The following is a 72,089-nucleotide window of genomic DNA, read 5'->3' as shown; positions in this document are numbered from 1 at the left end:
GTTTGCGCTGCACACCCCTGGGCCTAAACAGGAAGGCAATGGGAAGGGAAAACAGCAGTAGGAAGGTAATCTAGGAGAACTAGCATAGCTGGCAGGTGAAATGCATCAGAATCAGTCAATTATACAGGCAGCAGACCAGCCCAGCCCAGAATACTACTATAAGCCATGCAAACACCTTTCCCTCCGGTTTTTCCCATACTCTACACCACCGGTGTATATAAGCTGGGAAGTTTTAACAAATAAAACAACAAAATGATAGGGGCTGCAATAGCTTATCATACAACATGTGGAAGAGGCTGATGGTGATGAGGATGTGAATGCTGTCGACTAACCCACAGTGAGGAGACGGAGAAGAGTGTACAGACCTAGGGTAACCTACCAGGGGCTACATGAGCTGGAGATAGTAGATTGCTATAGGGTGGACAGGGACCTCTTACAGCAAATTGTTGAGCTGTGCCGGCCACGCCTGACACACAGAACTAACAGAGGGAAACCCATCCCAGTGGGTACCAAGGTATGTGCAGGCCTAAGAATACTAGCTACAGGTACCTTCCAAAGACCAAATGGGGATATGATGGGAATCTCACAGGCATCAGCATCCAGGGTACTCCACCAGTTCTTGGATACCATGTCAGCACATGCAGGAAGCACGTATATTTCCCCAACACCCGTGAGGCACTGGCCAGCAATATGCAACTGTTCCACCAAACAGCAGAATACACTGAGGTATTGGGTGCTATAGACTGCATGCACATAAGCATCAAAGCACCACCCAGTGAGCAGGGGAGGGTCAACATCAACCACAAGGGCTTCCCCTCCATCAACTGCCAGGTCATGTGCAATGCCCAGGACATAAAATGAATGTGTGCTCTGGCTGCCTTGGAAGCTATCACAACTCGCACATCTGGCATCTGATGCAGCTGTACAAGAGATTTGCCAATGGGAACATCCCTTATGGTCACCTAGTGGGGGATGCTGGTTACGCACTAGAACCGTGGCTGATGACACCCATCAGAAATGCACACACACCCAAACAAGAACTCCATAATGAGGCACACGCACAGACCAGAATTATAATAGAGCATGTGTTTGGGATGTTCAAGTCACGGTTCTGGTTCCTGGACACATTTAGTGGAGCCTTGCAGTACTCACCAGCTACATGTACCCAAATTGTCATTGTATGTGCCATGCTACACAATATGATCCTGTGGAAACAGCTGCAGCAGGAACAGCACGGGGCAGGGCCTAACAGCCCCCCACCATTGCCAAGCCCTCCATAAGTACAGAGTGACTCGGAGGAGGAACAACCTGAGCCTGCCCGAGTAGGCAGAAGGAGGCATGCCCAGTATGTCCTGGCCTTGGCAAAGAGGCAATGCATAGCACATACACTAACACAGGAGGGACCCAGGAAATGACACTTCTCTCTGACTCGCACATACAGTAAAAGGGATGCCAAACATGACACTACCTGTGCTCAACCATGTGCAGGGAGTGTACTATGTGCATCCAACATAGACAGCCCTGCAGCACCACCCTCAATACTGGGACACCCAAAAGGTAAGTCACTCAACCTACTAATTGCCGAATGGAGTAGAATGTGTTGTTACCTGCATGAATGGTATGGATGTGAGAATACAAGGGAATCGCGTGGCTGAATGGTATGCCAGCAGATAGTAGACACATATAGTGCCACCATGAGATCTGTAACAAATACTGATGTCACCATAGTAGCCAGTACTACACAGGGTGACAAAACCCACTGCAGAAAATGTGCTGGGCCACATGTGTATCCATATGACTCACACATGCCAGTCAGGGAGGTTCACATACCCAACAACAGTCTCAGCCAGCAGGACAGGTGTAGTACAAACACAAACAAAGGCAGTGCTATCTCCTTTGAATGATGCCTGTGGGTAACCTCCCTCCCAGGCCTGCACAGACAGACTACAGCAGGTCGGGCAGTGGGATGTTAGTTCTGAAAGGTAGGAAGTCAGAAACTAATATGTAGGTCAATCAAAGCTAAGACCTGTAGTACACTGATATGTCTCTAGTCAGCATGATAGGTTAGAATACAGAATGAAATGGAGTACCTGATATACCAGTAGAGTTATAGCAAAAGAGTCAGGTGTGTCCCCCTCATCCTATGTAGCAACAGTCAGGTGTGCCCCCCCAATCCTGTGAAGAAATGTAGAAACAGTCAGGTGTGCCACCCCCAAATCCTGTGAAGAAATGTAAAAAAAGTCAGGTGCCTCCCAATCCTGTGTAGAAATGTAGTAACAGTCAGGTGTGCCCCCCCAACCACTGTGTAGAAATGTAGAAACAGACAGGTGTCCCCCCTCCCCCAATCCTGCATAGAAATGTAGTAACAGTCATGTGTGCCCCCATCCCACAATCCTGTGTAGGAATGTAAAAACAGTCAGGTGTGCTCTTGCCAACTCAACCTAGAAATGTAGTAACAGTCAGATGTGTCCCCCAAACCTATTTAGAAATGTAGTAACGGTCTGGTGTGTGTCACCCCAATCTGATTTACACACGTCGTAACAGTCAGGTGTGCTCACCCTAAAACCCTATGTAGAAATGTAGTAACATGTATGTGTAGGTATAATAACAGTGGAGCACAGATGCCCAGAGGTGGCCAAGGTAGCAGGATAGGTTGTAGCACTTGCACAATATGCAAGTATGTGTGTGCTGGGTTGGTGTCTGTTTCATATTGTGTGAGAGTGGTCAGTATATACGTATATTGAGGTAAGACCTGGTGGCCATTGCCCACTACTGCTGATGACAGGGACAAGTCCTCACAACTGCAGTGCCAAAGACAATTCCCACCAGTATAACACATGCTAGCAGTAAGCCATTGTAAATGTATGGTGGTAGTATGTGTCACCATCTGAAAGACTGACATGGCATGGCTGTTGGGATAGATATACAAGCAGTACACAGGGGAAAGTACCCCAGACATACAGTATATATTGTGTCACTGTGAAATGGAGACACCCTTGGAATTGTACATACAGGTATGCATCACATTATCTGGTGCTGTAGTAGGGGATACCGGTGTTGTTTGCCCAAACACGTGCAGATCACAAAGGAGGTAGGACTGATGTATTAGGAAACAGCTGATGTACCTGCACATGCCAGCATAACTGGAATGCCCCATTCATATCTGTGTGTCAGATGTAAGTAGTGTCCATAGCACACATGCACCCAGCTCACGCAAACACCACCTACAGGTACCTCTCTGGTCGTATCCCTGCTGTGGGGAATGGATACAATATGATCCCACCTGTATATGGCAATAGTGAAGGAATGCAGCATGCAGTGCAGGTCTCCCATGCAGGTGTGTCCCTAGCCATAGGTAGCACCCTGCCAGCATCCACACCACCTGATCAAGACTGATAGAAGGTATCGGCATGAACACCTAGCACACCTACCCTGTCACCCCAGGGGAATATAGTGTATGTCAGTCTGAGACTGTAGGACGGACAGAATGCAACGGACTGCCACATCTGGCCCACAGCAACACCTAATGGCCCACAGGCTTCTGCCAAAGGCCTGTGTCTCATATGTACTGCCAATGTATGTTATGTCATGGACACCCAAATAACAACATAACACACTCCACATAAGCCATATGAAAGGCCATGTGGACAAACCACAGTAACATGTGCACCATGTCTCACTGCATGAATTGTGGACCAACACTAGCACACAGCTGTGATGGGGTGATAACCATAGAGAAAGTATCAAAGAATGTATGCATAATGTATGGAAGAGGATAGAATAACAGAAGGGGGGGTGGGAGCATGGGAAGTATGGAATGTGCAAGGTCTGACACAAAGTTGTGTGCACACACTATCCCTGGCTGCAAACACATAAATGTGTGGCTACATAACTGCTTGTACAACACAATTGGGGTAATGTCCTGACTCATGGCCCCTGCCTCTAAGTAACCTGTGTGAATCTGTACAGCTGTGAGGTATTGCCACAGCAAAATAAGGCCATACTGTCATGTTGATGGATGTACACATATGGGATCCTCTGCCAGCACTGTACCAAGGTGCTGAACTGGATACACAGACCCAGCAGCAAGTGTCTACAGCTCCCCCTCCAGAATGGCATAACTTACCATGAATATGTAGGCATCTGCCCACAATACCAGAGACAGCTGCAGTCAATCTTGTCCCCTAAGACATCACTGTGAGCAAAAATGTCCACCTGACAGTACATGAGGACAGAAGACATCACAGTGTATAACAGTACACATGTCTGACTATCTCTACTAACAGCAGTACCATGCAGCTGAAGCAGCACAGACACAATCACCTACAGTACACACTATCCCCTGCACAGTTTGTCCCCATATTGCCAAATGATCAACGGATACCCTGCAAAAACAGTTTTCTACCTGTAGGTGTACAACACAAAGTTCTGCACTGGAGTACAAACTACCTGGAATTGATCCACACATTCAGTACAGAAGGGCATACTGGGCATGCTCACACACCTAAACAAATGAAGCCCATGTCTACAAACAACAGTGGACCATACACATCTGGCAGTTGCAGATATTAGTGCATACACTCCTCAGTATGCACCAGTCATGCTTTGCACAATCAGTGGATAGGAATACAGACATATATCCAAGGACAACACATTATAATAAGCCACAATTAGATGTACATAGATGTGGGGAAGGGAGTGATTATGACAAGGCACCATCCATTGTGAGACCTGTCCCACCAAGCACACAGCCAAATGGCTACAACCACATGAGATGTAACTGTCACTCACTGTAGACATTAGCCACCGGTATCTGTCAGAATTACAGACTATGTGGTGGAAGTTCTAGCTGTGCAACATGACTGTACAAGGAGGTAGTCATCTAACAGCTGTATACATGTACCTGTGGAATATAACCCTGTGTGTATCTGCATGTGGTGTGCCAACCTCTAGATGAATGGGTTATGGCCCATGCACACACACACTGCCCTCACCATAGCCCTACTATGACAAGCCTGCTGAGGTCATCCACTTTGAATTACACCTTTGGGAAAGGTGTAGCCCAGTAATCTCTGTGGCATGTCCTATAACTGCGTACTTCTGTAGTGTGATAAACTAGTTAGGTAGAAGTTCTAATCCCAGACATGGTAAGTGTGTGTGTGTGTGTGTGTGTGTGTGTGTGTGTGTGTGTGTGTGTGTGTGTGTGTGTGTGTGTGTGTGTGTGTGTGTGTGTAAGTGTGTGTGTGTCTCTGTCTGTGTAGAGAGCAATGCTTTTTAGACTAGTCACACTCACTACAATTCAAATGCCCTACTTTGGCAAAGCTGCTGATGTCATTCACTGTGAAATACACCTTTGGGAAAGGTGCAGCCCAGTAATCTCTGTGGCGCATCCTATAACTGCATACTGCTGTAGTGTGGTTAAGTAGGAATTTCAATCCCAGACATGACTACTGTGTGTGCATGTTCGTGTTTGTGTGTCCCTGTCTGTGTAGAGAGTAATACCTTTTTAGGTTAGTCACACTCACTACAATTCAAATGCCCTACTTTGGCAAGGCTGCTGATGTCATTCACTGTGAAATACATCTTTGGGAAAGATGTAGCCCAGTAATCCCCATGGTGTGTCCAAAAGCTGTGTACTGCTGTAGTGTGATAAACTGGTTAGGTAGGAGTTTTAATCCCAGACATGGCAACTGTGTGTGCATGTGTGTGTGTGTGTGTCTCTCTGTCTGTGCAGAGAGCAATGCTTTTTATTGTACTCACACTCACTACCATTCAAATGCCCTACTTTGGCAATCCTGCTGATGTCATTCACTGTGAAATACACCATTGGGAAAGAAGTACTCCAGTAATCTCCATGGTGTGTCCTATAACAGCATCATGATATAGTGTGATATAGAACTCTGGCAGGTGTTCTATTCCCACACATGGCAGTTTGGGATGTATTTGCTTTTTAGGCTCGTCATACTCAGTACAATTCAAATGCCCTACCTTGGCAATCCTGCTGATGTCATTCACTGTGAAATACACCTTTGGGGAATCAGTACTCCTTTCATCTACATGGCGCGTCCTGTAATGGAGTAATGCCGTAGTGTGATATAGAACTCTGGTAGGGGTTCTATTCCCACACTTGGCAGTTTTGGGTGTATTTGTGTATGTTTCCATGTCAGTGTATGGGGCAATACTTTTTAGGCTAGTCACACTCACTAGGCAATCCTGCTGATGTCATTCACTGTGATATACACCTTTGGGGAAGAAGTACTCCAGTACTCTCTGTGGCACATCCTATAACAGCGTAATGCTGTAGTGTGATGTAGAACTCTGGTAGGAGTTCTAATCCCACACATGGCAGTTTTGAATGTGTTTGTATGTCTGTGTAGGGAGCAACGCTTTTTAGGCTAGTCACACTCACTACAATTCAAATGCCCTACTTTGGCAATCCTGCTGATGTCATTCACTGTGAAATACAACTTTGGAGAATGAGAACTCTAGTAATCTCTATGGCACGTCCTATAACTGTGTAGTGTTGTAGTATAGTAAACTAGTTAGCTAGGAGTTCTAATCCCAGACATGGCAGATGTGTTTCTGTGTCTGTGTTTGTCATTCGTATCCTGTGTGGAGGTGGCTGTGAGTGTGTAACAACTGGACACATTGTGGAGTGGTTTTTGCAAATTTCTTATATGGTGGCTCTAGTATATTTATTTATTTATTTTTCATTTATTTAACATTTGTTGACCGGGAAAGTCCGATTAGGTTCCACAGATCCTGTTTTCAGCGGAGGCCCGGGGAGAAATGCTTCAGAAGTATGTCTTTAGAATGTGGGAGGAAACCGGAGTACCCCGAAGAAACCTACGCGAACGCAGGGAGAAAATGCAAACTCCACACAGAAGGCACCCCAGCCAAGAATCAAACAAGAGAACCTCTTGCTGTGAGGCGACAGCATTAACCGCTGCACCACTGCGCCACCCTATGTGTCACAATGTCCACCATACAGAGATAACAGATGTGAAATAGCCGAGAGGCTGGGTGCAAATCCATACACCTACATGTGACATCAAGGCCAGGCAAAGTTAGCAACCCATGTATTACCCAGAGAACAGTCTCAACCCATGTCTCATACACACACACACTTGCCTAGGCAACAACCACTATGTTGGTAGTACCCTGCATATTGCTCACTGATAGTAACCATGGTGTGATTGCAGTTAGTTACAGAGGGCATGGCACCCTGTCCATCAGTCCAATGGACATGTACATGCAGATAGTGCACCTTCCCTATGTTCCCCACTGGACACCTGCAACACCTGTAGTACCATCACATGTGACTCACAAAGGACATACCATGCCTGAAACACATTCCCAGTATGAACAGATACCATTGACACCAGGGAATACCTGTAGCATGCTATCAATGTAGGGGCAGGGTCAACCTGCTGTCCATTAACAGTTCCCACCACATGAGGCCAGGACTGGCACATCTGATGATAACAATCTGTGTACACAACATGGGCCAGACACCCCAGGTACAGTTCCTCATGTCACTGTACATCCATGTGGGAGGTGTGCACATCCCAGACACCATCCATGTCATGGACTAAGGAACACATACATGGCAAGCAATGCACAGCAATGGCCACATGCAATAGTTACCCAGGTGACTGGATGGTGAATACAATACCCACCTGTGTGGGCAAATCCAGACACTACACCCCTGAGCCACACTGTAGACCATTGTCATGTGGCCTGATCCCAAGGTATACCCATCAGCTAGCCTTGTATAGCCATCTGGCACAATCGACCACTACACACCCATAAAGCAATGCACCCGGGCATGTCAGTACTGGCACCCTGTGTCTGTGTGTGTGGTGTATGATGCCCATGACCATATTCACACTCACTACAACCCCCACTGGCATACTGAAGCATGCTGTCTGTCAGATACCTCCACATACCCTTTGCCCATATAACCTCCGTATAACCCCTGTGGTGCATGTGATACCTGCACAGTACTGTTTTGTGGCAATCTAACTAGTGATGAGTTGTATTCCTGACCCTGCCAGGTGTGTCAATGTGTGTGGGTCTCTGTGAGAGTGTGGCTGTGTTGACGCTGACACCTGTTCATGCGGACAGGCATGTGTACTACACCTACCATATAGCTACCATATCACTGTTGCAGATGTCACTCACCATCACATATACATTTGGAGGGCTCCTTAACATGTAACCTATGTGGTGCATCCAATAACTGCATTAGACATGTGATTTCAATACATAGTCAGGCAGGAGTTTGATACCCTATACTGGTAGGTGTGTGACACAACCATGCTTAAGTTTTACTCTCCCACCTTTCCCTGACTTATCTTTCCCTCTGTCTGCCTCTCTTACTTCCTCTCTGTTGGATGTGGAGACTTACACCTGCTTTGCTTAGGCAGCAGCATGTGTATTGCAAGTGATGCTCATGATCAGCTGATGGCCCCTGCACAAATTGAAGCCCTCCTCTAGCTGATTGCATGTGGAGCAGCTGTGGTAACATTCCCATAACCAATTGCATGGAAACACACTCCAATATCTAGGAACATCATGTTGGTGTTGGGCCTTTTTATTCACTGTGAGCAGGAACTATATCTGCTGTGGAAACAGGCCAACACACAGGAGGGGGTGTACCTGACTTGACTACAGACTGTAAGTGCTGTTATACTGCATTTGGAGTGATGTTGGTTTAACAGGGTGTGTGTGGATATGGCTATCCTACATGTTTTAATATCTGCATGTCACTGCTATGTTTATGAGGAAACCCCCGTCTGTAGGGTCATCTGCAGACTGGGCAGTGTGTGGTGCCTTTTGCTTCTTGTGTTACACACAGTGCACCTATCTGTGAACTGCAGAAGGCAGTGTGAGGATTGCAGTTAGTAGATGGTGACAGCCGTGAGAGTTACTGACTTCATATCCCTCATAGGACATATGTTGCAACAAACCCTGTTACAACAGTAAATGTATGAGGTTATCACAGCAACATGTCAATATTGGCCCTGTGTCTGTGCTGCCACTACTCTGTCAACCTTTGTACATATGTCATGCAGTAAGAGGTGCATATGTGCTGTACATCATATTTATTGACATCATATCTGATAACCCAGTGAGATATCAGACTGCTACACGTATTATGTATAGTAAGGGTTATATTTGATGACATAACCTAGGCATTCTGTGGTTGTGTGTACAGTATTGCGGTCTGTGTATGTATGGAGATTGTCGACAGTGTGTGTATTGTTAATATGTACCTTGGTCTGTGTACAGACTGTGGTAGATGTCATTGTTCTTGGTCCTGTTCTATCTGATGTTACATGCTGCTCCACTGTATGTTACCCTATTGGCTTACATGTTTGTAGGGCCAAACACACACATGTCTCATACCACAAACAAGCATCAGACCACACTGTGTAGAGGCCCAGTATATGTAGGGTTAGCGTGTAAGTGGCACATATGAGGATGGTGTTGAACAAATAGTCCATATACTGTAATATTATGCTAGCTTACCATATGTGGCTGTGTTCACATTGGTTGTGGTTATGCACTTTCACACAGGTGTCTGTTACTCTGTTCTGTGACATGCCTGCAGAGTCTGCTATATATGCAGGTACATGTGTATTCCCCCAAAGGAAATGTAGACCAGTGTTGAGCCAGTCTGCCTGTAGCCTGCACAGTGCTTTGTTACATGCCTAGCAGCTAAGTGTACTTAGCCAGTGAGATGTCATGTCCAGATACGTGCCAGATGTACTGCTGCCGGGCCACCATAACAGATGTATGTCAGGCAAAGCAGTGGGATGCTGTAAAGATGTATGTCACTAACTAGTGTGTAGTATGTGGCCATGGCACCTCTGTACCAGTGGTTATTATGTGTCAGGACAGACAGGGGTGTGTGAATGCATAACCTATGGGGGCAAATGTATACCAGTAGTTACATGATATACCCATCTACATGGCTGTTAACATCCACATTGTCAGGCTTGGTCCACATGTCTTTCACCAAAGGATTTTGTGTATACCTCTGGACTGTCCAGAGTGTGTCAGACTGTCCATATATATTGGCCAATATTTCTGCTGTAGTCCACAGAAGCATTACTGTGCTAGCAGTGGTACTGTACTATGATGTCCTTAGGATATCTGTCAGTAGCCAATGGTGCACATGTTAAAAGCAGATGTGATCTCCCACACACACCATGTCTGTGAAGACAATTCCTATTACAGTAACAATAGTCTACAAATATACCTGCAATGCATACCTGACATCCCCTTGCACTAAGAGGTTGGGAATACTGGGGCTGAGGTAGGGCTCCACTCCATGTTCAGGAGATATGGTGAACATATATGTATATATAATTATTCATATCTCTATACAGATATATACACATATACATATCAACATACATAGATAGATATCTATATTTACACACACATATATATATATATATATATATATATATATATATATATATATATATATATATATATATATATATATATATAAATACTCAGATTTATACATGTACAGAGCAATATATGTCTCCACATATACAGATAGAGATACATATGCACGTATACGTATGGATATCTACATATATATTGACAGTAGTAGGCATATCAGAATAGATATGTATGCACATATAGTTATAGATATCTACATATATACTAACATAACTAGGCAGATTTGTACACACAGGATGTGCATACATATATATATATATACACATACGAAGAGATGTACACATGGCCATTTATATGTTGCACTATACAGATGTGTATACTGACATATGTGAGTATACATGTGTATGTACATGTAGACATATATCGACCTATTATATGTATATAACCATATTCCTGTCATGTGTAAACCTCACAGTTGTGTATACCCTCCCAGATGTATCTCACCGTATGTATCTGCTATGTGTACATTATCATAAAATAACATATGTGATGCAACAGTCATATTAATAACAAGGACTACACAATTTTGAAAGTAAAGGCAATTGTTCAATACTACTCAATATGTGTATTGACAGCTATATTGGTAAAACAACAGCTGTCTTCACAGTGGTCATGGTGCAGTGGTTAAGTATTGTGACTGTAGTGTACAGGGTCCTGGGTTGTTCATTTTGTTGCTTGGCAGAACAAGTGCTATCGGATACAGAGTGGTTAAGGCAGTTTTGAGCAGCTTTAAGCAGGTCTGCCTAGTAACCTGTGACATGTTTTCAACTGTACACCAGATATGTCACTGCCATGGTGACACCACAGTGCCATACCCCATTGTGGAATATGACTGCAGATCATCCTCATGCTAACACATGTACACCTACAACAAAAATGGATAACATTATATGGAATGCAATCAACTAGTATTACTAACAGCTATAATGCATCATTGCTGGATGGCTGCACTACCTGACATATATGCATTACACTTCATTCCTTACATGTTACACTGCAGTACTATTGTACACTGTAGTACAGTCACCATGTGCATCAGCACCATATTAGTCTGTCCCTGCATTGATAGTATGGATGACAGGGATGTGGCACAGGTATCATCATATGCACAGGGCACCCTTGTGCTGACACATGTACACCTACAACATAAATGGATAACATTATAGAGACCACAATCAACCAGTGTTACTAACAGCTATAATGCATCATTGCTGGATGGCTACACTACCTGCCATATATGCATTACACTTTATTCCTTGCAACATGTTACACTGCAGTACTGGGGTACACTGTAGTATGGTCACTGTGTGCATCAGAACCATATGGGATGTGGCACAGGTATCATCATATGAACAAGGTGTGATGTTGGTTTGCAAGAGGCTGAGGGTGGGCCATACATTTGACACCATGTGTGGGTGAAGGGTGTACTGCAGTGAGCTGGGCATGGTGCTGTGGTGTGTGTAGGTATGAGGTTGACCTAGGTGTGTTTGTATAATGTGTGGGTATGCATGCACACAGTTCTGCCATGTGGCTGTCCTACACAGGTGTTTATGGACAGCTACAGACGATACCTGGTAGGGTGTGTAGTTCACTGCTTCCGGCCACGGACACGTGGACTGTGCCTGCCAGAGGTTCTGTGGGCATGTCCGGATACAGGCCTCGATGAGCTATTCTCACCTGCTGATGAGAAATGTCTGCTGGTGTCAGGCCCCTCCTGGGACTTACCAGGACCACGTGCACGTGGCCTGCTGTGGTGTGGTGTCCACAGCACCCCCCCTCACACTGCTGGGGCTGGTAATGCCACTGTGGGAGCCCCTTGGTGTCCTAGAACATCCATGTTGACTGCCAGCTGTTGGTGTTGCTGGCCTACATCCATGCAGCCATTGCCTCACCCCCACCACACATTCAAGCACGGACACAACGGCCGATGAGGGCCATCATCTCACCATGCTATCTATCCATGAGCTCAGTATAAGCACGGATGGCACCCGACAGTTCACGGATGCTGTCACTTACAGATGTGAGAGCAGCCCTCTGCAGCCTCAGGCCCTATCTGGTGTAACATTCCATACGTGCCTGCGCCGCCATGACAGCCTGAAACATGCATCTGCTGGTACCAGCTATGTCGACTCTGACAGGAGCATGATGTCCAGCTGCCCTACCACAAGCACCCTGGAACATCTGCTTATGTGGTGCCCTGCTGGACATCTGGCTATGCCTGCTGTGACCGGAAACAGTAGGCATGGTTACCACACTTTCCTGTGCACTGCCACGGCCACTGGTGATGAGGTATGTATAGGCACTGAAACTGTGTACAGGGTTGGGGTGGCTAAAAGGGGGATGTCAAATGATGGGGCAGTGTTGGCCCCTGACAACCCTACCTCTGCCTAAACACTACTATCATCATCTTCAGTTCTGTATGGACACCAACATCAAATTGCATGCAGGAGGGACCCTGACCCACCACGCCACCTGTGGGGGAAAACAATAAATGCAGTTTAAAACCTGTACAGCATTACCTAACAGTATACACACACACACACACACACACACACACACACACACACACACACACACACACACACACACACACACACACACACATCTCCGTAATACCTACCTGTCCATGACTTTACAGACAGTCCCATGTATATGTCCATGTGGTACATCATCCTTCATCACACTTGCTAACATACATACATAGATACCACTCATTAACATATCAGTCCTATAAATGCCTACACAAGTGGTCACAACACAAGACCTGTTACTACATTACCTGTCTGACCAGTGTGCAGTGGTTTTAGATGGCCTCACTGTTGTCATTCGGTATTCACCCTGTGTATATTTGGACATCATGAGCATAGCCCCTATATGTGTGGGGCTACTATGTTCTATCCATAATATCACACACTGGTGTGTCATGTGTATGTAATGCTCAGCACTGCTGCTCATTCAGCCTATCATGTGACAACTGTAATATTTGGATACACTCCCTGGTGTTGACTAGTACTTCCCCAATGCATCTGTAGTGCTGCATACGTGGGTTGTAGGTGGCCTCTCTGCTGAATGTGATATTAAGGGTGTACCTGGTGTCTACCTTCCCTCTCAATGCCTGTTCCATGCTACAGACCATATTATACTATCAGCTGTTCTGTGATTACACACATGACAAGTATTCCTGGTGTGTAATGTGGCAGTCCATGTACATGTACTGCATGATCCCAGATGGAGGTACTGCTGTATGAACACCCCATAATCACACGTGCATACATGGCCACCCACACAAACACACACACATGCACACAAGCATCCTACATGCATCAACCTCCCTCCACTTCACCAGAGTGACCCTACAGGCAAACTAACTACCCACCGGGATGCACACACACACACATACAGGTGAGGTTGCACAATGATAGTACACACAGTCCTCCTATTAACCCTCTGTCAAGATGCATAACATATGGTACCTGACAGCATGCAGTGCAGCTATAGTCAATCCATGCTAGCAACAGTATACATGTGTGTGATGCATGTGCTGTGTCACTAGGTGAAGCCCCTTCCCCTGAATACCATTGCACCCATGAACACAGTATTTCTGTGCACCTGTTCTGCACCCTGCCATGTAGTGTGCACCACACCTTACATGTGTACAGACCATTGCTGAATGTGCACTACTGTGTCAGCTTTAATGCTCGCAGCCCCTATGTTTTCCAGCAACACATACCTGGTATGATATGTGGACAGATGTCATTTGTGAATGCCTGATGTCTGATGCACATCTCTCAACATCAATGGACTATGTATGACCAATCCTATACTCTTACACTGACAACCATCAGAGCATACCATGGCTATGGGGGGGCATACACACCCTCATTGATATGACACACCCATCCTTGATCTGCCATGGGGCCACATCACTGCATATCTTAGCAGTACATGAGCCCGATATCTGACATAGGTCCTGTACTTTCACACAGAATGTGTTAGGTGTGCGGATGCTGACCACGATGCATACACACCATGTGGGCATATGTGTGCACACCCTTATCATGATGGTTCATTGCACCTCTTGTTGTGTGTACTACAGCAGTCACTACTCCTGGCAGGGGTATACCAGTGTGGGCCATCTGCATTTGCCAGTGTATGTTCAGTCTGCCCTACACATGTCCCCCTATTCTGTATGATTGCAAGGTCTACTCATGTGCACATCCCTTGGTGTTCACACACTGCTTTCACTTTTGCTGTGGGGGGTAGGGTTACAGCTGCCACAGGTCCTGAACCTGTCAATGTGCAGATATAGCCATTCTTAGCATCCTTAGAATCCCTGCTGCAGTGCACTGGTGTGTCATGCTGACATCCCTTCCCCCTTCTTCAACCTATTTGCAGATGCATGACAAGTAAGTCCTACACATGTGTGTCACTTTGCAGTGTCCCATACACTGAACACCACATGTTACAGCCTAGTCCCAGCTGATAATGTGGACCACTGTAATGCCTTATGCTATAGTGTATCTCTGCAGCAGTTGCCATTGTCCTACAGGTATATACACTGATGTTGCACTGTATATGGGTGTTGTTCCAAACATATCCCTACTGTAGGCCATGTCTCCCACCATTATGTTACTCCCTGTGGACACATCTGCAATGATAGGATGTTAGTTTTCATGCAGATGTCTGACATGCCCTTCCAATACTCCATCATGGTCACCCCTGTGATGCCATGCATTTCACAGCAACAATACGTGCACATTTACAGCATGCATTCTGGGTAGGTGTGTTAGATGTCTGCATGGCATATACCATAGCCATTACATGCCTGGTGTATTGGCAAGCGTTTACATGAACCATACTCACCAGCTACAGGCTGCTGCCTTGGTGGTATCCCAGAGGGACCTACACAAGAGGTTGAGAGATGCAAAGTCAGTGGCCACAACTATGGCAGTAATACAGGGTGGGTGCAGTATTACAATACATCAACAGTACATTTCCACAATACTACCACATATGGACATCTGTTTATCACTACTATGCAGCAAGAAAATATATCTATGACATGTCAGATATGCATGATCTACCTGTATCGATGCAGATGTATATGCAACAGTGGTCTACGGATGTGCTCTGTGGCCTTACCTGCATGCTCCTCAGCCGGTGTGTGGGTGGCACCCACCTCCACAAAGGTGTCTGGCAGTTGGTGTGTGGCCGGACGGGCGGGTGAGGGGATGGATGGCATGACCCACTCCTGTGGCAGGGTGATCCCCCCAGACTGCAGCAGCATGCCGAAAAGCATTAAGAAGCAGGTCAGAAAAATTATGCTGGACCTGCTCATAACTGCAGTTGTGCAGTCTGACATCATTGACCCTGTGGACTTTGTCATTCTACAGGGTAGTCCACTCCTGCCAATCATGGGCATCCCAGCCAAACAAGGTTGCATAGTGATGAATTAGTCCATCCAGCAGGATGTCATCTTCCACTGCTGAGTAGGCTGGCAGCCTTGCATGAGACATTGTGCCTGAAAGACATAAAGATGGACACAGGTGTGTGCAGGTCATGCAGCAAGGTTAACACAGTTCTTAATACACATCACTGTTACCCCCCCATCATATCAGTGACAATAAACCGTACACACATCTCAATAGGTATGGCTACAGCATACCTACCAGTGGGGCAGATATTGTTCTGTACCATGCTTTGTGCAATATGTTTGTAGCCATGTTTCCTGTGTGGACACTATCATTGCTGGCCCATTACAGACTATTCATCTGCATGCCATTGTCAGGGCAACAATGGTTCCATATATGCCTGTGGTATGCCTGCTATGTGTGTGCTGTACATCTGACATGCGGTGTTATTGCGGTTATCTATGCATGCTGTTGGACATGTTCTGGGATGGTGTAGACTATTACTATCAACATTTGTTCTGTAACAGTGACACAATAGCATGTATATGTACTATTGGCCAGCAGAACCACCTCTCCAAACTCATCTGCCCATGTTACCCGGCCACATCACATGTGTGTCCCACCCTGGGGCCTCCTCATATACTGGTCCAGCAATACAGTTAGGTGGAACCAACCCAGGGGATGTTGTCACCCCTAGGGGCACACACAGACATGTTCCTGTCCCCTCAGTCAGGTCCAGGGTCTGTTCCATAACGGCCTCCACAGACACATGTGGGATGTGCTACATCAGTCTGTGGCACCCAGTACACATTCACAGGGACAACATGCTCCTCCAGCCCAGCCTCCAGGCCAGGCACCTTTAGGAAATGGACTGCTGTTGTGAGTAGCAGTGGGTGGGAGGCTTGTTCCCATTGTGTCCATATTTGGGCTCATGGGGCATCCACATCTCAGACCACCCACACCATCCAGGGTGTTTACCCACCACATGTGTCACATACCACCCCTGTAGGCTGTCCTATCTACCTACCAACCCTGACCACCTCCACAACTATGCCTGCCATACTTCCCCAAATTTCAATTCCATAATTCACAGACAAGGACAATGTGGTCCCAACAAGGTGTTCACATGTGACATACCCTTCCATGTTGCACACACTGACAGCTGTAGATATTTATGTGTATTGCTATGTGTGCTGTTTCCTCACACATAGCATGAAGCACTGTGGTAGTAATATAGAGGACATGTATTTACATACATATATGTTTGTGTGTGTGTTTGTATATATGGAGATGTGCGTATAGGTATATATCTATATATGTGTAGATATATGTGATTATACATGTGCTCATATATATGTCTACACATGGGTATCTGTATATTTGTGGACATACATGTGTGTGTGTGTGTGTGTGTGTGTGTGTGTGTGTGTGTGTGTGTGTGTGTGTGTGTGTGTGTGTATATATATATATATATATATATATATATATATATATATATATATATATATATATTTATTTATATTTTGTATATTATATATGTGTACTTATGTACACATATGCAACTATATGTGGGGCACATGCAGACACCAGGTCCACAATCTCTCAACACCTTCCTGCACAGCTGCACTGATCTGACTTGCTACAACACAGACATGTGCCACATATGGACACAGCCTGACATTAGGGAGGTATATGTAGGCCCAGATTGCAGGTAACCCTATTACACACCTATGGCATTCCTGCATGGTACAATACAGATTAATCTGAGTATCCTGCAAGGGGTGGGCTGTGGATCCCACGTGTCCATCATAATGGCATTACTTCCACCACCAGCTATTGGCCACGTAATATACATACTTCCCATTACACAACACACACTATGAGGGCTTGCATCTTATCAGTCAGTGCTGCTCTGCACGGTTGTGGGGTATGGCCCACTACCCACAGGGATGGACTCTATTGTCCTTAGCAGTTGTTCAGTGGAACATCATTACAACTGGGTGGCCTAATGGTTAAGGTATTTGCCTTACAAACACAAGGTGCAGGGTTTGAGTCTCCCAAGGGATAATTGGCTAGGCTTAAAATGGCTCGCCAGGGCAGTTAGCTTAGTACTAATCTATGAACCTATGAACAACACCTGAAGGCACATATAAAGCATTCCACATCATCTAGCTCATTATTATTGACCAAGTACTATGGTCAATTACATACATATATACTTCACATACCTGTTCTGGGACTGCAGATGCTTCTAGAGTGTTTGGTGTTTTTCTTTTTTTTTTTCCTTATACACATTCTCTATCTCTCACTCTCAGTCTCTCTCCAGTACATGGAATGAGCTGCTTTGCATAGATTGCAGCATGGAATTTGTAGGTGATGCACATGATCAGGTGATGGCCTCTGCATCAATCAGTGTCCTCCACTTGCTACCTGCATGCAGCATGCTGTATAGTACTTCCAATTACCACTGTCATGGCAACCAACTACTATAGACCCCTACATCATGTGGGCATGGTCTCTTTACCTTTCCTGTATGATGGACATCCTTCTTGTGTGTGGGCATCACTGTTACAGACAAAAGGTAGCAATACCTCACACAGGAAAACCTGCACACTCAGACCAGCTGCATATTTGTAGGAGATTCCAGAACTACAGATAGAGTGTGAGTAGTGTTGTTGTATGCATTGTATAGCACTGGTGTTACAGGTTTTGTGTGTACATACTAGTTTAACTTGGACTGCAGTCTGTCTAAATAGCTGTCAACTGTGGGCCTATCCTATTGATGGCCAGAGCTGTGCCTATTATGTTTTGACTGTCCACCTCACAGGTCTAGTGTCAGATATATCACTGGCAGTGTGTGTGTTGAGTGATATCAGTACATGGCTACATCCATTTGTGTTTCTAACTTCATATTCCTGACTAAGGGTATGTTGCAGACTATCCTGTAACACCAGCAATTTGCTTAGTGTATGACAACAGTTTTACACGTATGGGCCTGTGTTCCAGCCTCTGTACTCCACCTGCATACCAGGCTTTGCACATATGACATGCTGTTAGGGGTTGGTCTGTAGTGGGCTGTGAGTATGTCATGCTGCCATTCCTGTCATCAGTCCATTGCTGTTATGTCACCCACACATGCTGTGGGGTTGGGGCCATATATGTGAGGGATTTTCCTATACAATACATGTGTGCCCTTATGCACTCCAGAGGTCAGTGTATGTAACAGTGGTATATGACCCTGTATTATTGAGTCTGAGGGGGATGCACCATAACTAACCTAAGCTGTTACAACATGTTGGGGTATAAGGGGTAAACTGCCTTAAGGTATCTGGATGTACATTACCATAAAATCCACCTTGGGTAAATGCAGGCCTACTGCCACCTACCATACAGACTGTTCTGTTTGTCAGTGTGATTGCGATGGTGTCAGTTATGCCTTGTTATGTAACAGATATATCCCGTTGTGTCAACCAAGGTCTTTACCCCCTTGGGATTGTGTACAGAGTGTAGATAGAGGTTGCTGCACTATACATTTGCATTACTTACTGTTGATTGTTTGGTATCCTGTGGCCCAGTCTATCTTTACTATTGTACTACTTGAAGGCCTCAGCCTGGACAGCAACATATGTAAACCTTTCCAGAATACTGTATTAGTGTAACTGTTTCACAGTTGCATTACTCTGTTTATATGGATGTCAGTGTCTAAGCAGCTATATGACATGGCATATACAACTGTAACAGTACACAAATAAGGCTTTCCCATGTATGGAAACCTATGTGTGGTGTTATATCCTTTGACCTCTCAGTGAGACTATGCTGCAGGCAATGATTGTCATTTGTGTGGGTGGTTCATATGGTGTCTAGTTGGTAAGGTGGTAACTATAGGCATAGTGGCTGTTCCATATTGAGTGCACCTTCTAAATATGTATCTTCCTATACATGTCTCTGTGTGTGTATGTGTAGTTATATATATATATATATATATCCATGTATATGTGTGTGTGTGTGTGTGTGTGTGTGTGTGTGTGTGTGTGTGTGTGTGTATATATATGTGTATATCTATATCTGCATACATATGTCTGTGTATATGTATCCTAGGGATGTTGATTGCTTCCACATTGTACATTCCCTATGGGAGCCAGACTGTACTGGATGATATGTTACTGTTACCAGCCTGTCATCATACAGGTGGGATGGAGTACTGTTAACATCTTGTGCCCATGTCGTGTTGATTGCTTCCACATTGTACATTCCCTATGGGAGCCAGACTGTACTGGATGATATGTTACTGTTACCAGCCTGACATCATACAGGTGGGATGGAGTACTGTTAACATCTTGTGCCCATGTCATGTCAGGTCCTCATGTTTGGCTGTGGGGGGAATACCTATTCGTACAAGACGTATGTTGTTTGTTGCTTCTCAACCCCGTTAACAGTGCATGTGGACATATATGTTGTTGTTATGTTCCCATTTTAATTTACAGATGTGTATCTGTATATACCTATATATATATATATATATATATATATATATATATATATATATATATATATATATATATATATATATATATATATATATATCTGCTTATATATATATATATATATATATATATATATATATATATATATATATATATATATATATACACATATAGATGTAGACATATATATCTATAGACATATGCATATGTATGTATGTGTGTTTATATATATATATATATATATATATATATATATATATATATATATATATACATATATAGATATGTATATATTTATTTAGATATTAATATATGTACACACACATACATCTACATGTTTAAATACATTTAATGACTGGGCTGGATGATATGTTTGTGAAAACATCCAGGTTATGTATATCTGACATGGCTTAGTGATAAATCACTTTGGCTATGGTGTGCAGGGTCCTGGGTTTGGGCCTTGCAGAGGCTGTTTATTTTGTTGCTGGGCAGAACAAGTACCATTGGATACAGAGTGATTAAAGCAGTTGAAAGCAGGTTTGCGTGGGTTTGCGCGGAAGTAAGCACTGCTAACTTCCGGTTACATTTTCTTATAGTCAGTTAGCTTCTAAATTGCTTAACCTGTGTAGGCATTGTTTACCCTGTGCAAACAAGCTTAAACCCACCTACTGCTGCTTAAAAGTGCTTACTCCCACTTACCCCAGCAATAATTTCTTTAAAAAAAAAAAAAACAGGGTTGATAGGAAAGTGGTGAAAAAAGGGCACAAAGAGGGAAAGACAGAATGGTAAATAGCTAGAGATGTGCAGGAAGGGTGTAGGGAAGGTCCATAGCTGCCCATTTCTTCTACAGCAACAGCTATGCATATACACTGACTTTGGAGGTAGATTTGGACCCTCAAACACCTGAGAGAGGTGTGAGAACAATATTAATATGTTGTGATGCCAATTAGGCCAGATTACATGTGTCCAGTAGACACATGTGTGAAATGGACAGCTATGTATGGGGCGATATTTTTTTATGGGACAGAGTGCCCTTTTTTTTCAGGTGAGAGTGGGATGTTGGGGAGGGGTAGTAGGTATATTTGGGAAGGTAGGTTGGGTAGGTTAACAGACAAGACAAACAAGACGCATACATGGGTGGTATATGACACATGTGGGGGTAAACACCTTGATGGGGAGGGGTGTTGGGAAATCAGAAGCTCATGAGCCCCCTAGTGGAAACAGTGGGACTGAGATCCCCACCCATGGGCAGTCATCACTGTACCTTCACAGCCCCGAAGGTGGCTGTGCTGGGGGCTGAGTCGGAGAGCCAGGCCGACCATCTAGTCATGACACACAGCCTTCGAGCTGCCATAGATGATTTCCGAACTGCTGATGGAGCTCTCTACACACCATGACCCGGACCTGGTGATGGGTGATAGGTTCCTGTCCATGCCCACTCCCAGGCGGCAAGCCCCATCCCCTGAGCCGGTTCCACCCGAAGGTGGTACAAGACCAATGGACGAGGAGGTCCCGGGTTGGGCTCCAGATGTGCTGGTGCCCAGTGCCACGGCCAGCTGAGGTGAGAACGGTGGGTCCGCTGGGATCCGCATTCCCATATGTGCTATGGTATTTATGGTGTATCAGCATATGTGGATTAGTTATAGTCAACACATTCCAGGGTTGGGTAAAACAGCATGCATAGATATTCCTATTAACCCAGACACCAGATAAGGAACAGTTGCATAGCAAACAGAACACATGCATATATGGGACCACAGTGGTAATAACAACAGTATGCATGATGGCACCATGCCACCAGTGTTGGAGTATTTCAATATAGCACATGCATGGAAACAGATTTAAATAATTATCAACCAATAGGACATATGTTCCAACAGAACGGTGAAGTCATTACATACCAGTTGATGTGGGTATGTAGTTTATTGTTGGAGATATGTTGGGGAGGGGAAAAGGATGTCAATTAACAACTAGTATATTCCTCTAGTCCACATTACATTCCTAGTCAGTGCTGTTATCTGTAACTTACAAGTATTACTACGCTACCCTATAGCCTTAAGTTGGACAGTGATATGGCTGTCACCATCTTTATACATGAACTGGTTTTACCTGCAGTATACACCTCTTACCTGGTATACCTGTGGGGGAAATGTTTGTTAACACTAACTAACTGTTTCTACACATACTCCCAGATTCCAGGTTGATGTTGTGCACATAGCTGTCCATCTCTTTCTGCACAGACTCTGGCCATGTCTTGACCACATGCAGGTGAACCAGGACATATCTAGACTATTGCCCTCTTCAATGTTTAGTGACTTACCACACTCTTATACAGGCTTTCCTGCACAGATATATTATGTAACACAGTGTGGGTGACACTGATCAGTGATACCTTATTATTCAGAACAACTGCAACACTCACAATTCCATACAATACCAGAGTAAATAGTACCAATACAGTGTATCAAGCTTTTATTTCTTGGCACAGTGTTCATATCTGATGTACCTGTGGGAGCAATGTTTGTTAGCACTACCTGAATGTTGCCACACAAAGTACCAGATTACACATTAGTATTATGCACATACATCTCACTCTGTTACTGTAAACACTCTGCTCACAACTTAACAACATGGGGGTGTAGATAGGACATACTTGGCTTATTACTCTAATAACAGTTTCGGGATTTGCTAGAGTGACAGGTTTGTTCTCATAGATGTGTGACAATCGGTTGTATTCCCTGTTTGCTGTCTAAACATCTGGGATCATTCCACTGAATTCCCAGGGGGACAGTGGGACAGACAGCCGATATGGGCCCATATACTGGACATTCTGGTCTTATCTGTACAGTTGTGAAGTATGATTCTGTATGCAGCCTACTTCCACTCCCAGGATTCAGACCATGGCTATGTCTGCTACAACTTAAACATTGTCCATCAGAGTTGTGTGTGCTATATAGATATTGCTGTATATCTCCTATCTGCTTTCTGTCTTATAATTCTCCTGTGGTTTTGCATTCTGACCTTGTATTACAACACTCCTATACAGGATTTCCTAGACAGTTATATTTTGTAGGACAGTGTGGTCAACAGTGATGAGCAATACCTTATTATTCAGAGCAACTGCATCAGTCACAATGCCATACAATGCCAAAGTAAACAGTACCAGTACAGGGTATCATTCTTGTATTTATGGGCACAGTGTTGGTATCTGACAGACCTGTGGGAGAAATGTTTGTTAGCACTACCTGAATGTTGCCACACACCGTATCAGATTCCACATTACTATTATGCACATATATCTCACTCTGTTACTGTGCATTCTCTGGCTACAGCTTGACAACATGGGGGTGTAAATGGGACAGACATGGCTTCCTACTCTTATAAGGTTTTGGGGAGTTGCTAGTGTGCCAGTTTTGTTCTCATAGATGTGTGCCAATCAGTTGTATTTCCTGTTTGCTGCCTATACATCTGGGATCATCCCACTGATTTCCCAGGGGGACAGGTTGACAGGCAACAGATATGGGCCACTTTACTGGATATTCTGAACATATCTGTACAGTTGTGGGGTATGATACTGTATGCAGACTACTACCTCTGCCAGGATTCGAACCATGGCTGTGTGTGCTAAAAAAGACAGTTCACATCTCAGTTGCATGTGCTATTCAGATTTTGTTGTCTGCCTTTTCACTGTTTTCTGTCTATGTGTCTCTCAGTTGTACTGAATGGCCTCTGGGAATTACACCAGTCATATACAGGCATTCCTACATATTCTATTTATGGTGCACAGTGTGGGTAACAGTGCTTAATACAACAGTACTATTACTTGATTGCAAATCTACATTACCATATGATACCAGAGTATACACATTTAGTCCAGTGGTTAGACCTTTCTTGTCAGACTATTATGCTTTTATTTACATATAAACTATATGAGACTCTTCCTGCCATATTCTCTGGTGTATGCAGTACTTGCCTTAAACAATACAGGTTTTATACTGGCAATTAATGTACTAATACTTTTAGATTTCTTTTCTATGACAGTACATGCAAGAGTATTACTGACCTGCCTCGCATCACAACCTCTCCAGGCAGCTTCCATGGGCCTCCTGGTTCATGGCCCACTCTCTTCCATGACTCCGGACTCCTGGGATGCACCAGCGCTGCACCTGGAAGTGCACATCTTCTCCCCTTTCTACCATTGTGCCTGCAAGGGGAAGCAACGACCAGTTATGAGATGTATTCCCACCTGTTGGGTTTAAGTAAGGCTGATTTCCTGCACTTTTCCATGATTGGCCAGTTTTGAAAAGGCTAGGCTATGGGCAAACCTGCTTACCTAAGGTTGTCATTGTTTAAAGGGATACACCACTAGGCACATTGAGTTAGCTGGCCTGCACATTGCTTACACCTCCTAAGCAGGCCTGTGCAATGCTTAGCATTGCTTGCATTAGACTTTGCATTATATTTTCTTTCTAACATTTATTTATTATTCATTACATCTTTTATATATATATATATATATATATATATATATATATATATATATATATATATATATATACCTGGTATCTATGATTCATGTGTATGTACACTATATGGGGTCCTTTTGTTTTATTGGGGACTTCAACACTCTATTACAATATTACCTCACATCTGGGCTTACTGCTGTTGTCCAGTTCACATATTTATGTTGTGAGTGGGTTATAGAACATATGACTGTATACTGATTCCTTTCACAGGTTCGGTTTGAGTTTACTATAGTGAGGACGTGTTTGCTGATACCTCATTTTTTTGTACTGCTGTGATGGCTTAGTGTTTAACTACTGTGACTATAGTGTATAGGGTCCTGGGTTCAAGACCTGCAAGGCTGTTTATTTTGTTGCTGGGCAGAACACGAGCCATTAGATATAGAGTGATTAAGGCACTTTTGAGCAGTTGTAAACGGGTTTGCGTGGGTTTGCGCGAGGCTAAGCAATGCTAACCTCCTTTTAAATATGCTTACAGAGAGTTAGTTTCAATATTGCTTAACCTGCATGGAAGATTAGTACATCTGGGAAAATGTCTTTACTGTATTTCTATAGAATATGGCTATTCCAGAACACCTATCATTTTCTAAATTGTAGATTATCTTTACTCCCCATAGTTTCTCTTTTTTTAATATTTCATTTGTTAAAATATTGTCTTCTAATATAATTACATCTATATCAGATGTATTATACCACTCCAAAAATCCCCATTCTTATTATATTCTTAATATTATTTACATTTATGCTCTAAATTTTAATTTTCCTTTTCCTTAGATTCCTGGTTTTATAAGATCATAGCTAATTACCAGGCTAGCTTTCTTAATGGGCCATTTTAAGCCTACCTAATTTTCCTTCTGAAGGTAAGAATCAAACAGTGTATTTTGTGTCTGTGTGTCAAACACCTTAACCATTATACCAAATCACAATCACTAGCTGCCTATATTTTTCATCTATTTCTGTTTTTTTTTTTCTTTTGCATTGGGCCGCGGTAGTACAGCGGTTAGCATTGCCGCTTCACAGCAAGAGGTTCTTCTGTTCGATTCTCAGCTGGAGTTTCTTCTGTGTGGAGTATGCATGTCCTCCCTGTGGCTGCATAAACCTTAAAGACATGCAGGTAGGTGTTGGGCATCGGGCTGGGAACTCGCTACCGTAAAAACCACTGCCAGTCATTAGCAGACTGGTGATCCACTGTGGTGACCCCTAACCATAAAAAGTCAAAAGAAGATTTATCCCTTTAAATTTTATTTTGCTTTTACCATTTTACAAATAGAACTCTTTTTTTCTTTAGTACCTCCCAATTTGTCATCTTCACTTATTTCATAACCTTTTTCTATGTCCACTTTATTTTGTTCTCTTCCAATTTTTCTTCTATTTCTACTACTGCTAAAATTTCTTCTTTGTTAATTTGCCTTCATCTTTCTCTGCATATGTTTTCTTTTCAATCTCACCACTATTCTTTATGATTGCCTCTGCATCCACCTTTTTTATTTTCTCCATAATGCTCCCCAGGAAATGTCTCCTTCATTTTCTGACTCACTCTCCACCATCATTTATTTAAGTAAATCATCCTGCAACCCTCCCTACTGGAGGCCTGTAATAATGCATCCATCATTTGCTGATTCATCACCATCAAAGAGATTTGTTTGAAACATTTTCTCAGCATCTTGCACACATTCTCTGATCTCGGTATTTGCTTTCTCCTCCATTTTTTCACCACTCCATCATCTCCTTCTCTCTCCATCTGCCTCCCTGTTTCTCTGGGCTGCCTCTGCACCTGAAAAGGAAACAGGAAGTGCTCCACTAAAATGGGTCCCACTCAAGACAATGACACATAGGGGAAGTTCCACAATGTCCTGTTCAAATTTCTCCTAGTAGTATAAATACCACCTCAAGTCTACACTGAAAAGTCTACTAGCATAGTGAGATTAAACCAGTCAACAAAAGATTAAAAAATGCCTTTATGTTTGTGATGTCACCATGTTGGGCCAGTAATCGAGGAGCCTGATCCTCACCACTGACACTGGAGAGGAAAGTTAATTTGGAACACATATGGCTACACTCAGTATTTCCAGCTGCAGATCTCTCTGCATCAAGCACAAATTCTATTAAGATCATCTAGGGAACACACTCCTCTCTATATCTGTCCAGACCCCCAGTAAGACTCCCCACTGGCACAACTTAGAGTTGAGTCCTTAGCTGGGGTTCCAATCACACCCTCTCTGTGAAACCAGTGCTTTGTGTCCCTGATCCAAGCAGCTGACACATGCACTCTTTGAGATTTGATTTACACACACACACACACACACACACACACACACACACACACACACACACACACACACACACACACACACACACACCTGGGAAAGGCTGTCACAAATGTACCTGCTGTTTCCCCTTTTGCCTTGACTGTAAGGTACTTATTACTGCCACCATAACCCCTGCCAGCTACTTTAAGGCTCTTACATGAGTACCCAGTTGTACTGTGTACAAGTTAATATTTATAGAAATGGTAATGCTGACCAAACAGCAAGGCTTCAGGAGTGACCAGAGCTGTCACTAAATAAATATGAAAATACTCTCAAAGTTTAAATATTCTCTAAATAGGACCAGCCAGAATGAAAAGTTTAAATATATTTATATAATAAATAATAAAAGAGGATAAAAAATACTAAATATCTGTTTACAGTAAATACCAGTGTTTCAGTCACAGGGAATATTAAAAATAACACTGATGTTAAGTTTCACACAATTATAGAAAAAATAGTATTTAGCTAGTCTCACTATCTATTCCTGATTGACTAAAAAAACAGTTATTGTTCCTACTTACTAAATAGAGCAAGGTAAGATGTTTGAATTTCCTTGTTGTCAGATCCAAGACAGAATACAGAATGTTGAAAGCAATCTCCTACTAATATCTGCATTTTATTTCTGGCTTACATAATGACATCACACACATCTGGTCATCTGAGTCTGTTTCTTGCACTATCCCTCATTTCTAGAAGCTGACAGGATTTTATCACCTATTTGTTAGCATACACACAGATAGAGCGTTGCTCAGATGTGGTGCAGCTACTGGAAATCATAAAATCAAAAAGCTTAAACCCATTCCACTCTTCCTACAGGAGCTACTACCTGTTCACTAACACAGATGTTGCGTCACTGTCTCCATTCAAAACTGTGGGATAACATCTTTATGGCTTAACTCATAAAGTAATTTAATTTCAGATATATTTTAAAGTTTGATATTAACCGCTTCACTTCCAGTCCTCTGTTAAAATGTATACATTTAATTCAATTGCAGTAATACATGTACACTTCTTTCCCTTCCAGCAGGGCACACTGCTGATACATTTTAACACAAGCAAACCTCACAAATACATTTTCAGCACAAGCATCTGCACAAATCAGTTTTATATACAAATGTCATATAATTATTTTCAAAATTCCAGCTAGCTGTGCTGGTATATGTTACACATCCACTGCCCTACTTCTCCTGGTAGGGCTGGCAGTACCTCCTATTGTCACATCTCTCCGCCCTTTGAAGATAAGCTACTTTTTTAAGTGCCCCTTGAGAAACATTGTTTGAGAGGAATGAGTCTATCTGGGAATACATTATCCCATACACTGTCTTAAGATTCCATCTGTAGTGACATCGCTGACCCTACTACAGTGATGCACTGTCATATCATATGCCTGCAACCCTAGGCTCCACCATAGTAACTTGGGATTTTGCTGGCTGGCTCCCTATCATCATAGACCCCCTCGGACTTCTTCTGCCTCCTACTGCAAATACTTAGCACCAGGGCCTCCTTGTCATGGTAAGGTTTTATCATGTTAACATGGTACAGTTTGGGCTCCTGTCACCTGCCTAGCAGTTCTACCATGTAGCTAACATCACTGACCTTCCTTACAACTATGAAGGGCTCCTCTCAAGCTGCCTGCAGCTTATTGTGTTTGACAGGAATTAAAACCATAACCTGCTCCCCCACAACATACTCTGTGGCTTGAGCATTCCTGTCATACCAGACCTTTTTCAGCTGTTGGGCTCCTACCAGGTTCTCCTGGACCAAGTCTATGAGCTCCTTGAGCCTTGTCCTGAGGCTTTGGACACATGCCACTACAGACTCCTTGTGGGATTCACACTCACCCTTCCACTCATCACTGATCAAATCTAAAGGTCCCCTCACCCTATGCCCATACAGCAACTCAAAGGGTGAAAAACCTGTGGATTCCTGGGGTACCTCTCTGTAAGCAAACAGCAGATGGGGAAAATATTTGTCCCACTCTCTCTTAACACTGGTCTGTAAATGCCCATAGCATGGTCTAAAGAGTTCAACCTCTCCACAAGACCATTAGTTTGGGGATGGTAGTGGGTGGTCTTTAGGGGCTTCATCCCACAGTGCTTCTACAGACAAGCCAGCAGGTCTGACATGAAATTGGCACCTCTGGGAGTCAGCATTTCTCTTGGGGAAACCTACCCTGCTTAAAATCTCTAACAAAACATTTGCCACCTTTTCTCTCTCAGTGGTGGACAGAGCCACTGCCTCAGGGTATCTAGTACCATAATCTACTACCACTAGGTTATATTTCTTTCCTGTGGAGCTTGGGGTACTTAGAGGCCCCACAATAGCCATAGCTACCCTTTGAAATGACTCCTCAATCACAGGCAAAGACATCAAAGGAGCTTTGATCTTGTCTCCTGCCTTGCCTAATTGTTGGCACTATTCACAGGTCCTGCAGTACTTTTACATCTCTTCCAATCCCAGGCCAATAAAAGTTCTGCACAATATGTCTCTTGGTACATTTTATGGCCATATGACCTGCAGGGGTTGGGAGGGTGGCCTAATGGTTAAGGTGTTTGCCTTAGAAACACACGGTGCAGGGTTTGAGTCTCACAAGGGATAATTGGCTAGGCATAAAATGGCTCACGAGAGCAGTTAGCTTAGTACTAATCTATGAACCTATGAACCTATAAAAGTAATGTCATGGGCTATGTCTAAAAGTGCCAAATGGTAGGCTTTGGGCACTACCAACTGCTGTATTACCACACCTTCTAGCCCTCCCTCAGGGGTGCACTCTTTTTATAGTAACCATTTTCCTTGAGAATCAGGTGCCTCACTAGCTACCTCCCTCAAGCCTTTTAGTGTAGGGTCTGAGAGCTAACACTGTCTCAGCTCTACTTTTGTGACTCTTCCCAACTGCCTTTCCACAGGAAGTCTGGTATCCTCTGACAGCAGTGCCTCACTGTCAGGTTGGATACTACCATCCACCTCTGCCCTTGCAGTCACTCTGTCCAGGGGAACATCAGTATGTACCAGCAGCTGTGTCTCACCTTCAGGATCACTGTTACAGGGTAGCTCCCTCCCTGAAATAGCCACACCACCAGCCCTGGCATCAGGTGTGGTGTCTCTCTGTGTCTCACCCAGGCTACCAGACCCACATGCCTGTCTCCAAGAATGACTGCATGCACACAAAGTCTGCGTTATCAAAATCATTACCTCTCAAGACATCTGCAGGGATATCCTCAAACACACCTACTTGCTTGCTTCCTTTTCCACCCTCCCAGTCAAGGTGCTCTGACTGGAGTGTACTGCCCAGGCAGGTACTGTTCCTCTTTAATCACTGCAGGCTTCACAATGGTTATGTCAGAGGCTGTGTCTCTCTTAGCAGTGGCATGTTTTCCATCAACTAAGATAGGATATAACCTCTTGTGATAGTTTGGTACCCTTGTTGCCTCTAGACAACTTACCACTGGTATACTGTTGTTCCCACTTGCTGGCTCCTCCACCTTCTGCCTCCATGGACATCTATCTGTTACATGGCCCCACTGGTTACATTTAACACATTTAACCTTTGATCCTAGCCATGTACCTGAACGAGTGGTTTCCCCTGTTACTGGTGGACATTGTTGGGGCAGTTTAGGCTGCCCACCAAGGGTTCCCTTGTATCCATGTGCAGCACTGGGTATCCCTTTCCAGTGCAGTGATGCCCTGCTTGCTAAGTAGAGATCCTCCTTTTTCCTCAGTTCATCTGCAGAGTTGAACTCTCGGTCTGCCAACCAGATTCTCATGTCCACAGACAAAGTGATAAGGGCTTGTTCCCTCACCAGAAAGTCTGCCAGCCCTTCTAAAGTGGTGACCTGACAACCACTCACTCACCTATGAAACTAAGTGCTTAACTCAGCAATATAATTGCACACACTTGCGTCTGTGCTCAGGAAACTTTTTTCTGTAAACTTCAGGTGTTAACTTAAAGCATTCAAGTAAACATTTCTTGACTTTGCCATAGTTTAATCAGTCAATGTTAGACAATTTAGAAACAGCAGTTACAGCTTTACCATGGAGTAAGGTGTCAGGAACCATACCCAGAGCCCTTTGTCAGCATTATACTGTTTACATACTGTTTCAAATACATGAATACAACTGTCAAAATTATCACTCTCTTTAAATTGTGGAAGAAACTTACTGATCTTTATTGCTTCTGTGGTTCAGTTATTCCCTTCCCCATTACTTCCATGACCCTGGCGAACAGTCATTATCTCCCTCTCATGTTGATGCTGCTTCTTATTTTCTTCAGCCTCCAAATGCTGCAGTTTCTCTGCTGATTCTAACTCCAAACTTTGGTTTCCAGTTCAAGTCTCTTTAACCCTAGACAAATGTTTAAGTCCTCTCACGAAAGGTTGAACTGTCCTGTTTCTGAGGGCTACAAAATTCACATCACCATACTGGTTATCCTCCTGGTTGCTGGTCTGAGCTATGACTAAGGCTGAAATCATTTCCTCTTTAGTCAGGTTGGCATACACCAGTCCTTTGGATTCACACACCTTGGCCAACTAGTTCTTTGTCAGCTTACCATGATCCTCTGTTTACATCTTTGCCTGCTCTACCTGACTAAGCAATGTATATAAAGGTAACCATGATCATAATAGAGACTTGTGTACCTTGTGAAAAATTGGAGGGCTTGCTTAATATTATTGATAGTAAATCTAGACTTGCACTGAGAATTATTGTATTTGTCCAAAGGAATCAAAAGAAGAAGGTCACAACAAATAACAAAAAAAAGAAATTGGCTTATGTATATAATGCTAAGCAAAAATATGCTAGACAAAGGATACAAATTTGTATAATACCCAAGTAGTAAAAGACATTCAGGTGGCAGATAATCATAATGTTCCAACTGATGAGCTAGAATAAAAACACACTAGAGACAGGTTAAAATGAAGAAATTTAAACTGAACTTGTAAGGATTGAAGAATATTACTTTTTAGAAGTAATGTGAGGTTGACAACAGGCTACGGAAGTACAAAGCATGCTTGTAAATGTTGAAGATGATGAAAATAGCGATATTAATAGTAATTGTAACAAGGAATATTTTTGTAACAATGAAAGAGCTAACATTACTGAAAGAGAAGTGGAAAATTCTTCATACTGGGTCGAAAATGCTATAATTGATTCATTAAAAGAAATGATACTTCACTGTGCAAAGTGGATATTGAACATGGAATATATTATGCCTGCAAAAATTCAAGATTAGAGTAGGGTCTTATGATTCATAAATATAAGGAAGTAGGGAGTTTTTGAATCTGATGTAATCTTTAAGAACGCTGGCTTTTAGGAGGGAACTTAAAAACCCTCTTAGATAACTTGTTCTGGTTTGTTTGTTTGTCTTTCAGCTTTTCCCGGTTAGGGGTTGCCACAGCAGAACTCCGGTCTGCTAATGATTGGCAGTTGTTTTTTATGGTGTCAAGTTGCCAGCCCAACGCCCAACCTTCAACAAAGGCACGCCCTTGTTCTGCTGTTAGTACTTATTTTGCAGGAATCACATATAGAAAGGAAAGTCAGGTCAGCATGAATGAAATTATTTTTTTAGAATTTTTGCAGCAGATATATTGCAATATTTGACTATCACAAGACATGATTTTCTGTCAGGTGAGAAGTTTAGCAGTTCACAGATAGCAAAATCTGATATATTTGCATTGGATGTGAATGCAATGTACATTGCTAATAGGTTTTAATTGTATATTTGCTGCATTCACATAACATTGGTGTTTGTGAATCATGGTTAAGGAAAAATAATTGGAAATCATTTCTGTCAGGGTATGAATGTTTTTTTTACTGTAAAACATTCTAACAAAAAGTCAGGTGTAGGTGTTATGATGGGAATTAAAGACTGAGACCTGTGATTCTTATATATTTGATAACACAAATACTGTAGATTCAGGGATGCCTTTTTGTCACAGTTTCACAAACATACTACAGTTACAGGAGTACACAGACCTAGATGAATTTATACATTTATTGCATGAAACTCAGGAAGAAAAAATATATAATGCCAGAGACAGGCTGGAATAAAATGTATTCTACATCACCAAGAAATGGTTTGCAATGTATACACAGAAACTGTTGTTGCATTGTATACATGCCTACCAGGGAAAAACATACTCGATATATAGTTTGTGTTCATAAGGAAGTGATTATTATTTCATGTCAAGTTCTGACACCTTTTATTTGCTGTGATTATGGGGTTATAAAGGTTAAGCTAGTGATATAGCTGGCAAACTGATACCTAAACCACTGCGCAGAAGGTTAATGACAGACTATGCTGTAGCAAAATAGTATGTGTAAAATTAACTGGAGTGATTCATTCAGCTGAAATATCAGAATTAATGTAACAAGTTCTTGACGCACAAGGTCAGGAGGATGTATTTTAATAGGAACAAAATATTTTAAGAAGAGAGAGAAAATTAAAGAAATGGAAATAGGGCTGAATTACAACTTTGAAAACAAACTGCTCAGGCAACTTAAACATGGTATTAAGACAAGATTACAAAAAAAATGAACAGTTGTATAAAGATATAAAAAGTATGAATAGGAGTAAAGACATACAAATTAATAAACTCTAAGTAGATTTTGAAAATGATTAAATACAACTGATTGTAGATATATTTTCAAAAACGTATGCAAAACAGCTGGACTCCACAAAGGGGAAGATAATTTGTGGCAGCAACATCCAAGTATCTTCAAATAATGAAACTGAATTATATTGTGTTTTTTACTAGAAAAGTATTGAAGGTAGACAGATTTAATATTATTGATGAGTGCATTTCAGCTTGATCTTAAGTACCATTGCATCTATTGTTCACTAGGTCATTTAAGTTTGATCAAATTCCTCGAGATTGGAGAGGTACCCTTGTTAAACCCATCTTTAAGGGAAAGGAGATAGGAAAAAGCCATTCAGACTCTTAAGTCTATTTCGTGTTGTGCGATAAATAATGGAGGAGGTTATTGGATAAATTGTCAAAGCTGGAAAGACTGGGACTAGAAACTATATCCCATCATGCATTTGTTGAAATTATGTCTACAGCTATCTACAACTATCTGTAACATGATGTTTTAAGATAATGCAGTAGCATAGCTAGTTTGATGTGAAGGAAGAAGCCACCCTGGGTACAATCTATCAATCCCAAAGGCTCTTCTCTGCATACTAGCATTAAAACTCTGTAGTTTAAAAGTAGATTTTGTTTTTGAGGGGTACACCAGGCACATCATTAGCTACCTATACCTCTCAGATAATGTAATAACAGTCATAAATGAAAAATGTGTTGTGATATAATTTATGTAAATCTATTGTCATCTTTTCATAGAATTATATATAAATCGCTGATCAAATTAGAACAGCTAGGTACTTGCATAGTCTTGATAACATAATAAACTGTGTGGCATACAAATAGAACTGATGAAGAGGTGAATTTCAAGGTTGCAGTCAAGATATCCCACAGGACTGTCAAGGGCCCATATTTGTTTAGGATATTCTTTCACATGAGGTACTCTACAGTCTGTATGCAGATGATTTGAAAATGGGAAAACTAAGTAAATCTATTATGGATGGAGTATGTCTGCAAAAGAACTTGACTAAACTAACTAGTTGGGTGACACTATTAAGTTAAATACATTAAAAAAAATAAAAATGCACAGTTTGGGAGATATAGACTGAAGGCTATGTAATATAGCACACATTGATTGAAACTATGGATTCATTTAAGGATCTGGGTATATTGATCAATTCTGCTTTGAATTTTTCATATTGACCAACTGGTTAATGATAGTTTTAAGTTCATAGGTGTGTACTAGACATATGACCACTAGGGCACTTATAAACCTAGCAATGCAACCCAAATGTGACCCACAGACTTGATTTGTATATGGGGTGATTTACTGACTGCCTCTATCCATCAGAGACATAGGTGGCAAACCAGGGATGCATTTCCAATTACCCCTCCATTTGTCAAAGTTACTCTTAAATAGGGATAGGAAGGAGCTCTGCTTCACATGGATGTGGAGCCAGTTCCAGAGAAAGGGAATTGCCTGCAAATTATATCTGTCTCGCTAATATACCCTATTTATGTCACAAGCAAAATGTATGTCTTTTAATCTAGTAGTTCTAATGATGTTACATTTGAAGATGTGCAAAATGTTCATCAAGAGAGGGTCCAGGGATGCTTTGTATGCCTGGCAAAAATCCCCTCTCAGAAGTATGAATGATACTGAGTAAAGAGGGCTTTGAGGTGATCAGCATAGGACTTTTACTCCCTGTTTTCTTTTTGCACAGAACCTTTGTGGCCATTCCAGTTGCTGCATGTGTCTGGTCAGGTACATGCTGAAAGGGGCATTATACTTTGTGATAGGTCTGATGAGGACTGAGTACAGTCGTATGATGACATCTCTTGACATAGATGTCAGGCCCTTGCCCTTATAGGTTGAAAAACATAGAAGGATTTTCTTACTACCTTGGACACATTGGCCAAAGGCTAGGCTACTATCTACATGAGTTCATGGATCCTTGACTACCGAATCAACTTTGATGATTGTCTTACTGATGTCATTATCCAGGGTGGTCAACTTCCCAAAAGGTACTATAATGCATTTTTGGTATTAAGTTTTAAGATATGCTTTTGACACTGAGTGTTTCTGTGTTAGATCTTCCTGTAGGGTGTTCTCGTCTTGGGAGGATTTAGTGACTGCATCCAGTTTGCAGTCATCTGTGATCTTGGTAAGGCAGAGGTCTTTGACATTGGCTTTGACATCCAAAAAGCAGATGTCAAAGAGGAGTGGGCCTAGCACAGAGTCCCTAGGGACTCCACTGGTGACCATACTCTTTGTGAAGGTGGCCTCACTGATTCTAACCTCCTTGGTTCTATAAGCTTTCTATCCAGGGATTTATTCCTAGTTCTATAAGTTTGTTGACAATGCCCAAGTGAGGTATTGTATCAAATGTTTTAGCCAGATCTAGATACACAATGTGCACCAAATTCCCCTCATCCATTGCCTTAGTGACCTTTTCAAAGAAGTTCACCAGATTCAATAAGCATGACCTTCATTTGACAAAGCCAAACAGGGATGGATCCAGTGTTTGGAGGTCTCCTATGTCCTTGTTGATAAAATCAATGATAATTTCCATGGCTTTGCAAATAAGACTAGTCAGACTTGTATCTTTAGTTTCCAGGATCTGTTGATGGTATCCCCTTATAACGATGGTTGGATGCACTGTCTTCCATTCTTGTGGCAAAAAGCCTGTTTAAACACTATAGTTAAATGATGACTTCAAGGGTCCTGATAAGTCACATTTTACACTGATCAGGTGGCATCATGGGGTGGTGTTGCCCATTGAGGAAAGCTGTAGCTGGAGTGTTATGTTTGAGGGTATTTCTTGGGGGATGGTTTTGGGTAAGATGGGGATAAAGTTGGAACTGAATGTGCCCACTACCAGGTTTCCTATATCACCAGGCTCGGTGAATGTGGCACCATTAACCACCAGATCAGCACATTGCTATGTGCTACACTTGAGGTTTAACCTGGGTGGCTATATTAACCTTAGAGTTGTCTTTGCTTGATGTAATTAGCCCTCTGAGTTGCCTATTTAGTTTGAAGAGTTTTTATTTTTATGGAAATTATCCTTCCTGATTTTTGGATTTTTTTTGTTGTATATTTTGCTTAATTTGGGATGACACAAGGGTGATTTGCTTTTGGTGCTAGTCTTGGGCTTCCTTCAGGTAAGTACAGCAGCATCTATGAAGTCACTGACATGGTTGTACAGAGTTTCTGAGAGCAATGTAGCATAGGCTGCTGGGTTCTCTGTGTTTGGAGGGGCACTGAATTTTGACAAACCATCAGTTAATAAAAAAGTAATTTGCCTGGGAATAGTTCCTAACTGTTACTGGCTTTAATGGGATTACAGAGTTGATTTTGATTTCAAAGGAGACTGCTTTATAGTTGGGACCTTACTAGGGAGGATGAGACATGGGGGGGGGGGTGCAGCATTATTCATTTGTCTGCACGAGGTCTAGTGTGTTGGAGCTTTGAGTGGGAATATTCACTATTTGGCTGAGGGTGTCTATATTTATGAAACCCAGGAATCTCTGTGCCTATAGATTTAAGGCCTTGTAGGAGTCTCAATCTAGAGAGGGGTAATTAGTCTCAGGTTAGATGGTAAGTCTGTCCAATAGGTACAAATGTGCATTGTGAGCTCTTGGGTCTGGGATGGTGACCTGCAATTGTCTAGGATATGGTATGGGATTTTGTCTGTGGTGAGCTGCATGTGGAGGAACTCCAGCTTGTCATCCTGTTTGACATCCTAGTGGTATGCTTGCTGTATACTGAGACACCTCCACTTTTAGCCCTTGTATGTGCAGCTACTGATATAAACATGTGGAAGATGCACTGCTGAGGTACTGCCTGCCTTCTTAAACCATGTCTCAGTAACTACACAGATGTCTATATTCTCAAGTATGAGGAGGGCTTGGAGGGGGGTATAGTTTATTTAAGCTCCTGACATTGAGCAGCAGTAACTTGAGGCTCATTTGAGTTGATTTTGCTTTGTTGTTAGGTTTTTCATTGTCTAAAAAATGTACTATGGGTGTGGATAAAGTTTTAGCTAGTATTAGAAGGCCTAGAGGGAAGAAGTGCAGATCATCGCTGCAAAGAAATGTGGTCGAACCATGTATCCCCAAGCTGACAAATATTGACATCAGAAAGACAGACAGTTGAAATCAATCATTTTTGCTCTTAGTGTGGCATCATCCTCAGTGACAGTAATATGTTGCTCAATGCTAGGCTCATACCAGCCTGAGACACACAGTCTGAAAGCTCCATAATGTGTCTCTTTGTGTATTCTAGGGAGGGACATCTCAAGTCATTTACAGCTGCATGGGCTATGATGGAATCTTACTGGTACCTGTGGTTTAATGACTTGAGTGCATGCTTGATTTGGTGGATCTTGGATCCAGAAAAGTAGCTAACAAATATCTTCTCTTTGTTCAGCCTGGTTAGAGGGGTGTCAGTATATATAGTACAATGGAGTCCCCCCATGATGAGAGTCTTGGGAAGTGTGTTTGCTTGCCTCAGGGGCTTAGTGTTTGGGGTTGCATAGAAAGATTCAGAAAGTTAATTAAATCATAGCTTATAAGTTACATTACACCCAAACTTTTCATTATTGCAATATCAATACTCTGACTGCAGAGTCTAAAACCCCAGAAGTGCAACAGTAAAAAAATTACTCTTCTCCTTTAAATTTTTTGCAAGGGGACAAACCATACTGCATCCCCCAACTTATATATACCGACTCAGAGAATGCCATACCTCAGAGAAAAGGGAATATTCCAAATAATGGCACTCTCGCTCTTGGCTTATACAAGTTCAGATATTTGATCTTTCAGTTTTCACACTGAAGGACTTAGATGCCAAGTACCAACCTTTTAAATGCTTACCAACCCAAACTACAGAATGGGATAATAATATGGAACCCTTATAATAAAACAAGCATTAATGCTTTGGAAAACGAACAGTGAAAATATACCAAGGGTATGCAGTGATGTGAAAGGTTGTTATGAAAGAGAAAGAAAAATCTAAATTTGTATAATGTTTTGTATAGAAATTTAAGAAGCGACCTTATTCAGGTACATAGGGCATTCAGAGACCTCTGCCTCAGAGAATGTTTTCAGTTGTTAGTAGAGGAGCATCAAACAACATGTGCAAGTCTTTATATCAGACTGAAAAAAAACTGAACAAAAGATGCAGTCACACAGTTTAACACTTAATGCATTGATTCTGCTCATAGTCAGAACTTCCTTAGAGTCTGCAGAAGTTCTGACTGTGAGCAGAATGAAAATGCTAAGTCTTAAATTGTGTGACTACACCTTTGGTTTATCATTTTTTATTTTTATAAGCTCTTAGGTAAGTATTAGGCTAGTTGCCCCCTTTGCGGGCCATTTTAAGCCTAACCAGTTTCTCTTTTTGTGCTCAAGCTAACCTAGCCCATTTGGTTATAGACTGGCCTTCCTTGTCCCATGGTTGATAATTAAATATGATCCCAGTTATTCTCATTAGGGATAATACCATAGATAATATGAGGGGAAACATGCACAAGATAAAGCATTTAGTAGCTGCTTCTGTCCATTAGTAGTACGGAGGGCAGTCCTGGGGTAAATATTATGACTATCATCCATAGATCTAAGTTATTTTTGAAAACTGACATGGATGAACTTTGTGTAGACGTGGAGTCTGTTCCACTGCTGCAGCAGTATCCTCTTTAGATATACCCGTGTCTCCAAACCGTTCTGATGATGTGTTCAGTACTTGGTATAACCATGTACTGAGCTGTATAACCAAGGTCACTTACTGTTTCTTAGTGGCAGATTTCTGCCTCAGATACCTGTACTGTACAGCTGTTGTTACCTCTACATGTAGATATATCCTGCACATGAGCTGGAAAACAGAGATTAGACACCTTCAGCCAAGCCAAGATTAATTTCCTGATACAAGCATTCAGGACACAGATGTGGAGACTTGACTCTTGAGGAGAGACATTGCTAACCAGACTACTTGTGGTTGAGTGCAGGACACAGTGGTTAGTGAAATCAGTGAAGTGGAAATCATCTTATGACCAAGGAATGTCAAAAGTGGATCAACGTATTGTGGGCCTTGGAAAAAGTTAAGCAGCATAATAATAGACAAATATACAACTGGAAGGTGCAGGGGGCCATCTTTATGTTCAAGCCTCATAGATGATGTCATTCTAAGTACAACTGCATGGGTATAACAAACTTGAACAGATCAACCATGTAGCATCAGTACCAGACTTGCTATACAGTAACATTACACACACACATCATAGGAGGAATATGCATTCCAGTACAGATGTTTACCATAGGTACCTCAGGTATACCAGCAGAGATATAAATAAGTTGTATGCCAGCATGTCTCCACAAACCATTTCCATGCACATGTGTTGCAAGAGGTCAGGCTCATTCTGTTACATCTTGTGTAGTCATAGACAAGACTTGCCATGTTGACACCTGTGGATACTGTGACAGGACACCACACTGAGATTAGCACCTGCACAGCATTTACCAATGAAACAGAGACATGCACTGAATTATAGTCACAGGACACATTGATACACTTTCTGCTTCCCTCCTTTGTAGTCCTACACCCACTGACCAGGATGATGGTGTGGCCTCTGTTACAAAACAGCTAAAGGCTGCACAGCATAGGCACACACCATTCCTGTCAATGGGAGCACTGCTATGCATAGCAGTATCATCACGGGTCTCCCCGGAGCTGAAGCACCAGATGTATGCATTACATCCACCATGCATGTTCCCACTGGACAACAGATTAGTAGGGGTACCCAATACTGTGTGATGTCCCAGCCAGCATCTTGATATGTGTATCATGCATATGATCAGTTATAAAATGTGTTATACTATAATCCAGGAGAGTATGCAGTTACACACACCAACATGAGGATTTGTGGTGTTCTCTGTTTTTCATGAGGATGACATCCAACTATCCTACTGTCTCCTAGAGGCAATGGAGTCCTGAGAAGATTCACACACATGTGTCATGAGTTTCATCATGGCTCAGGGAGCCATGTCCACCAATCCACCACCCCACCACCTAGCAGGGGTTAGCAAGTCTCACACTGTCCTATCTGACACTATCATGCATTGTTAAGGGGTATGTGCATCCGCATGATAGCTGCCTAGGGAAGCCATCATAGGCAGCACTGTCTGCACCTGACAGATCAGGGTTATCAAACTCTGCCAACTAATATTATGGTAGGACACCTTACTGGTGGACACCATATAGGTTTGGTGCCAGCTGCCCCATCAATGTTACAGGGGACTTTAAGTCTCGCCACGTCCAGCCATAGCAGTGACGCCACCACAGAATCATGTTATAGCTCACTCATCTTGTCTATATTGGAAATTATCTATGATGCATATGCAGAGCTATAGCTAGTTCATCTGGTGCCCAGGGCAGCTACAGAGATCTAATGCCCTGGACAGTTACCCTGATTTACACTCCATCATCCCAAAGTTGAGAAACAAAAATTGTAGTAAGCTGTTTGCTGCAACTGTAGCACAAACCTTGCTACACCTAGTACAGCTTGTTTTAATTGCAACCATGAATGCAGTATCAGTATTCATTTATGCAGCTGCAGAATGAAAGCTCTTGCTACATTTGCACCCCATCCATACCTGACAGCTTCTGCTCATGCCAACTGCTTCTTTTTCCCAACCCTAGTTATGGCTCTGCATGCATTCCCCCTACAAAAGTGCATGTCTCTGCCTCTGTTGACGTGTAATCCTTCCTCCGGGTGTGTTTTTAGCCACGTCAGTGTCCATGTGAACACTTCTGAAAACAATAAAATAAAGATGGCTGTAAGCCCTTGCCACCATACCTACTGTATAGTGTAAAGGGAGATAACTGAAGCACAGTATGACTTAACCATGCATTGTCCAGCAGAGCTTGTACAGACTACTGGACACATCACACTCTGCTTGACACTGCACTGTGTAACTATATACTTGGCATGACCCATTGAGGTGGACAAAACATTGTTGCTTCGGATTCTGCCATATATTATCTATAATTCTGTTGGGAGTACCCTCTGTCACTGTCAGTTTTGTTACTGCTTGACCTATTTCAGTCTCACCCCACACATGTAACAATAGCATTAGACAAGTAAGTTAACAAAAAATAGTACATAAACAAGCTATTTCAGAAGTTTTGATTTAAAATTCTTCATAGTCTCATCTTCCTGAGTAAATGGAATAAACTGTTACAGCTTTCTGGATCTTCATTTTTGAATGAGTCAGTGTGTGTGTATGTGTGTGTGTGTGTGTGTGTGTGTGTGTGTGTGTGTGTGTGTGTGTGTGTGTGTGTGTGTGTGTGTGTGTGTGTGTGTGTGTGTGTGTGTGTGTGTGTGTGTGTGTGTGTGTGTGTGTGTGTGTGTGTGTGTGTGTGTGTGTGCGTGTGTGTGTGTCTGTGTATGTATACATATATATATATATATATATATATATATATATATATATATATATATATAATTTCCATACCTACGCCACACCAACCTTCACCACTTTTAATTTCTATGAGTCTTTTGAGTTGTTAATACCATGCTAGGAATGGATCCCATTCCTTAGTCAAAGTATGATTAAAGTTTGTGAAATTAGTATTGTTTCAATCTTTGTTAGCCAAAGGTTCTGTTTGCAGCACCTGCAATGTGCCCAGAATTGACTCCTCCTGCAATTCATATGGAATTACATGTATCAGTAGTATATCTTTATGTGACTGGAAATTCTTTTTTATGAGACCCATTGCTCCTTCTACAATTGGAACTGTCTAGGTATCTTTCTTCAGCATTGCCCTCATTTCTGCCTGCAAATCATGATATATTATAACTTTGTGTCTCTCTGTACATAAGACTGTAATCAGTGGATGTAGCAATTTGAATGATTAATGCTACTTTTGGGCCAGATTCACTAAGGCTTGCACGGAGTCTTAGAGTAGAGTAAGACTCCATGCAGCCAACATGTCCACCTAGCGATCCAGGAACAGCCGGTAGGGGCGTGCAACTGAGCTCTCCAAACTAGTCCTACACGGACAGGGCTGGGATATGCAAATTACCTCAATTGCAGGCGAAAGCTATACAATTGAGGTAAATTTGCGATCCAGGAAACCAGAACCTGTCAGAGTAGGAGTAGTGTTATTTGCAGAAATGTACTCAGTTGATAACTGAGTACGGTTCTGCAAATAGCAAAACAGAGCCGTGTCAGCTGGAAAAAAAGCATGCATTTACAGGAGGAAGCATGTCAATGGCCAAAAATATGGCCATTGGCAACGGGAAGTGATGCAAATTAAAAATAAAATAACTTTTTTTTTATCCCGATCTCCGAGGTTTAACCATAGCACAGCGCCGCACAAATGTGCTGTGCCCTAAAAAGCAGAAAATTAATAATTAAGATCCACAAATGTGGATTTTATAGCTAAAATGAATTTACAATGCAAGGGAATAGCAGGCTGAAGACAACATGGCCACCGAGTAGAGGTTGCTAAGGGGGGAAGCTCAGTCTAAGAGATGTAACTAAGCATTAGTAGGCAATCCTATGCAAATGAGAGTTAGGATAGTGAATTGCAAGTTTACATAGCAAATGAGTACAGTTAGTGGAGTGTAGGACTAGGATAAGGGGAGTAACAGAGTAGAAGATAGGTGACATCACGAGGGGGGTATGTATGAAAGGAGGGAAGCTCATTGGAGCAGAGCGTCATGTGTCAGCTTACATTTACATAATAGCGAAAGAGGTGTGTCAATAGGTAGGCCAGGTAAAGACAAGAAATCGAAGGTGTATGCCGTGGATAACACCAAAGTTTCTTGCTGAGCGTGCATGCGTGCGAGTGCGTGCCAGTAAACCCGAGTAAGACAGTATGCGCACGTGTAAACATGTGTGCACACGTTTAGGCTTGAGTAAGCATATGTAAGGCTGTGTAAACAGTTGTAAGCGCGTTTGCACCGGTGTGCGCGCATTTTAAGAAGAATAAGCAAGCTTTAGTCCATGTAAGCATGTGTGCGCGCGTGTTAGCTGCTGTGCGCGTGTTTGTGCTTGTGTGCGCGGCGCCCCACCCCCTGAGGAAACAGTAAGGAAAAAGGAAGCATACCAAATAGTAGAAGTTACCAGGGAGTACTAGCAGAGCTAGCAGGTGAAAACAATCAGAATCAGGCAATTACCCAGGCAGAACACTAGCCCAGCCCAGCACTTAAAACTCTGTAAACAACAGTCCATTATGTTTCTCTCAAGAGACACTGCAACACTGCAGTAAGCTAATAGAAGTGAAAACTGAAAAGGCTTCACTGAGACAAAAAATGTTAGGGGCTGCCACTGCTGTTGTAAGGCGACATATGCAACATGCTGAGGGTGGTGATAATGCAAATGCTGCTGGACAACCCACAGTGAGGAGACGGAGAAGAGTGTACAGGCCCAGGGTTACCTACCAGGGGCTACATGTGCTGGAGATAGTGGAATGCTATAGAGTGGACAGAGACCTCTTGCAGCAAATTGTTGAGCTGTGCAGGCCAAGCCTCACGTACAGAACCAACAGAGGGGAACTCATCCCAGTGGAAACTAAGGTATGCGTTGGCCTAAGAATATTAGCAACAGGTACCTTCCAGAGACCAACTGGTGATATGATGGGGATATCACAGGCATCAGCATCCAGGGTACTGCACCAGTTCCTGGATGCCATGTCAGCACATGTCGTTGATCATGTATATTTCCCCAATTCCCGTGAGGTATTGGCCAGCAATATGCATCTCTTTCAGCAAATAGCGGAATACCCTGAGGTAGTGGGTGCAACAGACTGCATGCACATATGCATCAAAGTACCAGCCGGTGAGCGGGGTAGGGTCTACTTCAACAGCAAGGGCTTCCCCTCCATCAACTGCCAGGTCATGTGTGATGCCCAGGGCATAATACTGAATGTGTGTGCTGGCTGCCCTGGAAACTACCATGATTCCCATATCTGGCATCTGACGCAGCTGTACCAGACATTTGCCAATGGGGACATCCCACATGGTCACCTAGTGGGGGATGTTGGCTATGCACTGGAGCCGTGGCTGATGACACCCATCAGAAATGAACACACACCTGAACAGGAATGCCATAATGAGGCACACGCACAAACACGAAATGTAATCGAGCGTGTGTTTGGGCTGCTCAACTCATGGTTCCAGTGCCTGGACACATCTGGTGGAGCCTTGCAGTACTCACCAACTACATGTACCCAAATTGTCATGGTATGTGCTATGCTACATAATATGATCCTGCGAAAACAGCTGCAGCAGGACCAGCATAGGCCTGGGCCAAACAGGCCCCCACCATTACCAAGGCCATCACAGGCAGAGCATGACTCGGAGGAGGAACAACCTGAGCCTGCCCCAGTAGGCAGAAGGAGGCATGCCCAGTATGCTTTGGCCTTGGCAAAGAGGCAACACATAGCACATACACTGGCTCAATAGGAACACTGGAAATGATACCTCTCTCTGACCAGCACATATAGTAAAAGGGATGCCTACATTGACACTACCTGCTTTCAAACATGTATAGGGAGTGTAGTATGTGCATCCAACATAGGCAGCCCTGCATCAACACCTGAGGCATGATTGCCATTTGTTAAGCAATATAAATCAGTGCTAAACAGCATTTACCATCATGAAGTCAATGTAAACAAAATTGCACACATCAACTACTACAAATGTGGTCAATGTAGAGTAATATTGGCCAATGTCCAGCAATGATGGTTAATATTGAGCAATGTTGGACAAGCTGAGTCTATGTAGGGCATAGCTGAACAAAAGCCAACATGCTCATATTTGCTCTACTGGCCCCTAAGCAGTCTGGTCTGCTCAGTATGAAAATATAAGCGGCAATGGATCTCGAACCCAGGATACCGTGCACTATACTCATAGTACTGAACCACTAAACCATAACAGTAGTGCAGTGGTTAGCCTGTATGAAGAAATGTTGATAAGTCTTTGCAAAGTATTTCACAGAAACCCTGCAGGCACAGCATAATCCCTGTTGAGTTATGACACAAAGGTGAGTCCTGCAATAAGAATAGAACTTGACTTTCAACACCCACTGAACTGGCCATGCTCACACACTTAGGCCATGTTGGAGTACAGCACTGGGCCACACATAGCAGGCAGTTGCATGTGTTAACCCAGGAACCTCTCACTACACAGCAATCTGCCCTGTGCATACACTTATACGACAACAGACATGTGTATAATATAGTGGGACCCTGCCATAAGCAAATATGTTCTACAGATACCTAAGCGGTTCATATAAAGTGTGAAAGCAAAGATGATAAAAACCTGCAAACAGTATCAGCAATAAACATTGTACATCATTAAAATTATCATAGGTTCAGAGGTTGATACTAGGCTATCTGCCCTAGGGCATGTACAAGCATAGCCAGAGTGTGTTTGGCTTCTGCAACCCAGTCAAATCAGAACGCTGTGCCTGTGAATAGTAGGTCACACAAGATAGCCCATTTACATTCAGTGTATTGTGCCTCTGTCTAGCAGGGACCCAGAAGATATCCCATGGGTAAACATGCAATCACCCATCCACTTGTCAAGATGTCACCTGTAGGTGGTTAGTGGGTGGCTCTGCCTATGCAAAACCGGAACTACACTCCGGAGTGAGTGGAGGCTTTCTGATAATAATCTGTCCCTCCAGCATGTCCTTTTAACATCAGTGCTGAGGTATATGTCCCTGGAGCGTGTAGCACCAAGGGAGTCAGATATCCTGAGGTGGAGCATGTCCAGTAAGTCTGGGTCAGATATTGCCTTCAATTACAGGCACACAACACATCTGTGTAGGTGGTAAGTGACTGAGTAGAGCTGGAGTTACTGTACTGGAACTGTGCAGGGCATCTGTGTGAGTCCCTACATCTGCTCGATGAGTAACTTTTGTGGCCATTACAGTTGCTGCAGGTGTCAGGTAAGGTACATCCCAAATGTGGCATAGTAACCAAGCATGGTCGTGAAGAGTATAGGGGCACAATGACCACACGTGATCAACATGTGAAACCATGTGGGATATGTTGGGTTATGTAGACGTACTGCCTAACCACTATGGCAATAGGATTGTCAAAGGTGAGAGTACGAACAGGTCATGTCCCCAAACCCGTAACACCTACTACTGTATGTAATGGATTACAACCTATGTGGTAATGTGTGGGCATCTTGTCATCCTCAAAGGGGATGACTATACAACTAATGGCATGTAGCTGTGGGCCATGGCTCAAGCACCGGTCAACTTATCTCTGTGAGACTCTGTATGAGTATGCATGTGCCAGCAGGAGAGCTGATTATGGCACCCAGTTTGCAGTCATCTGCGAACATGGGCAGCCATATCCCTCCTGTGATAGCCTGTACATCACACAAATATATACTGAACAAGAGAGGTCCCAGAACTGAGCCTTTTGGGATGCCATGTGTAACTGGTGTATAGTCAGACATGGCACCTGCTACGCTGAGCATGTGGGTGCTATCCCTGATCCAGGTAACAATCCATCGTGTCAGATATGTGTCGATATTGATGCTGGTGAGCCTATGCATAATGGCCAAGTGGGGTATTGTGTTGAAGGGTTGTGCAAGGTCCAGGCAGGCTGTGTGGACAACCATCCCAACACTGATGGATCTGGTAACTGTTGAAAGAATATGAACAGGTCCAACAGGCAAGATCTGCCCACAACAATGCTGTAATGTGCAGGACCCAGTGCCTGTAGGTTTCCCATGTCTATGTGCATGAGTCCCATTACAATACACTCCATAGCTTTGCAGAACAGGCTAGTTAGCCTTTTAGGCCGATATTGTCTGTGGCCTGTTGTGGCAGTATTCAGTGGAGCAGGACCACTATATGCTGTGTTGTCCGCTGTGGTGAGGGCAGCACTCACTTGTTTACTCGTGATGTCTGTGAGGTTACACTCTGTTAGTATTGACAGTACCACCTTAGGGGGGATGGGGGGACACATCTGCACTCAACCTGTTTGCCAGGATGATGTCAATGTCAGTGGGTTCAGGGTATGTTTAGTCAGTATGCAGTAACACACAGCATATCAGTGAGTGTCCAGCCAGGTACCTGAATTAACTGAAGAAGGCCTTGTGAGTGTCCGACGTGTCCGTTGCAATTGTCCGTTAGAAGCGTGCCTGACATAAATACCCGAGTGATTGTAGCAGTCTGCTAGTACAGATCACAGATGCCTTCCCTGTCTGGGATTGTGCTCTATCATGTAGTAGCTTCCTCCTTTTGTCACAAAGTGTATTAATGGCTGGGGTCTACCAGACAGGTCCACTGGCATTGGAGGAGTGAGTCCAGTTGTTATTTTGGATGTAACGATCCAAGCGGTCTACTAGGTGTCCATAGAATGTGTATGTAAAGGATTCAGCAGTCTGAGCCATACTTACCACTGACCCAGGGTCTCTGAAGGATACCACCGTGGCTTGGAGGAGTGTGACGTTTGCTTTTGGGAAGTTCACCAAGATTAGATTACCCAGGATGGGTGTGGGGACAGGATATGGATGTCCAGTGAGATAAAGTATGTTCTGCCCTTACCAATGAGGGGTATATCGCAGGTGTGGAACATAGAGTCCCCATGTCGGTGATAATCATGTCCAATATGTTGTCCCCTCTTGTGGGTGTGGTGACCGGTTGTGCCATAGCATATGAGTTTAGAAATAGTAGCAACTGTTGGGCGAGGGTGTTGGGGCCTGAGTACTATCCACAGTCAATGTGTGGGTATTTGATGTCACCCAATATAATGGTGTTTGGGGAGACCTTCATTTTGTCCAGTGTTCCCCCGGAAAGCTGAGTGAGGTTGCTGAGTTGGGGAGTGTGGTCTGTAGCAGGCAACAAACCAAAAGGCAGATTTGCACAATGTTAGGTGCATATGTATGGTCTGTGATGCACTGTGCAGTGCTACCAACCCAAGGTATGTCTATCTGTGATGTATATGGATACTCCCCCTATTTGTGTTGGCCATTCTGAGTTATGTGGTCAGAAAGCATGGTATGAAATACAACCTGGTAGTGTTGGTGGGCATGTGTGAGCCTGAACCATGTGTCTGTTAGTGCACAGATATTGCTATCCTCCATACTGAGGAGATTCCTGAGTGGGCACAATTTGAGGGTAATACATCTGGTGTTGAGCAGCATTACCCTCAGTGTCGTGTACTCTGTAATGTCTCTGGAGGTGGTTCTGTCCTTTGTGCCCCGCTTAAATAAGGCAGTATGGTGGGAGCAAGTGCCCTAGCCAGTATTCAAAAGTCCAAGGGTGACAAGTGTAAGCTGTCCATAGGGAAGCTAAGTGGCATGTCGAGCATGTCATCCCAGGGTGACAGACACTGTATCCCCTTTGAATAACACCAATATGTTAGCCAACTGTTAAACATGATCAGTTTGTTGGTATACTGTGACATCATACTTGGTGAGTGTAAGATGCTAGACAAGATCAGGGTAATACTGGGCTGGGCTACATGATCACAGAGTTCCTCTATGTTTCATGTCATGTGGTCCAGGGTGGAACATCTAAGGTTATATGCACCAGCATGGACAATGATGGAGCTAGTCCTGGACTTGCTTTGGAGTGACCTGAGTGCATGCGTTATGTGGCAGATTCTGGCACCTGAGAGACAGCTCAAAGTGACTATTCTCTTGTTTGGCCTGGTGAGTGGGACGACAGTGTGTTTGACATTAAGTGTCACCTATAACAAGTGTATCAGGTGTGTTGTTTAGCCCAAAGGGCACTGACTGTGTGGCACACTGACATTGTAAACTGTGTGACATGTGGGCATTGTAGTGGGGTAGCAGTTGTATGTGTGTCTGCTTTGGAGGTCTCTGCTGCTTAGGCAGAGTGTATGTAGAGCCTCCGAATATGTGTACATGTGATAATGTGGTTTGTTTGCTGTCACTATCGGTGTATTTGAGACTGATATGTGGTGTGTGTGGTCACCCTCACCACCTGATAGACTATGCCAGTCATGTGTCGAGAGCTCAGCATCCTGTATGTCAATATTATTACATCTCCACATATATGTGAGTGTGATGTGAGGAGGAGAGGGTTGTCTGTGTACATGAGGCAGATGTGACATTGTGTCATAACCACAATATTCACTAGCTGGACTGGAGAGTACACATGATACCGACTCCTGGACATGCCAGTGTATTATGATGACATACTCTGTAGCCTGATCACAAAGGATCAGTAGGGTGTTAAGTGTGTAAAAGAGTATAACCGGGATTAGTGCTCAAGTTTGTCGGTGTTTTGTAAAGAGTAGCTGAGAAGGAGTCCAGACTGAGAATCATGACATGCCCTTCAGCTATGTAATAAATAGTAATGTACATGCATATATGTGCTAAGTCAGGGACAACTGTACCTTACTGACATTGCCGACATCCTGTCAGACAGGCCCATGTATACATACCCACCTCCCACTGACGATAGTCCCTGACATCATACCAGGAGATATCACGTGTAAAATGGCTGAACAGCTCCCCCCAAAGCCAAAAGCATGGCAGCAATTGGATTACATTGTTCCCCAATATGTGTAATGCATGCACTACAGAACAAACAGACCCTGCACCTGAACAGTCTGTTGAGCCTCACCCACTCCACAGGACCTGGAACCGTCGAATGTATTACAGCAATATATGGCACTCCCCACATGTGTGGGTGCACAACACACCATGGGAAGTATAGTCCAGTAAGCCTATAAAGTCTGATCCGGAAGGCCATGGAGTGCATCATGGCAGAAGTCATAAACAGAGCTATTGGAAACCAACAAACACACAACCCTACCAACTGTGGTATGTTCATGTGCAGATCATGGTTGCCAAGCATGCTACACCATCTGCAAGGTAGCCACCCAGGACATACATCACGGAACAGAGCTACACGTCCCACATAGACTTTGAACAGCTCTTCATCAACATCACAGACACATGTCGTATCCACAAAACCAACAATATGTGCATAGATATGTGTTGACATATGAAGGCATGCCAATGTGTCCATAGATAGATCACACAAGGTGAGACTCAAGGCATCCTGTACAAGCTGTTGATACCTGCCGACCTACATGGATCATTCCTGGGATTGCATAAAAATGTGTACACACATTACCATGTCCAGTCTGATGATGTCATAATCCTACAAATATACCAGGAGAACAGAAACCACCCAGAAAAGCATATAGCGTGCAGTGTTAATGCATATCTCTCTAGTATCATAACATAGTTAGGTAGGGGTTTGAGTCCTGCAAACACCAAGTGTGGGTGGGGGGTGTATGTGTGTGATTTCCTTTGAGAGGAGTAGCCTTTTTGGAGACTGGGAAAACACATTAAAAGAGGTACATCCCTCTTTGGAAAGTCTGATGATGTCAGCATCCTACAAATATTCAAGGAGAACAGAATCCACACCGTAATGCATATAGTGCGCCATGTTAATGCATATCTCTCTAGTATCATAACATAGTTAGGTAGGGGTTTGAGTCCTGAAAATGCCAAGTGTGTGGGGGTGTGTGTGTATGTGTGCGATTTCCTTTGAGAGGAGTAGCCTTGTTGGAGACTGGGAAAACACATTAAAAGAGGTACATCCCTCTTGGGAAAGTCTGATGATGTCAGCATCCTACAAATATTCAAGGAGAACAGCAACCACCCAGTAATGCATATAGTGCGCCATGTTGATGTGTATCTCTCTAGCATCATAACATAGTTAGGTAGGGGTTTGAGTCCTGCAAACACCAAGTGTGTGTGTGTGTGTGTGTGGGGGGGGGGTGTATGTGAGTGATTTCCTTTGAGAGGAGTAGCCTTTTTGGAGACTGGGAAAACACATTAAGAGAGGTACATCCCTTTTTGGAAAGTTCGATGCATATAGTGCGCCATGTTGATGTGTATCTCTCTATCATCATAACATAGTTAGGTAGGGGTTTGAGTCCTGCAAATGCTGAGTGTGATTGTGCCACAGGTGGTCAATGCAGTGTGGGTTTTGCTTTTACTACGGTATGACATATGTTTCAAACAGTATGTGCATTGCACACATCGGGTATATGCATGTCAAATAAATTTGTGTACATGTGACCTCAATCAGTACATAGGTGTGAAGCCTGCATACTACATGAATACATTTGTAACCTTCGACAGATTGTGCCGCTGCTTCTCAGATCATAGGTCACATATGTATGTATGTATCAAGCCCAGCCAATGTAGTGATCCGTGGCCAAGGACATCTCTGCCACAAACTCCCATGACACGTACTATAGAGTACTGTGAGTGAGGGTAATTGCCGGGGTATACGTCAGACATGTTCATACACAACAACGACTGGCAATAATGGACAGTTATTATAGGTGCACACCAGCCCTGTGGATATGCATGCAGGCCCCTAATGTGTTATGTGAAACACTGAGGGACCCCACAATACCTATGGATATGTGGATACCAAGGGACAGATGACATAACACGTGTCTGTCTGTACACATTGGTAGCCAACATACATGTTCAGGGCTACCACCTATGTGGTACTGTCAGGATAATATGTATAGTAAATGTGGATAACTATGCCATAGACGGCTTACTGCTACACAGCATGTATTGGACAACAAGTATCTGTCTATATGATACCCTTGTGTAGGATATGCGTCCCATCCAGGGAATGCAGTGTAGGCCAATGCATGCATTTCCAGATGTGGATGGACATATCCCTAGTGTGTTTGCATGTACCTAAGAGGGCTATATGCCACACAGGTGTGGTCCCAGGAATGTGTGGTGGTCAATACCACTGATTACTGTTATAGTATAGTACTGAAAGGATCCAACTGTTACTGAGTTCCCTACAACTGTGAGTCATTTGTCAGGACATCATCTAATGATTGGTTATAGTCATGCTGTTGAGGTGGTGTATACTACCAGACTGCAGATCATTGACAGATATCAACAGTATCACCCACAGCATAGTGCCAACCCATGTCATACACACATGTGTACCCATGTTAGTACATATCTGTAGTAGAATTCATACTCACCATCGAAAGATACCATGAGGTGTTAACAATGTGTAGAACAGGGTATGTCACACATCCCATGTGTCCACTATGCACGTACATGCAGACAGTGCACACACACCATGTTCACAGATGTACACCCACTAATTTGTAATGCACACATCACACACGTTCTGTCCACTCACTAACACATGCTGGCAACACTGTACACTTCAGCTAAGTGGCACATGGGTGGACAATACATACTCAAACCTAACACTGGTGTAAACAATGCTACAATGACTATCACAGCTGTGATGCATAATGCCAGTTCAGATATACCTACAAGGATATCATTACACTTTCCTGTTGGCAACTTGCTACTATTGCTACACTGCTATAAGTCATCAGAACCATGTTAGCCTGTTCCAGCATCAATGTTACAGATGGCAGGCGGTGGCACAGGTGTCATCATATGCACAGGGTGTGTTGTAGGTTTGCCAGAGCCCGACACTGACCCATCCAATCGGCATGTCTGTGTGTGTGTGTGTGTGTGTGTGTGTGTGTGTGTGTGTGTGTGTGTGTGTGTGTGTGTGTGTGTGTGAGGGACAACAGTACTGCATGGGCCAATATTGATGTAATGTGTGTGTGTATGTGTGAGCCCTAGTTGTATGGTAAATGTGTGTGTGTCTGCATGCATACAACTCCAGCATGTGGCTGCCATATACGGGCGGTCGTGGGACAGCCACAGAATGTACCTGCTAGGCCATACAGATCACTGTCTCCGGCCATGGACACAGTACCTGTGCCTAGCAGGGGTGCTACGGGCAGTATCGAGTACCAACCCTGACTGGGTGCTATCATCAGAGGCAGAGGTATGATGACTGGACCCATGTCCCTGCTGGGACTGGCCAGTGCCACATGCACGTGGTCTAGTAGGACGGTCAATGGACAGGCCAGCCCCAGCATTGCTAGGGCTGGTACTGCCACTACGGGAGAGGCTGTGATCCGTGGTCCATCCGCGACTTCCAGCTGATGCTGTTGTTGGCATGCATCCGCATCAGCTTCTCATCCATCCCGCAAGGTTCTGGCTCATGGCTAACACATTGTGGAGGACATCTAATGTTTCCCTCCAATGGCTATCATTGACCTCTGTGTAATTCCGGATGGCACCGGCAAGGTCACGGATGCTGTCATTGATAGCAGTGTAATGGGCCCTCTGCCCCCTTAGTCCCTGTTGGGTGTACCATTCCATACATGCCTACATTACAGTCCAGAACATACTGGAAGCTGTAATACCTCCGGGGGCACTTCTGCCAGGGGCAATACGACTAGTGGTGCTCCCCCGAGAACCCCTGGACATCCACCTATGTGGTACCATTCCAGTAATCCAGATATGGCTGCTGTGAGTGGATGCACGTGCCATAGGTACCACATTCTCCTGGTCAATGCCAACTGTATGCTGTCCCTCAGCTAAGGCCATTGGTGATGAGGGATGTATTGGCAGCATGAGTGTGTGCATAGATGGGGTTGACCACTGTGTACTGTCGATTGGTGGACCAACGACAGACCTTGTCAGACCTTCCTGTGCCACAATACATGTCTCATCATCTTTACTATTAGTGGTGGTGACATCAGGTTCCCTGCTGCATTCAGCCACCCCTAACTCAGCACCTGTGGATTGTTCATGTGTTCATGAAACACAATGTGTGAACATGATGTTAGCACACATGCACATATGCACACATGAACACATGCACACATGCATGCATGAACACATGCACACATGCACACATGAACACATGAACACATAAACACATGTACACATGCACACATGCACACATGCACACATGAACACATGTACACATGCACACATGCACACATGAACACATGCACACATGAACACATGCACACATGCAAACATGCACACATGAACACATGCACACATGCACACATGAACACATGCACACATGCACAGAAATACAGTACTCACCGCAGCACATACACACACACACACACACACACACACACACACACACACACACACACACACACACACCAGCAATCCAACACATACACAATAGTGGGTGATGGTGGGTGATAGTATCACAAGGCAAACAGTCACCACACATGTGTCAGCATGCAGACTATGTGCTGTTCAACACCATGCAGTGCAAGTGTAGACAGCCCTATCTAATGACATTATACATGACTTTGATGCATGTGTGTAGTTGTTCAGTGACTGGCTACACCCTGGAACACAATGTGTACATGGACACAACATTGCTATGCAAGTATTATCTGCTCTGTAATGTCATGTGCACCATCACTCAATGGTATACATACCATGGCTGCATGTGTTATTTGTGTGACACATAGATTGCCATGTCTGATTACAGTGTCTGTGTCCATAGCACATAATAGTAGGCACAGATGTAGCAAATGCATGCAATGTACAGACATGAGATGAGTGGTGCATGTAGATGTGGAGGAATCCCAATGCTCGACATGGACATTGTACAGTGGTTATGGTGAGTGTGGGACATATTGCAGATATGTCGGTGCAAGCCAAGACATGGCATGCTACACGACTGTAACATTAAACACTACATATACCCAATGTGTGTCATGTGACCTATACACCCAATAGCATTCCAGGACATATATGTGACTCTTTGTACAGATGGCGACTGCTGTGCAAAATGTGTATACTGGCATATGTATGCACACACAACATGCTATGTATAGTGTGTATAGGTGCATATGTTTGCACACACAGAACAATGAAGTGCCCAGCAAAGACCGCTATGTGTAGTACTGTGGTCACTGTAATGAGATGGGGTGTTGTACCATGTGCCATCATCATCATTATGCATCTTGTGGTCACTCACGGCTACTACTGTGTGACAGACCACCACCTAGCATGCTGTACCTGAACTGCAGTGCCGTGGCTATGTTCACTATTACACAGCCACTTTGTACATGGGTGTATGAGGTGCCCAATAGGGAGCATTGCCTAACATGACTGTGTTATGTGTTGAAGAGTGTTGCACAACCCCACGATAGGTCTCTACCCCTGAAGTACATCATGTGTGAGTGGATGACATGTGGGATACTGAAGTGTGACCTTACAGCGGGTGTGTGGTTATGCCATATGTAGCATGACTTTGTGTACTGCATGTGATAAATGTGTTATGTTGTGTACAGGTGTTGCAACTATGCCTATCCAATGTGCAGTACGGGGTTTCCACAACTGTGTGTTATGCTCTGTGCATTGCATGTCATTGAGGCAGCTACTGACATTACTGAGCTGTGCAACGTCTCACAGCAAACATGCATGGCATGCATTATGCGTAGGTGTGTCACGTGTACATGGCGTACACCTCACCTATGACATGCATATTTCATTACCAACATTGCAGGTATAACACACTCACCAGCATGGATCAGCTGCCCTGCCGTCACACCAGAGAGACCTACGAGAATATGAGAGAGTTCGTCAGTGGCCACAACTGTGGCATTGCTACAGTGGGTATGCTAGACTGCAGTACAACAACAGTCAACAGTCACAGGTGTAGAGATATTATTCAAACTATCTGTATTGCACAACACTAGGCAATGGAACTGCTAAACACACAGTACACATCTCATGTAGACATAATCTAACAATACAGTTAACTGTAGTCTACAGATAGGGCATGTTACCTGCTTGCTCCAGGTGGATGTGCTGGGTGCCTCCATTACAACACATGTCAGAGGTTGATGTAGCTGTTGTCTAGCAGCCACCACACTTAGGAGCAGCTCCTCCACTCTGGTGAGGGGGGGTGAATGGCCACCCCACCACCTGTGGCAAGCTGCTGTCTTTTGATATCAGACGCACGCCACCGGACTTGTCTAATTAAATCACTGCAGTGATGGCATACCTGCTCATATGTCCAATTATGCATGCCTATGCCATTTACCCGACGAGCAAGTTCCTGCCACAGTGCAGTCCGCTTCTGCTGGTGCTGGCTGCTTCTGGAGAACAGCATTGTGTACTACTGCAATAGGCTTTGCAGTATCACCTCTTCCTCATCCGCTGTGTATGCTGGGTTGCGTTGGTGGTCCATCTGGCTGAAAAAGATATGAACAATATGTGCGAGAGTGTCCTGTGGCACACTTTACACCTTTACCCACAGGTATCACTTTACTGACATATATACCATCCTATTGTCTGTCAGAGGTTAAACACGTTCAATACCACTTATTGGTTCTCAGGCCACAACTAACTAACACTACCTGGCACACTCTATATATCACACCACTATACAACAGTACCCGACACACTGTTTGTGACACATTGCACAACCTCAAGACAGGGGTGTATGTCACACCAATGCACGAGCAGAGATGTCATCCATTGCAATGGATGTAAAGTACAGGTACAGTAGTACCAATCAACCACCTTAGTCATTGATGCCATAGCACTGCCTAACAGATGTGTACAGTTGTTACTATAGGTGGCATACTGCTGTAACAAAGTATATATGTTGCTGGATACACACGTTTGCCCTGTAACACACATATGATTGCAGCCATTGTACAGGCATAATTACACACACATCAGACAAACATACAACGCACCACTGTATGCCAACTCAGATGAGCATTACCTGTGTACCACTACTTACACACCCTTATGTCTGCATTGTGTCCTCTGTGCAGACTACAGGAAACACACATGACAGCATTTCCAAGCAATGTGAACACACACCATACTGTGCTGTTTAGGCCTACAGCTTCAGGTAGTACTACAGTTCATATTGGGGATGGATTCACCAGCAGTACCACCCACTAAGCATACATGTATTGCTTTAGCCTACAATGAGACACCACATTCGTCAATGGAGAACTATGTCACATCATATGCCGTACTACTATGTCTGCCTAACAGTATATTACACATCAAGTTGCTGTCCTCACAGTTAGGGTAGGCACTACCATGTCAGATACAATGTCATACTAAGCTATCACATCTTTACAGACCTTGCACACATTCAGCATTACCCTTATTCAACCTCACATAGCAGCTATTGAATTAAGTACATGTGTGAGTGCATAGTGTCATAGGTAGATAATATGCTATTGGCCCTAGGGTCTACAGCAGCCTAGCCATATGCTACCCTGGCCTTTGACACACATGTACTTTGATTTCACTTGCCCCTGCCAACCAGAACCACAGAGGTGTTTCCTGGGGTGTATTACCAATCTCCCACACAGTCATCAGGGTATTTATAACAACTGCTAAGGAGGAGCCTTGTTTGCTATTGCTATGTGGTCTATTCCGGTGTATGGCATATCTCTGAGATGGGAACCTATCCCTCCAGCATGTGCTGTTTAGTAAGCTGACAAGGTTTAAGGCCCTAGAGCGTGTATCCCGGAGGGATTGTGATATGTTGCCATGGTGGTTGTCACCCAGCTATGGGTGTGACATACCTCTGTATGTCTGGCAGAGGTTACCTCTGTGTAGACAGTATGCAATACAGTGTAGTTGTGGTTTTGTGATTCAGTCTGCATAGGGCATCTGTTTGCAGCCAGTATTACCCTTTGGGAGGTATGTCTGTGGCCTGTTCACCTGGTGTAGTTGTCATGTGAAGTACATACCACACAGGTCATTGTGATGAGTAGAGGGGAACTATACCCTATACTTCCATAGATGACACACCTGTTGTCATGACACATACTACACAGACAGATTACAGGTGTAGTGTGGCAGTGTCTTCATCAAATAGTAGGCTACTGTCCACCTGTGTCCCATGTTCCCTTATCACACCTTCACTGTTAGGTAGATCTCTACCTATGTGGTAGTTAATGGGTACACTGTTTTGGGAAGGTGGAATGGCACTGCAGTATCAACACTTGTCTAGAGTCCATGCCTTAGTCACCACACATCTGTTGCGGTACATATGACCCCGTGTCTCTCTCTCTCTCTCTCTCACTCTATATGTATATATATATATATATATATATATATATATATATATATATATATATATCTTATATATATGCATATCTATAAACATACATGTATGCATCCATTGCCGTACACATGGATGTACATATAGGCACATGTACAGTCCACCTTTCATGGTGGGGATATCACTTATGCGACAGTTGTGGGATGTACATGTATGTGATTAAATTGCACAGTGTTGTGCAGAATGCTTGTGGGTGTCCTCAGCCCTTGTAGCATTAGCAGGCCTCACTGGCTGTAACACAGCAGATTTGACAAATCTTTCCCACAGCATTTAACCACCACATGACATATATCAACACTACCATAGCTGGCCTTAGGTGTAGGCCAACTGGGCGGCTGCCTAGGGCACCACTCTAGCAGGGGTGCTTTTCCACTATTTATGTGGTGTAGTTAGACAATGATGGGGGCACCAGGAAGTGTGGTAGGGGGCGCCGTGGAGCCCTTTTGCCTAGGGCACCAGTTGACCTAAGGCCGCTCCTGAGCACTGCATGCTGTTTTCTAGGCCACACACTATGACCTACATGGATATATGCACATATCAACCTTCACTGACAGATATCTGTCCACCCTTCACTAACAGTTGCAGTATGTCCCTTGCCCTATGCACATGTGCAGATACAGATAGATACATACTGCTGCCACACATGGATGATTTGCAGTGTGTAGAGTACTCTTCAGGAACATCTACTACATGCCAAGACATACATGTGAGTTACATACTTTATCTTTGTATTTCCCTGCTCCGTGTGTTACGGTTTTGTAGTTTTTTTTTAAATTTTTTTTATTGGTGGTTTGTTTTGGGTTTTCGCCCTCTATTTAACTTTTTGTCTCAGTTTCTCACTCTGTTCTGTCTCTGTCTCAGTCTGTGTCTGTGTTCGTGTCTCTCTCTCTCTCACTCACTCTCTATCTCACAGCACCTGCAATGCTATAATTGCATGTGTGGACTGCAGGTACAGCCTGCTTTTCTAGTTATCTGCACTTGTGCATATGACAGCCTCTGCCCACCATTCAGTAATTGCATGCAGCCTGCTGTTTGGTGATTGCATTACTCACTGTGATTGCAGCCCACTGTAATAAAATGTTAGTTTAGGTAGGCATAGCCCTTTCAGCTTTCCAAGGTGGGGCCCATGCTTGTTTGCTCTGGACACTGTTGTGTCAGTCTGAAGGTTGGTATATGTCTCTTATCTAATGCTAGGGTTGTAGCCAGTTATATGCATGTTGTACTCAAATCTGAATGTTGCTGCTTCCAGTACACACATCTCAGTGTAGACATGTACGAACCCCTCCAAATGCTAACACAGGCTACATGGGAGTATGTACTTTTTTCTCACTTACACAATTAACTGCCATACAAATGTGGTTATTGCACTGTATTCCTGTGGTACATGCAGTGTTTGTGAACTGCTATACTGTAATTATTACGTTACTCAGTTCTGCACAGTTTGTGGTTTGTTTTTGTTGACATTAGCACAGGCTGCTCAACACAACTGGACATATTTCAGTACTGAGTATGCCTACCTACACCCTGGTTTTTGCCTGAATACACAGGTGTGTTGTACCTTTGGGTAGGGGTGCAGAACTGAAAAGAGCATTTTTTATTATCATGTGAGGTTTATCTTGCTGAACATACAGGGTTGCTGTGTACCTGTTAGTCTATCAAAGCAAGTAGTCTGTCTGTGTAACTCACACCTGTGGACATATCCAGATGGTAACTAGAGGTTAGCCTAGTATACTTTGTCTGTGCACCATACCAGTCTTTTCAGCAGTGCCACATTGGCATTGTCACAGTTGTTTACTAGCAGTACATGGCTACATCCTGTGATATTTCTGTGTTGTACTCCTACATAAGGGCATGCTTGTGTATAACAGCAGTAATGCTGATATGCCTGTGTGTTCCTGCCTCTGCCAGGCCTCACATACTCTCAGGTATATATTTGAACGGCCTCAGTGAAAGGTACATATAAGTGAGATACACCTGCAATATATTACTGACATATTGCAGTTGAGACTTTCTTGGGAATCAGAGCATATGTATAAGTACACCTTTTCTGATGTGCATGCAGTGTCTACTCTCACCTATTGACATTATGCACTACATGTGATTCCACACTTGTCTGCCTACAGTTAGTACTTTTCGGAGTGATTCAGTGGGGCACAGCTAACATTGGTTTACAAATCAGGGACATCCCTGTAAATCAGTTATAGTTGGGGAGTCTGGCCTCTGCCCTATTCACCTTTGCCAGTATTTATCCTGGTCTGATACTGTGTGGTGTTTGTAAGGTGCTACTGTAACATTACTCCCTGCTAGGATGGCTGGTTCTCCTTTCACAGTCATGTCATGCAATTCCACAACAACTGCTGGTAAAGACCCACAGAACAGGATTTGTGTTATACCATTCCTATTTTCCATTTACATTTATTGTAATGCATGATATATTTATGTGAGAAGCAAGTTATTTGTATATCTGCTGTGGCTTAGTGGTAATTTATGTAGTCTATTGTGTCAATGGTCTGGGGTTCGAGACGGGCAGAGGCTTTTTCTTTTGCTGTTCAGCAGAACAAGCGCCCTGCCATAGAGTGACTAAGGCACTTTTAATCAGTTGTAAGCGGGTTTGTGCAGGTTTGTGTGATGCTTAGCAATACTTAGCTAAGAGCACACATGCGCACACTCACTTAAACCTGCTTACTACTGCTTAAAAGTGCTTACTCCCGCTAACCCCCATGCTAATTTCTTTTAAAGAAAAAAAAATGGGAGATAGGAAAGTGGCGAAAAAGGGGGCACAAAGAGGGACAGACAGTAGGTAAACAAGCTCGGGGTGTGCAGGACGGGTGTAGGGAAGGTCCATAGCTGCCCATTTCTTTAACAGCAACAGCTGTGCATATGCAATGAATTTGGAGTGAAATTTGAAATCTTCCACCCCTGGGAGAGGGGTGTGGACAACAAAGTATGTTGTACTGCCAATTCTAATTAACAGCTTACATGTCCAATGGACATGTGTGCGAAATGGGCAGCTATGTATGGGGCGTAATTTTTTTGTGGATACAGGTTGCCCTTTTTTTTTTTTTTTCAGGTGAGAGTGGGAAGAGAGGTAGAAGAAGTAGGTATGTCCGGGGAGGTAGGTTGGGGAGGTAAACAGACAAGACAGACAAGACGCATACAGGGGCAGTGTATGACATATGGGGTGGGTGAACACAATTGAACAGGGTTGGATGTTTGAAAATCGCAAGCCCATGAGCCCACAGATGGTAACAGTGGAACTGAGATCCCCACAAATAGGCAGTCACCACTGAACCTTCACAGCCCCGAGGGTGTCTGTGCTGGGGGCTGCATAGGACGGGCAGGCTCACCCGTGAGACGCGCCACTCTCACCTCGAGCTGGTGTAGGAGATCAGCGACTGAATGCTGGATCTCCCTATGCACCACAACCCGGACCCTTCGAAGGGTGACAGGTGGCCCTTCTCTGCCCACGCTTGCACGGGGGGGGGGATGAGCCCCATCCCCTGCAGCGCTTCCACCCAAAGGTGGCACAGGACCAATGGAGGAGGGGAGCCCGGGCTGGGCACCGGACCTGCTGGTGCCAGGTGCACTCGCCAGCTGAGGAGGGACAGGTGGGTCCGCTGGGACTGGCCTTCACATACATTCTGTGATTAGGTGTGTTTAATTACAACATAAGCAAAACCGCATTCCAGATTAGTTGTAACAGCATGCAGTAATATTCCCATTAACCCAACACACCAAGGTCACAACAGTTGAACAGCAAGCATAACACATGCATATATTGAACCACAGTGGATATTCCAACAGCATGCAGGGATGTTTGGTAGCAACAGGCCACCATGATTGTGGTGTTTAAACAGGGCACATGCATTAACATGAATGCAAATATTTATAGAACAATAGGACATATGTCCCAACAAATATTTAAGATTACACATACCCATTGAGGTGTGGAATTGCATGGTTTATGCACATACAGTAGGGTGTAGAAAAAACCTTGGTTAACATCTTATAATTACCTTTTTGTTTACACTACATTCCTAGTGACTGCAAGTGTATATCCCCTACATGTATTATTACACTTGCCACCATACATTAGGTTGTGTAATGGGTTTGGCTAGTTCAATATATGCCTGACCTATATCTGACATACTAACTGTCCAGGATGCAGATGTTACTGCTACATATTTCTTGATTGCATTTATATTTCTTTATCTACATATCTGGGATGTTTTCACATGACATTTTCACTTCGATTTGTACAGAACCCTGCATTTCTTGACACACACTCACATTTCTGGGGAAAAATAACATGCTACACATGTGCCAGATTTACTTATTCATGCCAGCCAATAACTGACTGTTGCGGACTGTATATATATTTCACAGCTACTAGCACTTCCATCACCCACTTTATATGGGACTGCACAACTCTGGGTTACCAGCACCTTTTCAAACAGTACTGTTTGTATAATGCAAGGGTACAACAACATTTCAAACTCTGTGACACAGACACACTCTGGGTTTTAGACCTTTATTAATGACATTACACACTTTTCCACAGGCTCACTCCTTTATTTGTTTTAACGGTGTATATGGCAGACATGTTCAAGACATATTATACCTTTATTAATAACACTATTTTTTCAGGCTCACTCACTTATTTTATATGACAGTGCCTGCAGAGATATTATTCCAGACATATGTTACCTTTCTTAATGGGTTACTACACTCTTTTTCTGCCTCTCTGACGTTTTTATCTGACAGTACATGCAGAAGACTTATTGAGGCAATTTTGTGGCTGTATTATTGTACTACAACACTTTCTTTCATGCTCTTTCCCATATTTTATATAACAATACATGCAGAACAATCACTAACCTGCCTGGTGGCACAGCCTTAGCAGCCTATCAGCCTAGGCTTGCTGATTCGCAGCACGGTCACCTGCAGCTGTAAAGTAAATGAAAGGATATTGAGACATACCTATCCATTATACATACTCCATTAACAATTCTTACATACTGCATTCCATGGCTACATACTCAGTTGTGGGGCATCCTGCATCCCATGGGCCTCCTGTATCCATTGGTTCAGGCGGTCCTGCTTTCATCTCTTCAGGTCTGCATGGTGATGACAGACCTGCTCACCAGTCTGAGAAATGCCTGTGGCACTGGTGAGGTCACGAGCTAACTGGTTCCAAGCCTCTGCCTTGTACTCCGTCCCTTGGAACTGGCCCTGCAGGAGTCTTGACTCATGACGGTGGACAAGGAGCCAAACCATGTATTTTGACTCCTCGATGCCCCAACGTTGTACTCAGAAGTGTGTTCCCTCCCCGACACCAGACATTCTAACTGCAGATGTGAGCTACAATCAGTTATGGCATGTATTCCTGCCTGTGGGGCTTAAATATGCCGCATTTCCCACACTTTTTTGTGATTGGCCTCTCAGCTGACTGCAGACCTGCTTAGTAATGGTTAAACTACCATTAGTAAGTATATGAATGTTAACAGTGGCTGCTTCTCCTATGTTGTCATGGCTTAGTGGTTCTGTACTTTGCTGCTATTGCACAGAGTCCTGGGTTCGAACCTTGTTGTTCATTTTATTTTCATACTGTCCAGACAGGTTAGGGGGTGTGGCTGCATTTAAGCAACTTTGCTCTACGTTGCTCCGCGGTGCTCTATGGTGCCCTGGTTGGCGTGGCGTGCACGTCCACACAAACACATTGCGCTGGGTAAAGCGCTATTAAAGTATGGGCAACTCTATTGCGCTGGGTAAAGGGCTACTGAGCTATGGGCAACTCTATTGCACTGGGTAAACGCTGCTTAACTGCAGGCAATTTTATATTGGGATCCTTTAAAATATTTATTTTGTTCACTGATACATTGGCCATTTCACTGCTTTTTAGTTATGTTTAAACATATTTGTTAGGTATTATTCCATATACTGATTTAAAAAATAAATACAAAAGGGAGTGGTGGGACTCAAACCGTGAATGCCTCTTCTTTGTGCAAATGCTCTACCATTACGCTATTTGGTGCAATTTGCATAAACATTCTTTCTTATGCTCTTCCATGCAATGGGCACACCTGTGCACACACGTGCAAATACAGGTAGCTATTTTGGGAATTTAAAAAAAAAATTATGTTATGCATTTTAGAACTGTGATGGGGGTTTACAATATCAGACAGTGAGGTGTTGGGTGCAGGGACATTTGAGCGGACTCGCTCTTGTTTATTTGCTTTTATTTTAAACACTTGCAGGGGCATGGACATTTAGACTGCTCGGCAGTTGGACATGCCTCCTGCTTTCTTACACGGTCCGTGTAAGACTTACGGTTGAGTCAGCATGCCCTCATGCATATTCATGACATCATACCATTCAACTGCAGCCTCCGAGTAAGACTTATTAAGTCTTACATGGAGGATTCATGAATCCGGGGGTTTGTCTTTTCATGGACAACTATATCGAGTTTTCTTGCACCTATATTTTTGAACTGTTGGTCATGTATAATCCCATGTGATATAAACGTCATAATTCCCTATAATGTTTTATTCCTCATGTTTCCAATGCTTCTCAGCTGCTTCAGTACTGCAATATTTGTACAATCCTGAATGCAACAGTCTTGCCACATTGCTATGCCTTTCAGCATACAAGCCCTCTGCCATTAGTGTATCACACCCAGCAACAACTTGTACGACTGTTTCCAGTACCCTTTTACAGAACCTGCATTTGTCTTTTTCTCCAGCATGTTCAATGGACTTTGTAAACCACTGTGTACAAAGTCCACTATCCTGGGCTGCCAATATTAACCTTTCATCTTTTGGTTTAAGTTCCTCTCTCCTTAAGCATCCCTGTGTCAAATCTTGATCGACATGAGGTTGCTGCAGGAGTTTTCTGTACTTGCAACTGTAGTTATACCTTTTCTACATTTCTTATCTTCAAATCACGGGTCATTCTTCTTACATTCTTTCTTTCTTTTGTTTTTTGGCTAATTCAGTTGCTGTCTGCTTTTTGCCTAACTCAAGTTTGATTTGCATTCCTGCTTTACACTGATATGCTTCTGCTATACTAAGCAGGGAAACCATCTAGGTCATGTCTCCTTATGTTTTAAAACGTTCACTGTATTTGGGTCTGGAGAAGTTAGCAGACATATGCAATCCTAAAATTGCAGATCTATACATATGGTCAGTTTTGGGAAAGCCCATACCTCCTTCAGAACGAGGAATATATGATCTCAGTATGCACTGATCTTTATATATCATGTAAAACATTTTTCTTGTTTTCCTGTCCAGCTGACCAAATACTCTTTTGTGGACAGTCAGTCACCCCAAAACTGTAAGTTAGAAAAGGAAACCTAAATTGGTTTATAGCTTGGATTTTTTTCCTTGCTGTCAGGGACATTTTTCAGTATTAATTTTAGTCAGCTAAAATATTTCTTACTGAGTTTTTTTAGCTTTAGTTTTATTGTCGATCCTTCATCAGTTTTCAAATATTTATACACTCACTCCTTATCAAGTCCCTTTATATTACATGCCTGTCCCAGACTAATATTTTCTTGGTGCTACAGTTTTCATTCTTTAGGTGTTGCTTTTCCGCATTTATCAAGACCAAATCACATTCTTAAGTCATCTGAGAAAGTTTTGACCACTTGCAATTGTGCTTTCAGCTCTTTGTATGATGAACAGCACAGTTTTAAGTCATCCGCAAAAAGATGGGCAGTCTTTAGACTTGGTTATTTTCTGGGAGCCAAATTGTAACCATGGCCTAATCTGTTAAGCAGACAACTTAATGGGTTAAGGGCAAGACAAAAGAGCAGCAGTGACAGTCACCCTGGAATGTCCCCCTTTGAATTTTTATCTCTGGGATAATAATTTGTCCTTTATCATGGTTTAGCTGCAAAGTGTTTTGCCACTGTTACATGGTCACTGCAATGTAATTAATCAGTGTAGGGTGTATCTTATGATGTTAACTTGACCTGGTGTACTTCAAATCCATAAGTGGAATATACCAACAAGGAAATGTATTAGATCATACCTTATTTCTGTCTGTATTCCCCTTTCATTCTAGTCTTAGAACCCCTTTTAGGAGAAGCTCTTTTTGTTATAACTTATGGGATCTTTTAATTTGCCTACTTTTCCTTTTCAATTTACTTACTAACACAGAATAAATAAATAAATAAATAAATAAATAAATAAATAAATAAATGGTTCTTAGACAACAAAGCCAAAAAATAAATAAACCCTCTTAGGATCCTTCTGGTAGAAAAGATGCCTTGTGTGGAAGAGAAGTGCTGCAAAGACATTCTTGCATATTAATAAACTTAGAAATGCATCTACATTATACTGGCATTACTTCCATCATTTCTTATATTTATTGATTAGATTTTTGAATTAATAAGACTATTTTTTTATGTAACTCATCTGTTCTGGAGGGTTTTGGTGCCCTTAATTAAAAACTGTGATAGTACATAAACAGCACTCTTTTATCTCCATTTTGAAAACTGTATTTAAAAAAAAGTTATTGCCAGGTCATTTCAATGACTTTTGTCCTTTCTGCATAACTTTCTTCCTGGATTTAGAAGACATTGTGATAATTAGTTTGTGTTAATCACTTTTGCTGCTCTGTTTATAAATCGCACCATGATTATAGAAAGGGCACTGCTATTTTTGTGGGTTTGGCAAAAGCCTTTGCTTTGGTTATTTATAATGACACATTAAATTCCCTATATGAGCTGAGATTTTAGTATAAGGGCAGATAAATGCTAAAAATTCTTGCAATATATACATCTGGGGTGCAATAATAGATGAATGCCTTGAGGGTCAAATTTGGTCCACTTACTGTTGAATATTTTAACACAAATAATAAAACAACTATTATACAGTTTTGTTTACTAGAGAGACAGGTGAACTTGAAGTTATAACAATATTAAATTCTAATCTGAAGCAATGGCTTACATACAAGTTGAGCAATAATTTTCCAAACTACAAGACGTTTTCTTTTCTGAGCAGCTCAAATTAAATATTACAGGAGTGGATCATGTCCATGTCAAAAGGATTGAGGTGTCTTATTTAGGTGTCAAGATCATGTCTTTTCTTATTAGAATGGTCCTCCATGCAGACCTCATTAGTGAAAAGATTTATGGGAAGATTACTGTTTTATATATGAAAATTATACTTGTCACAGTTATTAAAAAGGCATGTAACTATTTTACTATCAGTAAAAAATATGTATTGATTTTGACAGCTGGACTCACTCCGTCTTTGATACATTTTGTGGTTTATCACTCTCTTCTGTGTTTTATAAATAATGGAAATAATACCATGATGACTCATTGCTGTTCAAAATCGAGCACACTGATTGGACAGCCCAACCTGCATGCCCATTATAAATCAAGCATATAACAATAAAAAATTGTTCAGTCACTGAAGTACCGTTGAGCAGACAGACTTTCTACTGGTATATTCTAAGGAAAAGAGCAAAATGCAAGAAAAATTAGGTATGTTCTGCAACACTAAAGAATCAGAGCTCTACCTGATTTTCCTTCTATTTCTGCACTGTCCCTCTCTCAGCTTCAGCAGTCATACCTCTCAAGTGTCTGCTTTTTTACCTTATAGTTTTGATCTGTTTCTCATAAAACAATTGATGTATAGTTTTCTGGCAAGCCACTGGGGACTGAAGTTATTAAATAATGGCAGACATTTCAGTTTCAGGCTTTATATCCTTCTGAAAATGCATTCTAACTAAAACTTGTTTTTTCAGCAATTTTCTAAGTTTATAAAAGCAATATTTAAAATCTATCCCCTTATCTGGACCTTTGTCCCGCTATTATATTGGGCTTTATCTAGATTTTTTATATTGAGTATGTTGGAAGGGGAGCAATTGTGATTCTATTTTCTCCATTCTGTCTCCTGCACTTGAAATGCATTGATGTACTATGCAGTAATGAGAACATAAGTCCTATACACATATGCAATGCAGTGGCAAACAAGGAAGAATACGGAGGAACACTACAGTTTCATTATACAAAGACATTATTTATGGAAGGTAAGCAATTTCTTTCTTAAATTATGTCATTGTACACTCTTGTTTGTAGGTATATCAGGATTCACCCATGGTTGGCTTTGTTTAATCACCTGGGCTTGCCCTCATGATACAGTCACACCAACCATGGGTAAATCATGATATACGCACATAGTCATGGACTGTTGCTTAATAATCTGTTCCTGTTTGTGGGTATATCAGGATTTACCAAAGGTCAGCTTTGATTAATCACTTGGGTTTCACCCCTGTGATCAAACCACAGCAACTGTGGGTAAATCCTGATAAACCCATGCACATTTTTGGATTACTGCTTAACTACTCTACTGGTAAAACTCCAGGCAAGTAGTTAAATCTAAAAAATTCCACTACATAATCCAAAACAATACAGGCTGTCCAGAACCACAGCTTGAATTTATTAGAACACGCACATAATATGAACCACTAAAGCTTTCACATCTAAAGAAAATTAACAATCACTGTTTTGTTTACAGCTGTACTAGAAATGTATGATGGTACACCAATCATTTCCATTTTATTTTTATAGATTATTTTTGAAAGATTCATTGTAAGATTAGATGGTATGTGTATTTACTTGGGTAGATAAGGACATGCACATAAGAAGGAGCTTATGAAAAAAAAATAAAACAAGATTCCCTAAATCTAGTGAAAAGATTTCCTTAAGTGTTCAGTTAAGACTTCTAAAAACCTTCCTAAGAAGAACAAGAAAAAAAATACTGACATAAAAGTCAAGACTTCCTTAGACTGAATGTCAGGCACATCCACTTTCTCACATTTATTCAGAAAACAAACATGATTAACATATTAGCTGAATTTTGACAAACATGCTTACTGTTGGTATAAAATAAAAAGCTGTTTTTCTGACATTAGGAAGATTTGTTTTCTAGCCTCTTGTGGCTGGGGAGTGTGGTGAGTTGCTGCTTTATTTAAACTGTTTTTTTGCTGTTGTGACTGTGTTTTTATGCACTTCAAATTTCTAGTACGTGTTTATTATATGGCATAGGCCAGATTCAGACTTGGTGAATCTAGACTGTTTGGTATCACTTGAGCACTAAAACCTGCTCTTCATTGACATACTGCAAGATCTGAGACATCCGTTGCTTCAAACTTACTATAAATGTCTGGTTTTGCTCTTGTATTGCACTTTTAATTGAATTTGCATTCTACTGTCTGTCTAAATTGTCTGAACTGTTTTTTTGCCACATTTTACTGTATACTGCACTAGTTCAGCTCTAGCATAGCACAGTTATAGGTTTGCTGTTTCTGGGTCTGTTTTGTAACTTCTGAGCATCAAATTCAAACCAACTTTGTTGAAGACCCTTCTGTACCCTTGTGGGAGGAGAGTGCTGTCTGGGTCCCATCTAATCGAGCTTGATTGGACTAAAGCTCAGAGACAGCATCCTTATTGGCTAGTTTGAGTTAAAAGGGTTATTTCTTGTTTTATTTAAGCCCTGTGTTTGCACTTGTTTGCATGCAGTGCAATGGCATGGTGGTTGCCATTGGTGGTTATAGACTTAAATGTTTTGCTTGCTACATTTTCCCTTACACTTTGCTTGTGGTCCTCCAGAGGTTTTTCATGGCCCTGCTCTACTGTTAGGTGGAACACTAAGCCTAGCATCAGCGGTACCAACACACCTTTCACCCACTAGTCATTCCTAAGTGCCACTTCTTTTCCTGACCATATAAATTTACCTAACACTATGGATGGACAATTTCCCACAGTTTCTCCAGCCCGCTTAGTTGACATGGGCTTCCTGAGGCAATGTAGCAACTGACATACCTAAACACCAGAGACCTCCCAAACACAAACACAAGCATGCTACACACAATACTTCCTCTGCAGAACACAATACACATAATAGCTCATGCACCAGTGTCTCACCTGTCATGCTCTTAAGGCAAAACAAAAAACAAACATATTAGTCATAGCTGATTCCATTGTGAGACACACAGATGTCCTTCTCACCAGGCTGGATAAGGAAAAGGTCACGGTCAGCTATCTGTCAGGTGCCAGGATCCATCATATCACACATGCACTCAAGTTTCTCAACAACAGGTACTGTTATGATTCTGTCATAGTCCATGTTGGTGTGAGCGACTTGAGACATACCTGCCTGGACTATATGAAGAGAGAAATGACTGAGCTCTTGGACTATGTGTCTCAGGTAGGTATGTCCTTAGCCTTAAGCAGCATTTTACCTTCACCTAGGATGATGCCTGAATACAAAGAGAAGATAATTGACTACAATAATTGGCTTAGTTTCTGGTGTCATTCTAAGCGGATCCAGTATCTGTCACCCTGGGATGACATGATCAACAGACCACGATGCATTGCCAGAGATGGTCTTCATATATAACCACTAGGATTTCAGCTACTGGCTAAGGGTCTTGGCACCCCCACAGTGCCTTTTTTAGTAGCAGTGTCTCAAGGACAAAATTCCCGACATAAAAACCCCATCTAAAAACAAGCTTAAGTTTATGCTGCTAAATGCTAGGAGTCTTAACATGAAACTAAACTCACTGGAAGCAGTCCTCACCTTGGAAGATGCAGATATTTGTGCAGTCATGGAGACCTGGTTTAAGGCTGTGGAGAGCACCCAAGCCATACTGGGTTACAACTTCCTCCACACATTCAGATCACAAACTGAAGGTGTGAAAACTAAGGCGGCAGTGTATCAATATTCATTAAAGATAAATAAACCTCCAGAATGGTTAAACAGTATGATTCCCTACAGATGCTTCAGGTGCAATTAACTGTTGGTAGGATACCTATTCAAGTCACTGCCAGCTACAGGACCCCCTCCATGAATCAGGACACTCACTCTGCCCATTTGGATCTAGTCGAGTCTATCAAGATACATCTGAACACCATGGTTTTGGCCGATTTTAACTACCCATCCATTGACTGGGTAAATTACTTGTGCATAGACTCACTTGCTCTAAGGTTCCTCGGCTTTGTTAACTCCAGTGCTCTGGGCCAGCTGGTTGACACCCTCACAAGGGATGCCAACATCCTGGAGCTGGTGCTTACCAATATGGGGGACCACTGTAGCACCCCCACTGTGAGGTCTCTCCTGCTGAGATCCTACCACAAATCAGTCTCATTTGAAATAACTATCACACCTGACCTCCCCCCCCCCAGTAGCAACTAAGCTAAAAAAACTTCTCCAAAGCAGATTATAATCTCTTATAGGAAGATATAAATAGCTTCACTGTGCTCCCCACCCCC

This window comes from Protopterus annectens, chromosome 8.part0, assembly GCF_019279795.1.
Source record: "Protopterus annectens isolate FY-2018-M chromosome 8.part0, PAN1.0, whole genome shotgun sequence".
Classification (NCBI taxonomy): Eukaryota; Metazoa; Chordata; order Ceratodontiformes; family Protopteridae; genus Protopterus; species Protopterus annectens.
Note: the sequence above shows the minus strand (reverse complement) of the source record.